The 71697-nt window shown below is 37.5% G+C and overlaps 4 protein-coding genes across 7 annotated transcripts; 3 read left to right on the top strand and 1 right to left on the bottom strand.

Moving 5' to 3' along the window:
* Nucleotides 1-5461: 5461 nt before the first annotated feature.
* On the top strand, nt 5462-28185 carry LOC116260769 (protein ABA AND ROS SENSITIVE 1). The gene is made up of 9 exons (XM_031639244.2): nt 5462-5662; nt 6181-6305; nt 10777-10868; nt 14281-14380; nt 15647-15836; nt 25766-26099; nt 27412-27487; nt 27573-27619; nt 27770-28185. Exons 3-9 carry the CDS (start codon nt 10786-10788, stop codon nt 27942-27944), a joined length of 1005 nt encoding a protein of 334 aa, XP_031495104.1. The 5' UTR covers nt 5462-5662; nt 6181-6305; nt 10777-10785; the 3' UTR covers nt 27945-28185.
* A 3396-nt stretch (nt 28186-31581) lies between these two features.
* Nucleotides 31582-37519, top strand: LOC116260876 (pheophytinase, chloroplastic). 3 transcript variants are annotated; one of them, XM_050079670.1, is made up of 7 exons: nt 32170-32349; nt 32732-34945; nt 35764-35990; nt 36131-36322; nt 36401-36557; nt 37157-37310; nt 37393-37519. In XM_050079670.1, the coding sequence occupies exons 2-7, from the start codon at nt 34304-34306 to the stop codon at nt 37407-37409; spliced, it is 1389 nt and encodes a 462-aa protein (XP_049935627.1). In that variant the 5' UTR covers nt 32170-32349; nt 32732-34303; the 3' UTR covers nt 37410-37519. The 3 variants fall into 3 exon arrangements, with proteins under 3 accessions (XP_049935626.1, XP_049935627.1, XP_031495256.1); XM_050079669.1 differs by lacking the exon at nt 32170-32349 and adding an exon at nt 31582-31876 and having other exon boundaries at nt 37157-37519; XM_031639396.2 differs by having other exon boundaries at nt 32172-32349; nt 37157-37519.
* A 5967-nt stretch (nt 37520-43486) lies between these two features.
* LOC116261044 (elongation factor 1-beta-like) lies at nt 43487-49345 on the top strand. The gene is made up of 6 exons (XM_031639635.2): nt 43487-43670; nt 43850-43966; nt 45967-46039; nt 48333-48450; nt 48776-48889; nt 48992-49345. Exons 1-6 carry the CDS (start codon nt 43585-43587, stop codon nt 49153-49155), a joined length of 672 nt encoding a protein of 223 aa, XP_031495495.1. The 5' UTR covers nt 43487-43584; the 3' UTR covers nt 49156-49345.
* A 3414-nt stretch (nt 49346-52759) lies between these two features.
* Nucleotides 52760-58134, bottom strand: LOC116259929 (SAC3 family protein C). Of its 2 annotated transcripts, none has more exons than XM_031637937.2 (9): nt 57798-58134; nt 57502-57602; nt 56426-56647; nt 55915-56133; nt 55405-55490; nt 54878-54974; nt 53163-53255; nt 52910-53055; nt 52760-52839 (listed from the first exon to the last, which is right to left on the bottom strand). In XM_031637937.2, exons 1-9 carry the CDS (start codon nt 58087-58089, stop codon nt 52818-52820), a joined length of 1278 nt encoding a protein of 425 aa, XP_031493797.1. In that variant the 5' UTR covers nt 58090-58134; the 3' UTR covers nt 52760-52817. The 2 variants fall into 2 exon arrangements, with proteins under 2 accessions (XP_031493797.1, XP_031493799.1); XM_031637939.2 differs by having other exon boundaries at nt 52919-53055.
* Nucleotides 58135-71697: the final 13563 nt, after the last annotated feature.

Raw genomic sequence — 71697 nt, 5'->3', positions numbered from 1 at the left:
TTTTTTTTACTGCCCAAGACAAGAGCTACAAGTTTTTTCTCCTGAGCAGTGGCAGTCCTCTTACTCTTCTACTCAAGGGAGAACACAACTTCCACACTCAAGACTAGGAGATTGTTGCTATACAGCTTGCACCACATTGAATTTCAGGCGATGCTTAGATAGCAAGAACCAAAACCTCATGTTCTTTTTTGTGGGAGGCATGTTAAGAAGAAGAAACCGATCACGAATGGTGAAGATCAAGTGTCATAGTCTAGCAAATATGTGTCCCTGTTCATACTGCCCTACAGCAGCTAAGCTGACAGTTGCACCCTATTTTTTCCTCGCTTTCTCTCAAGATGTGTTCACCACTACATGACCACTTATAGTTGGAAGCTCCAATGTGCCCAAAAATTGTGTGGCCGATCAAAGTAACAACCTAGCTGAATCCCACCAACTACTTCAATCTTTACCACTTGGTAGACCTCTACATGACGTGCAACACACTTTGAACATAATCCTGTGCAAAGACAAAGCAACTAGAATAAACTATTTTTTTGTTGAGAGGTTTGCTTTGGCATGTATGCCTACCAATATCTCTTCTACACAGAGTCAGGGTTGCTTCTTCCACTCCTTCCAGGAGGTTCACCAGGATAAGGAGGCCTATATAAAATATTCTTTGATTAATACCTATGAAGTTCAGACATTTAGAATCAAAGAGGCTTGACTACACATGCCAAAACAACACCTCCAATAGCTACTCTTCCTTGTTTGAAGGTGAAAAATTGTTTTCATCTTTTTGTTGTCAGCTCTTTCTGGCACTTGTTTGATTTGCTTAATTAGTACACTATAGTTTCTTGGGTTATCCTGGGATTTCTGGATGTGTTGTTTAATTTCAATACTCAAGATTTTGAAGATGAGAAACTTCTTGGTAAGTTTAGATGTGGAAGACTAGATTTGTGTATTTCTAATGCAAGGAGTTGAACCTCTTTTCGTATTAACTTTTGGTGTGTTTTTTTTTGTAAATAATGAAATTTGAAAAGAAATTTGTTGCATTTGTGTATAATAATAATAATTCAATTTAACCCGACACACCAATGAACCCGTCCTTTGATCTTGGTAGTCTGACTCCAATCATCAGATGGGTTGGAAATGGAGGGATGCACCAGGAAAAACCCTCTCCTCTGCCCCCATTTCAATTTTTTCCCTCTCTTTCATCTCTGCCACTTTCACACTCTCTGGCCCAATGGCTCGGTCTTAGTTACTGTGGTCTATGGCCCTTGTGTTGGGGCTTTGCGTGACCAGCTGTGGGCTGAGCTGCATCATGTTCATCAGCTTGCTCATTTGTCTTGGCTTTTGACAGGAGACTTCAATTCTTTGTTTAGCCCTGCTGATTCATCCTCCCCTATCACTTTTGGTCCGTCTATGTATACTTTTCGCTCGTTCGTTGAATAGTTCAGTCTTTTTGACGTGCCTCTGAATAATGGTGAGTTTACTTGGTCCAACAATAGGAATCCTCCCATTCTCCGTAGGCTGGACCGTGTCTTCCTCTCGCCTGAGCTGTTTTTTACTTTTCCTTCGTCCTCCTTGGTTCTAGGACCGAGGCACTTGTCTGATCATGCTCTACTGCTTCTCTCCCTTCTTCGGGGTAGGGCTGGTACCGGGTGCGCCAGGTTCCGTTTTGAGCTTTGGTGGCTCCGTGATGAGTCATTTGTGGTTGCCGTCCCTAAATGGAGGGTTCACATCATCAATGGTAGGTGGGCTGCTTTTAGGCTCTCGTGGAAGTTACATTCCATCAGAAGGGAGGTCTTCGCCTGGAAATGCATTGTCTTGAGTGGCAAATTTTTTGAAGTGACCGTTTGGGATGAGGAGATCATGTCTGTCCAGTCTTCTGACAATATTTCTGCGAGTCAGTCTTCCCGTCTCCTTTGTCTCCAGTGTCTTGCTCAGGAGTGGCAGATTATGGAGTCCATCCATTGGCAGCAGCATTTTACGTTGGGTTGGCTTTTGTATGCAGACCAGAATTGTAGATTCTTCCACTTGGCCGCCTCTCAAAGGCACTGCTAGATATTGCTCTAGTCCATAGTTATTAGGCACAGGGTTTTTCTTAGTGATGACATCCTCTCAGCTTTGATTGCTCATTTTCGAGATTTCTACTCTAAGCCTCTTCGCTTCTGTGTCCCGTTGTCAGACTTTCACATCTCCTCCCTTTCCGTCTCGTGTTCGATCTCTCTTGAGCGGCCCTTCCTACACCAAGAGATCAAAGACGCTGTCTGGGCCCTTAGCTCTGGTAAGGCACTCGACATTGATGGTTTTCCTATTGAATTTTTTTGCGCATTTTGGAAGGCTTGTAGCGCTGATATGTTTGCGTTTTATGATGAGTTTGCCTCCAACTCCATCTTTCTTAAAGAATTTAATCGAGTCACCTGCGTCTTAGTGCCTAAGCGTCTTAACCCTATAGACGTCACCCACTTTCGCCCGATCTCTATCTTGAGAACACCTTATAAGATTATTGCTAAGTTGCTTTCCTTACAGCTTGCGCTTGTTTTGCCTTCTATCATTAACCATTTCTAGATCGCTTTCATGGTCGGCGTTTGCATGACGTTGTTGTCATCGCCAATGAGGTTGTTCACTTCCTATACTGTTTGTGTTTTCCTTTCTTCATCCTTAAGTTGGACATATCTAATGCCTTTGATTCGGTTAGTTGGGAGTTCCTTTCTGACCTCCTCACCTGCCTTTTTTTTGGTCTGTCGTTTAGGTAGTGGATCCTTTCACTTGTCACTGGGGTCCAGCTTGCGATCTCCTTCAATGGGTTGAGTGGTGATTTCTTTTATCTCAGTCGTGGCCTTCGTCAGAGTTGTCCATCATCACCTTTGTTTTTCAACTTAGTTGTCGAGTGCTTTTCTGCTTTATTTCATCACGCAGCAATCGTTGGCTTCCTCACACCGCATTCACTCCCCCACTTACAGGCCTTCTCCACCCTTTAGTATGCCGATGACTTTCTTTTGTTTGGCACTGCATCTCGCCAATAGATTGTCAGAACTTGGCTCATCCTTCGAGTTTTTGAGCTCATCTCGGGTCTTTCTATTAATTCCTCTAAGTGTCACCTTTCTCTTATGGACGGGAATCATGCCACGATATTTCTTGTAGAAGCTTGCTTTGGGTGTAAGGCTGCTGGCCTGCCTATAGACTATTTGGGTCTTCAGATTACGTTGTCGCCTCCTGCACCTTCCTTTTGAGATGGATGGAGTGGAGCAGAAGCTTGTTGATTGCCTTCAATGTTGGTAAGAAAAGCTACTTTTTCTCCTAGATCGTATTACTCTTGCCAAACACTGTCTTGCGTCTATTCCCCTCCATGCTCTGGCGGTCTTTCAACCTCCTATGGCTGTTCTGGATAGGTTTGACAAAATCATTCGTAGTTTTATCTGGGATGGTGATCGGCCTTCGGATCGCCTTACACATTGGGATATAGTCGTCTTTCTATGTCTTCTTGGTGTTGCTGGGGTTACCAACTTTAGTCAAGCTTGTGAGTCTTCTCTTTGTTCTTGGTGGTGGTGTCTGCCAACTGAACACTCTCCCATCACCCTATTCATTTGCTTCAAATTTGACATGTCTTTCCCTAGTGTTTAGAATAGTCTTATCTCTCACACCTCTTTCTCTCACTTCTGGTGCGACATGCTTTCCGCCCTTCCTCTTTTCCTCTGCCTTGCTGACCTCCCATCGTTTTCATCCCCATGCTTGCTTCTTTCACCTTCTCGTGGTTTCACTTTTTCTTCTTGCTATCTGGCTTCCTTTGGTTCTTTTGTGGCGTCACTCCCACCCCAATCCCTTTGGTCCTCTGGTCCTTCTCTGCGTGCCATTGCTTTTGTTTGGTTTCTTTTTACTGGTCACATCAATACTTTTAACCACTTGCAGCGTTTTGGTATCAATTTAGCTAACCAGTATCACCTCTATCTCGCCGCAGCTGAGTCGCAGGTCCACCTTTTTACCTCTTGCCCTTTCTTCTTTAGTGTTTTTGTCTCTGCCTGGTATTCTCTTGTTAGTAGTCTTCCAGACCCACCCTCCATTCATCTTCTTTTCCTCTTCTATCATTCCCTCCACTTGTCTATTTCATGGGGTTGTGTTTGAAGGTTGTGACTCATTTCAGATTGGTGGTGCATTTACAAGGAGCGCAACAACAGGGTCTTCAAGGACACCTTCTCTTCGTCGGAGTGTGTGGCTTGACTTGTGCAGGGGATGTCTATGTTACCATTCGGCTGCAGTGTCGTCCTCCTTCTGCGACTGAGTGATGGTGTCGTTCCGTCTTTTCACTCTCTCTCCACCCCTCTTATTTCGTATTTCTGTGAGTTGTATTGTATATTTTGTTTTTTTGCTTCTGTCTTGCTGTTTGTTATTATAACTAGGAGATTTTTTGTCCCCAAATTTTTGTAACTAGGGGACTTCTTATCCCCAAATTTTGATATAGATTCTCATTTTATCGGCACTCTCACACACTCTCTCTCCCTCAGCAAGCAACCCTCTCTGGTGCCCATTTGTAGAGATCCTATCCGACGATCTCCTCCGACACCCGTTCGATGCCCTGAGCAGCACCTGACCGGCGTTCTCCTCCAGCACTTGACCGAAGCTCTACTGCAGCACCCTCTTGGCACCCTGAGCAGCAGCTCTCCTCGAACAACATCCGACGCTATAGGCACTCCATCTCTGCCGTTACCCGACCCTGAGCAGCACCTAACCAGCCACCTTGTCGTTCACAAGTGATGTTCTCAATACTCGCAGCAAATTAATGAAGGTTTTCGATAACCTGAAATTGGGATTTGTTATTGCCCCAAATGTTGGGTATCTCGTGCTGATACAGAAAATCATGATCGCTTGTGCCTTACAAGTTTGCTACAAATATAAATATAGTTAGACAAGTTAGGAGTATGGAGCCACTCCCATCCAAGGGCAGAGTGAAATGAGGGTAGAGGCTAGGGCTTTGGGCGTGGGGTAGAGCAAAAATTTTTGTTGGGGATGTCAAATTAAATTAAAGTTTTTAAATTTTGGTTTGGGTTGAAGTATTATTTTTTAATTTTTATATAAAACACGTAAATTTTTTTTAAAATTTACATGTGATTTTTTTAGATGAAGCAGGGGCTGTTGCGGCCCCTTGACTTCGCCCTGTCCTAATCTTCCTCAAGTTTCAACCCGACCACATCCAAGGTGATTAGAAAGCAAAAGTGAGATGCTCTTTTTTTTGTTAAAAATTATTTTAATAAAATATAAACATCTTAATACATTTATGAAAAATATTTTGACATAAAACACATGTTTCGAGTTTTGCATCAACATGTTAGATTAGATTGTAAAAAAAAAAAATTAAAGATCAAAATTAATGAGTTTTTGTTTCGAAGTCTGGTTTTTACCAATTTCCCTACATTTATGAGGAATGATTCGTGGGGTGACTTTTGCCTACGTAAGGAAGCCGGCCAAGTCTTCCCGCTCATCCGACTGCCGGGAAACTTCGGTCTACATCTGCCTATATTTACTTTTCGGGTCGTACGGGTCTTTTCTCATCTCCTCGTCGCGCGCTATGGTTCTCCGTTCTCCCCTCGCGATTGCTGCTCTTCCCCTTTCCCTCTCTGTCACATCGGTCGCGTCTGTGTTCATCCCTCTCTTACGCTGGCAGCACACCCGTAGTCGACACTCGGTAACCCTTCTCTCTCTCTCTCTCTCTCTCTCTCTTGCGACAAGGCTTTGAGCCCCATTCAGCAACATGAGTACGGTAGAGAGGGCTCAAAGCCCTCTATTTTTTGTTGCCAAGAAGCGAGAGAGCGCTTTGGGGTCTCTCCTCCCGTGCCGAATGAGAGAGAAATAGTTCGCTAACGTTGCCAAAAACCATGGTCAAAAAGTTTTGGACCATGCAAATACAACGTAGTGCACAACAAAAAACAAAGCTGTAAGCGACCCAAGTCGCTCTTTCGTTCCTGTGCCGAATGAGAAGGCTTGAAAGTTGAAACCCTCTAATTTTGCCGAACGGTGTTGTTCTTCAGTTTCCTTGCAATGGCTTTGTTCCCATTCTCCATTATTATTACCTTTTGCTGAGGAATTTATGGATGTGTCATCGAAGGCTAAGGATTGCTCATGTTTCAACTTCTAAGTTCCCAACTCTATATTGTACGCTGTTCCTTTTTCGTGCCTTTTCAATCGGTGGTTCATGCTGTGCAGGAGTTCGTATTGGATTTCTGTTTTAGTTAAAGTGATGACAAAATAATCACTTGTGGATTCATATTGGAGAAAGAGGAAGCACACCTCCAGACCCGTTGAGGTTGTCAGAGAGTGCCTTCAAATTGGTAAATTCTCATCAGAGTCTCTTTCTCTCTCTCTCTCTCTCTCTCTCCTTTTCTTGCCCTTTGCTTAAGACGAATATGAGCATGGGAAATTTTCAGCACCTTTTTTTTTTTTTTTGAAAAAGCATGTTAAAACTACGTTCTTTTATTGGTTTTAATGAGCTGCGTTTTTCTGTTTACCTCGTTAAGCGAAGAAGGCCTTCTCGATTGCAGGCCATCTTTTTTAAACCCTCTCTTTTGAGTCTTCTTCCTTCAATGTCCACCAAACACCAGGAACATCTCTCTCTTTCGGGCACTGCTATCTGTCTCTCGGGTGAACGCCTGTCTCTCTCCGGTGCCCTGCTCTACAATAACCGGCAAACATTTGTCCCCGGTGCCCCTCATTCTCTCTTAGGCATACGCTCACTGCACTTCGAGCTTAGCCGCAGCGGGATTTTTTGGTTTCTCATTTTTTACTAATTTTGTAACCATTGTTGTCAAGGTTTGGGTCTTTGAATGGTTTTCCCTTTTTGATTCTTTGAATGGTTGTTTGGCAGGCAATACTTTTTTTCGGAAGAAGGGTAGCCCTTCTTTCCATTTTCTGTTCCTTTCTTGCTTTTGTTGTAATTGGGAATTTTAGTTTAGGAAGTTTGCAATCATCTTGGAGCTCCAGTTGGTTTGCTGTCGGAGAAAGAACTTCTATTTGAAGTTTGAACCTTTTCTTTCTCATAGATTGGAGCTGGGCGATCAGCACCGCAAAGTAAAATCTAGAAATCAATATATTTACGATTGGTTAGTTATATTTCTCTGTCATTGAAATCTAGGATCAGTATGCTGAAATGACATATCTAAACGACACTGGTGACTGGTCTATTCTTGAATCTTCATTTTTATGATTTGTTAGCTGTTTGTCTTCTTAGATGTTGGTGAAGGTTGTAATTTTGCAAAATTAGATAAAAGAAAGTGTTTCAGAGTGAAACATGACATCGGTTGAATGTCTGAATTCCAGTCGGTATTGTTCCCTAAATGAGGTAGGTCACTCTTTGTTGTTTGTTTTCATCTAAGCTAAGTGTCAGAATTGAAAAACACTGATCAATATTTTCTTTTAAGTACACCTGAGATTTATTATTCTTTAATAGTAAATCTGGTCAAATTATGGGATAAAGAATGACAAAAACTCGGTGTGCCTATTAAAATGAACTGAAGATATTTGCACGACAAAAACTCAGTGGTGCTCATTAGAATTAATTGAAGATGTTTGGCATGAAGAGTAAGAGAAAAATGATAGAAATGCATATAATGGATGGAATCATTGTCCTCTATCAAGGCTTTGCTACAGCATAGGTAAACAGAGTAAAAGTACAAACACAGGAAAATTTTCTATTCTTTGAAATTTAATGGGGATGGAAATTTATCTATGGATATTATATACTTCATGATTTTGGTTATGATACTGATGCTTTGCTTCGACTTTCTGGTTCATCACATTTGGCAACATTGCCATAAATCTTTCAACTGCTGTACAACATGGAAAAAGTTTCACTAAGATATATATATATATATATATTAGACTCCAAGGTTTTTCCTAAACAATAATCATGCAGATGTAATCTGCATTGCTTCAAAACATATGAATCAACATAGCAATTATGTCATTTGGACATGCTTTGAAAAGCTAAAAAAGTTCAGACTTTTGATGTTAAGATCTTATTTATGCATTTCACAAATATCCTTCTTTTATAGATTCATCATGTTTTGAATGTAATATCACACCTACAAGGTGAATCATGGAAAGAACGAGTGGAAATTATTAAAAATGAAAATGAACAGTGTGGTAAACCAGTCAGATTAACAAGTATCATTCTTTGTACATTCATAATGTTTTGAATGTAAAGGTTATGTCGGTGAGGTAGATAGTGTAAAAATTGTTTGGAAATTGTTAAAAATAAAGGGTGTGGTAGAAGCAGTCCCAGAATGAGGCAGGTTGAAACCCTTTTCAATAATCGTGTTCTTTTGATATTGTTAATTTGTTGCTTATGCGTCAATTCCTGTAGATAAGAACACATGCGCACATGCATACGTGTAAGTGTGTGCATGCACCTGCAATCCTTGCCTTTGTTGATCTTGTTATTACTAACTGTTAACATCTTTGCTCAGTGGTTTCAGTCTTTCAGAAGACCATTTATTTGTCTCATCTTGTTTTATTGATGCTTCTTACAATTGTGACATTGTGATGACATTGGATGTTGACATGAGCCCTATCTGTGCCTAGTGATTAATTTTTAAGAAAATAAAAACGGATGAACAGCTAACATGATTAACTTAGCTTTCCTCTGTGCAGGAAATTGTTTTCCTATGAAAACCATTGATTTTTACTTGATAAATAGTGGGTGTAAGGTACTCTTAAGATGATTTTTGTAATTAGATGCATCGTCTAGTAATCAATTCTTTAATATTCAAGTAAATGTTGAAACGTCTTGGTAGATCCAAGTCTATGTTGTTAAAGCATCAGTCTGAGCCTAGGCGATGAGTGGGGACTACAAACTAGAATGTGCACTTGAATAGGCTGTCCAGAGCATTTAAGCAATAAAAGCAAAAAAAAAAAATATATGGAACTAATAATTGCAACACTAAATGTTATGTATAGTCACACATGCACACACGCATATTGACAATGTTGTCAAAAGCATTGGTTGTAACCTAAGCCCAGGGCATAGGTGGGACTGGGCACATTGAATGGTCTCCCAAGAAAGGAAAACCAATAAATGCAATACGAATTGTTAAAATTAACACTGAAACTAAAGAATCTCTGAACAAAAACCTGTTATTGTCAACTTAGGACAATAAACCAATTAAATTGCATACCAAGTTACCAACACATAATATGATAATAAACATAATAAAAAGTTTGATATATCAAATTCAATAAAGCTGAAAAATTAAAGTTTACAAGTTAAATACAATGAAAAGAATAACTAAATAAATGCTCTTAAATGTTATAAGCATTTCCTGAATGCAACTGCTAAACCTCTAATAGTAATATCTAAAACGAAAAAGTTTAAAATAAAACAAAAAAACACTAATCTAGTTCAGAAAAAAAATGTTGGGAACATGAATCTTCATTATAATCATGGTTTTCATATCAACATTTCTTGTTGTATAATTGTGTTCTATTATCATTCTAATAAACAAGAAAAAAGCGAAAAAGTTTAAAATGAAACAAAAAAACACTAATCTAGTTCAGAAAAAAAATGTTGGGAACATGAATCTTCATTATAATTATGGTTTTCATATCAACATTTTTTGTTGTATAATTGTGTTCTATTATCATTCTAATAAACAAGAAAAACTGTGAAGAACATTATACATATATACAGCAAAGCAGATTTAAGACCCTAAATATTAAAATAACATGCAAATATTCAAAATGTAATAGTATATGAATCGTAATTGTAACTGTACACACATACATGTACTTTTCATATTACACATGCAACAACAAAAAGTGAAGTGCAACACAAAAACAGAAGAAAAGAAAAAAAATTCTGTCTCAAAAGAAGAGAAGAAAAAAAAAGAAAAGAAAAGGAACAAAAATTTAAGGTTGTCAAATAAAAAAAACCTAGGATGTTGAGTGCCTTGGTGAGCCTAGGGGTCTTATGTGATGTACTGATGTTCTAGCTGTTTACAAGTAGCAGGTCACCTAGGAAAAGCATGCCTAGGTGGCCAGGCATGGGCAAGCCGTTGACAACATATTCCAGTTCCAGTTGATTCAAATATTTATCATCTATTTACTGATTTTTGCAATGGATGTAACTCTTTTTAAGGCAATCTTGTCTTCAAACTTCTTTCTTCATCTTGTCTTTCTGTCCCTCCTTATTCTAGTGGTACCATATTTTGACTGTAACCTAACTAGCAGTGGCAAAACCAGGCTTTCAGAGCCTTATAAATCTATATTTTTTTTTAATCTAGCACCTAGTCCAGGCCAATGAATTTGTGGTTTCCGTTTTTTAAGGTCGTAACCTCTATGCTTAGCCTATAAATCATGGGATTACTCCTCTAGTTGTTTTTAGGCATTTCTGAATGTTTATGTTTCGGTGCTGTGCATTAAACTTTCTATCATTTTTTCTTTAGCACAACCACAGCATTTTAGCCTGTGTCAATTTCAGCAATGGGTGTATCCATGTGCACTCTCTCTTTCTTTTAGATGTATATTGGCATCTAGAAACATAATTTATTAGTATTATTTTATCCATTTAGCATGCAAGTTAATTGAGCATTTACAAGTGGCATTGAGTACATTTCTGTTATGGGTACTTGTAAAGTTCCAGTGTGTATGTTGTCTTCCAAGTTATAATCGTAGTTGCAGTTCTTTCATAGATTATATTTTGATTCATAACTGTTCCAAGCAATAAAAAACTGTTAAATTTAAACTTCTCCCGAACTTGGGTGAAGTGCATGTGTATTTAACGTGTGCTACATGGATGTTGTGCCCTAGGTGAGAAAAATGGAAGCTCGAGCAAAGAAGGCATATTCTAGTAAACTGAGTGTACTGAGGCAAGAAAAGCGCATAGATTCTCCTCTTGTGAGGTATTTAAGATAATGCCAATCTATTAATTGACATTTGTTGTTTCTTGGTCTGCCCAGCTTGATTTTTGCTGCAGTAGTTTTGGCCTCTATCTTTCTCTTTGCACATAGACAGACACATCATGTCTCCTCTTGCATTTTTCTTCTTTTGGCTATCATCACCATGAAAGACGTAAAAATTTATGATTACACATTGTTCCAACATGCGTCTGCCTTGCAAGTGAGCATCAAAATACCATGGAGAGTGGAGGACGATGGTAGCAACATGATGCTTTTCAAAAATGCCCCATATATAGATTATTTCTAGTGGCAACTTGACTGATCCAAATTTGGATACATGAGGATTGAGGAGACTCTCATAACAAAAATCAACCTTTGATAGTTTACAACTGAAGGATGCCTTGAGTCTAATGAAGGTAGTTATTCAGGAAGGAATCCCCCAAGATAGTGTGAAAATTTTGAATGTGTGAGATATTTAAGGTGAGAGTTTTCAAAACAACAATGCTAATGATCCCCATGAGTCTTGACAAATTTATGAATATAAATGAAAACTTGCTATGATAGTTAGAATAGAGTCAATAGACAATATATCGTCTTGAGAATGTTCTCAGAAACATGAGATGACTGGGATTCTTATCCATATTATGCAACAATATTATTTAGTAGCACTCCATGAAGTGTCGGGCCGGGAAGATGACTCTGCTAGTTCAAACTAGAGCTTGACATGTATTGGGCTAGTCTTGCTGCACGCAGCTTGTTGTCTGAGAGGGGAGAGTCCACCTGTTGGCCAACAGCAGAAGTAACAACAAAAGTAAATGCTAATGGAAGATTCATTCTTTATCACCAAAAATAACACTGCAACTTGATGTTAATGAAGATTTTGACTTGTTTATCCATCTTCGAAAAGTCCCCAAATTATACTGATGCCTTGTGCAAAACCGTTTGGTTTGCTTTTGGCAGCAACATTACTTCGTTGTTTTTTTAACTTTTTCGTTTTTTGGGTAAGTTGTTCTAGCAAGGAAGAAATTCTTTCACATCTGCTGGTCAAATGTGCCGACTATGTCTTCATCCTGGAAGAAAATAACTCTTGGACAATCTAGAGACTTGATCCTCTGAAACTTTGGACTCTTGTACTCGATGCCTTTCAATATGGTCCTGCTAAAATGTTGAATGATTCCTAAAGCCATTATCTACAACTAGCTGCCTTCTGTGAATGAGAATATCATCTTGAACTTCTGCTTTAGCCTTCATATTAAAATTTGTATTTAGAAAATAGTCATCTAACGTTGTTTGTTATATCGTTAATCCTTCATGATGTCATATAAAGAAAATCAAAAAGCTTGTTGGCCTCTTTGCATGGCATCTGCATGTTCTGGTATAAATCTTGGATATTTGGCACTGTTCATTTTCCCTTAAGAGCATAATTATTCCTGCTTCCCTATGTTCTTCCGAGAGATTGTCTCATCTGAATATCTCACTTTAATTCCTTGTTAAAGCATGAAAAATAGAATGATTTTAATCTGAACTATTTTATACCATGAATTTGTACTGAGACAACAGATACTGCTACAAACAAAGCATCACAATTTCGAATGATCTGTAGTTTTCTGTTTTCAGTAGTACTGAGTCTACTGACAATTTTTTGATAAGTCATCCCTAGGATAAAATCTTCAGTTGGATAAGGGTTTCCAGTCCATCCTTTGTTGCTAAAATTTGTTCTTCTACAGGCTCGTAACTTGTCTCGCAACTTTTGAAATGTCAATTTGTATAAGAAGTTTTGTGGGTCAGTTTAACTTTCTTTTTTAAATTAGCATGTTTGCTCATGTATCCAATGATGCATTTGTAAACCTCCAAATGCAGGCTCAAGTGTTTGGAGCTATTGAGTTCCCTCTTTGAAGGTCTACACAGCCTTGCCTGTATTAGTATCTCATTCTTAGGGGTCTATGTTATTGAGTAATGACTTTTTTCTGTTTTGTTTTCCCAAAATGTATGGGAGTATACTATCTGACATAGTTGGGACATCTAAAAAGCTTCTGACTTGCAACTCATTATGTAGCTGATCTGGGCATTTATCTATTTTGGAAACAACACGCGGCTGCATTCTAACTTTTTCTTGTTTCAGCTTTATCCCTCAAAGTGTTGTTTCTTTCTATAAATTAGAAAATTTTCTTCTGCAAATGAAATCCTATGTCACGTTATTCGCATGGTTTCACAGAATTTTCAAGTGCTGTAACTTGTAAGTATTCCTGCATGTATTGAGAGACGATCAAGGAGTCATCAATGCAATTGATAATAAAACTGACATAAGGTTGAAAAGCTTCACCTAGGTCTGAAATTTTGAATGGAAGCTTCAACCTAAATGACATGACTAGCCATTCATAGGGTCCTAGTGGGTGTTGAGACCTTCTTCTACAATCCTGATCTTGTGATAGCTGCTAGCGAAGGAAGGCATTGAGCCCATTTCCTTTGTAAGTTGCATTGCTTTGACTTTAGTGTTGAGGGATGTGCAATAAGTTAGAAAGATTAGGGTGACCATAGTAATTCTGTACAAGTTCTTGCGCATAAAAGATGGAAATAAAAGAATTGTCATGCTTCCAAACACACTGGGGTACGATGCATTTCTCCAAAGAAGAGCTGGCTAAAATCTGCTTACATTATCTCCACCAAACAATAATTACTGCCCATGAGTGGAGAGAGGAAAATGCACTAAATTGCCTGAGGCCCTGAACATGCCTATAAAGATCAGAACAAAAATGGTGCATGTAAATTTTGCCCATATTATTGATGCTGGATACGACATGGCATAGGATGCACTATTTTGGTTGAATTTGGGCCATACACAATTCGCAGAGTTTGGTCTTACATACAATAATGAAGTTAATCGGTCTCGTGGATTTCATCTATGTTCCAGAGAATTAAAAACGATAAATGACAAAAAAAAAAGAGAAAGTTAGGTGTGTGAATGTGTGAAGGTACGAAGGTATAGAATGAGATGAAGGGAAAGAACTGACTTGAAAGATTAGGGTGACCAAGGTGACTATATAACTACATTGACAGACTCTTGGCATCCCATACCCTGTACGGATGAGTTTGAGGAAAGAGTTTGGGACTTTACTTGTGTAAGAGTTGAACAAGAAACAAATTGCTTTTCAATGGGCTTATTGCTTGATCTAGTAAATGACTAAATGTGGTTCCTACTTAATGAGGTTATCCTGTGTAGAATTATTATTTTTTTTTTGAAACTCATTTCTCCTTTGGATCACTCTTCTTCTATGAAATCCCAAAAGCAGTTAGCATTTCTTCTGGCACTCCAAGTTCTGTTCCTTTTAGTCCTTTAATGTAAGGTTATGATCTCATATTCCGATGAAATATTTTGTTAATGGAATTCCATTCTGTTTATTTTTGGGTTTTGCAGGTATAATGAACTAGATCAACCGGTATGCAAAGTCTGTAATGTTCCTGTGAAATCTGAATCTGCTTGGCCTGCACACCAAATATCTCGTAAACATCAAGAAGTAAGCTTCTATGTCCGGTATTGGATAAAAAGTTTCTTGGCTTCAAATTGTTGGGCTCATGTATCCCTTTTCTGTAGGAATGGTTGATTAAAGTGAAAAATGAATTCTTAATCTTAAAATTAGTAAGTTAATATCTCTAAAAGTATAAGCATCTGAGTCTCTTAAGCTCTGACACAGGTACGTCATTTTTGCCCAGGTACCTGTGTTGGTACGTGGGTACGGCGACACCGGTACGTGGGTATGCATTTTAAAACATTTAAAATTATATTTTCAAACTTAATTTTTTCTCTAATTTTGGTTTTTCCCTTCCACTAAGATTCTATATTTTCTTCCCATTTTTCCTTAATTTTCAGATTTTTTGTGGATTATAACACTATTAATGTTTTTTTTTTCATTTTATCATTTTTGAGAATATAAAATTTGTTGTACCCGTGTACTCACAATTTTCAAAATTGTTGTGTCCAAACTCATACCGCTGTACCCAAACCCGTACCATGTTTGCACCCATGTGACATAGCTCTTAACATTAATGGAACTGAAAAGAAAAAAGATGCTAATGTACAGAACATGCCAAAGATCAAAGTTGTAAATGCAAAAGAAATGTTGTTTGGGGTACATGCAAAAACAAAGAATAACCAACCTCAGTAGACACCATCTAAAACTTTGAATGCTTCAAGGGCTGGCACCAAAAAATTCATTTAATTTCTGAAATATCACTGCTTGTCAAATAAATTGGTCATCTAGATATTGGAGACACGACTTAAAGCAATAGCCTACAGAAATTCCTTGTTCTTGTCCAACTCCTTGTTGTTGGTAAAAAGCAAAAATGAAACTGTGATGTGTTTAAGTTAGTCATTAGACTATGCATTAGGCACCCGTTCTTTGCATTCCTACTTAAACAACTAATCAGTAGAAAAGCAAAGAAATCCTATCTTCTGTGCACCATAATGGATGTCGTATGTGTATTTGCCTGCTTGTTGTGTGCATGCATGTTTCTGTGGGTGCATGAATTTGATATATCCATGTTTGTGCGAATAAGAATATTGTCAGTTTAACTTGACAACTGAATGACAAGAGAAATGATTAATGCAAAATGTTTTAATTTTATCCTCGTAGTCTTTGTGCTCAAGATTTCCTGGCTACTTTTGCTTCATTTGTGCTCAAGATTTCCTGGTTACTTTTGCTTCGTACAATGTTTCCAACTTTCCAGTATATTTTGTTGAATGTGTGGCTGGTAACTGATAAAGAGGAATATATTTGTTTTAGGCCGTTAACAGTCTAAAAGCTCGTGCTACTCGTGCCCCTAGTTCTGCTTCTGCTAGTGTTCCTGGTTCTACTGCTGCTAGCAAATTAAAGATCGATGCACCTGTTGATGAGCATGTTTCAAAAGCCCGACCATCTTCCTCACTTCCTGCAGATTTCTTCGATAAGGAGGAGGCCAAGCGTCCAAACACTGGTATGCTTTTCTTTGCAATTATGCTTGGCATTCTTGGGAATAATCTTTCTTAAACACGCTGTCATGGCCCTAAAGTTACTTTATTGCAGGGTTTTCATGATCCATATGCATATGTAGCCAGCAAAAGTTTCTTTCACAAGTACTTGTCTGATGCTTCATCCTAAATTCCTAATATTATCTGTAAATGTGAACCGCTTGTTATATTTTTTTTATTGGTTGTATATTCAGAAATTTAACGTTCTGGTTGTTTCTTTTTTTTTTTTTGTAATTTTAAAACGAAAATATTCAATATGCACCTAAAAGTTTGGTCGTAATAGAAAAAACTCACTTTTCATATTGTTAAGAGGACACCTAAATTTTCACCATTAGTCAAAAATTATTTTCCCATTAACTCTATGTTATTGCTAACTTAATTTGACTTATTATGAGACATGATTAACTATACCCACATAATTTTGTTTTTCTATCAGTTTTTAAATAATTGTGATATACTTTTATTAACATGAGAATGTTCTCCAAGAAAAGCCTAATCATCTTTTTAGAAGGTAAAATGCTAATTTTGTATTTGTTTAATACTAATTTTAAAATATATGATTTTTTTAACCATAGAGAAAACATAGGAGTAATTTTATAATTGCCAGCTTTTCAGGTGCATTTTTGAAATTTTTGCTTTGCAGAAATTTTATTTTTTTGAATTCTGAAACAACATGGTGTTTTTTGGGTGAACTTAAAAGTTAAAAGATTAGGCCTTGCTGATTTGTTTGGATGCATCATTTCAATACTTAACTCAGTCTTTGTAACAAATGGCCCAAAATGAGTGTCACAATTATCATGATATTTTTGGAAATATCATGATATTAATGTAAAAATGAGAAAAACGAAAAAATTGGGAAAAAATATGATATCTATATTGAAAAATGTGAAAAATAAATTTATTGCATTTTTTACGATTTTTCCCTTTCATTTTTCAAAGCTTACCGCATTTTGCTGAGATTTTTCCAAGAAAAACAACATTGCCCAAAACTAACCTGGGTGCTAGGCAGTGTTGTATGTATCATATGATTCAGGTACGATACGTACTCGTGTCGTACAATAAAATATGGTACGATACACTCCCCGTATCGTAAATAGGGGGTGTATCGTTCCTGTATTGCACGTATCGTGTGATATAGGGCCCGTATCGTACGATACGAGGCGATACACCCCGTATCGTATGATACGGGCTGATTGTGCAGGAACCCACCCGAGACCTACTTATTCGACTTCTTTTTTAAAAATACCCTCCGTTCTTCATTTCTCACGCTCGGATACTGCCGTCAAGAAGGGCGATTGTCCATTTTCACCATCAAAAAGTTGATTTTCACCGTGAAATCGAAGATTAAGGGGTGTGCGTTGGTGGTTGATTTTCGTTGGGAGGAAAGGGGTTTTCTTCATTTCTTCTTCGTAAGGTATGAAATCTCATGTTTTTACCATATATTCATAATTTTTTACCGTACAATCGTAGATTGAAAGATTTTGAATGTTTTTCATTAAGTTTACCATAGGATTTCGTTTTTTTTTTTGAAGATATGGATCCTACATGGCAATGGTGCGAAAGGGTGAAGGAGAATAACCGCTTGAAACTCAAATGTAGCTTTTGTGGGAATACATTTTCAGGAGGGATTAGTAGAATGAAACACCATTTGGCAGGAACCTCCAAAGATGTGTCTCCTTGTGTTGGCGTATCTTAAAGCCCGATCGATACGGCTTACGATACACGTTTTACAACATTGGTGCTAGGTCTACTAGTGCATCTTCACTCTTCTCCACTCCAACCCTCCATTCTCTTGAAGGGTGCGTTTGATAGCCTCGATCTCAGAACTGAGACTGGATTTTGTGAGAAAATCTACATTTCATCAAACATGGAATCTGAAATCGTTGGATTTCAGGTCCGCTAGAGACTTGAAAACCGAGGATGTCAGGTTGGAAAAGGGGGGGTGGGGGAGGTTCGAGAAGGATTGGCGGGAGGTGCAGTCCGTCTCTCGCCTCCATGGTGAGGAGGTTGGTCGGGCCAAGATCAAAACATAGAGAGCGAGAGAGAGAGAAAGAGAGTAGAGGGTTTCATTCGTGAAAACCCTTTGCCACTTGCAAGCAAAACGAAGAGGGAGGGAGGGAGGGAGAGAGGGAAAGAGAGGGCAGAGGGTTTCAACCCTTTGCTGCCTATAGGGAGGGGAGATAGAGAGAGAGATAGAAAGGCCAGGAAAGAGAAGGCAGAGGGTTTCAACTCTCTGCGAGAGAGGGTTGAAACAGGATAAAAGAAAGGCATAGGGTTGTGAAACCTAGGCTTGGGCATCGGGCCCAGCCCGATCCCGTAAGGAGTCGGTTTCGGGCAGGGCCACAGCTCGTGACTGTGGCCCAAGCCCGGCCTGACACCTGAAACCTAAGCTTGGGCCTGGCCCGATTAAAATAAAAATATATATTTTTAAAGATAAAATAATACATTAATATAATTAATCGTTATAAATATATATGATTATATATATTAATAAAAACCTTAGTGAAACCCTCTACCACTTGGAACCAAAACAGGGGAAGAGGAAGAGAGAGAGGGAGGGAGAGAGGTTGAGAGGCTCACCTACTTCCGAGGGCAACTCCGGCAACTCCAACAGTAGCCATGGTGGTCGAAGACAATGAGCGAGAGAGACTGAGGTCCACATGCTCTCAAACATGGTTTTTTATAACCACAGATTTTAAGATCCTCGGTTCTTAGATCAAGGATCTGAAATCAGACCTGGATCTTAGGCCCGGGGCAATCAAACGTGACCTAAAAGAAAAATGAACCCCACAAAAAAAAAAGGCACCTTGTTAATTATTATAGTTGCTGAGGTGGTATGACCGAAAGAAAGGGAACATAGAAAATGTTGAAAGAGCTATAGGTGTGTTTTCCTTATCACATTTCTATGGGATTTCATTTCATGTTTCTATATGACGATAAAATCTTTGCTTCTCTCATTGTGGACCACCTGAATAAGATCAATGACACTATGGAAGCTGGGTATCTAGGGATTTGAATTTCTGTAGTAGCGAATTCTCATAGATGAGCCACATGTTAATCCAAAACCAATTTTGACAAAATGTCACATTCACAAGAACAATATTAAAAAAACACATTTTTATGCACATTTAATAAGCATAAGATAGATATCTTAGTTTTTAGATAATATTTGATCTAAATAAATCAATGAGGTCCATACATTTGATGTTTATTCATGAATATCAATTCATAATTGATGATTGATATGCTCAAACCACCCACCCCTCTAGAATACTTAAGTCAATCGTCATTTAATGTTGTGGAGTGTTGAGTATTGACATAATAACATATCTACTTATCATTATTCAATCATCAATCTTCACTAGTAAGAAATCTTTCAATGGCTTGCAGGTGGAACACAAAGCAAAAACAAACATGTTGATTGGTTCGCAGTCTTGCTTTTGCATATGTAAATTATGTATAACATGTGCAATTTAAAGGAGTTATTAGTAAATAATAGTAGTCAAAGTTAGGAAAAGGCTTCAAGAAAAAAGGTTGATTGAAATGCTTAGTCAACTGCACACAAAATAATGAAATCACATTCCCTTTTGATGTTAGCACTTAGCAGTGTCTTCATCTCTTTAATCTTCATTGCTTTGACAGGTTGATATCCTAGAACTCTTTTAGCTTGTAATGCATGCCAGACATCAGTTGCTTTTAGTTAGAAATGCTACTCCTGATTCAACAGTTGTATCATAAAAAATTTAAAATTATAAATAAAGAGGTTGATCTATAAAATAATATAAATAATTGCATATATCAGATATCAATGCTTACCTTTTATGGTTTTGGAATAGATGCAAAAACAAACCAGAATTCAAGTGATGAGTTTATTGTGATATATATATATATATATATAAGAGGTTGGGGAGGGGAGAGTGAGAGAGAAAGAGAGAGAGAAATTGCTAAGTACTAGGCCTTAGGTGATAAACTCTTAAGGAACTATGTCAACCTTTAGCAGTCAAGAGAAAAATAAGAGAAAAAAAAAGATGGAGCATTTTCCTCATCTAATATTAGTTCACAACTTTTTCTCATTCTTTTTCTCTCAACTACTAATATGGAAAATATCAAAGATTGAGATGATTCCTTACAGGTGTAGTACATAAGAGTTAACTATTCACATGTCCAATCCCTTGTTTTGAGAGAGAGAGAGAGGGAGAGAGTGAGATTGCACGTATGAATGGTTTCCATGGATCTCATGAATGGGTTACCATTTGTCTGATCGTTTTTCGTCCCACGGTTTTGATGAGACATTAAAAAAAAACAAATCGAAAGGGGTGCCAAGGGCTTCCTGCTTTCTCTCCTCTCCACCTTCTCTTTTCTCCCTCTCCTTCTCTCCTTGGCCCCCATTCCTCCTTCCTGGTCTTACTCTCCATGCACCGCCTATCTGTGAGCAGTGAAATTGGCATGTTGTCCCTCATGGGGAGTGACTATTGGTGAGGGATTCCTTCAACATGATAGTGAGAGCTTCCTTCCACACGACTGCAAAGGCTACCAATAAGATGCATCTCTCTCTCTCTCGCTCTATAACAATGGTTTCTGTTGGCTGTGGCTGATGCATTTTAAGGAGGGGGCTCCTAGCCCATGGATGAACAGGCTTGCTGAGGGGCTGCTTTGGCATAGCCCCCTTTTTTTGAAATAGAGAAGGGGCATCTGGAAGACTGGAATAGACCCTTTTTTTTTTTTTTGAGGTTAAGGGGATTATATAATGCTCGACGTGAGGCTATGGTTTGAATCCATTGTGTTTGTTTCAAACATACTTTTTCAATTGATTGAATCCAACTACAAATTGAAGCCAAGTAGATACCTCCTTGACATGTTCATAAAAGCATTGTTCGTTCGTAAGAGAATAGATGTGCAATACATAAACTGCCCCTCTCCTTTAGTTCCTGTATCTGTATCATGTTTACAGTGGAATGGAAATGTTTCATGGGAACTTGCATTGATTGTGTGACAAGCACACCAATCTTTGTAGGTATATGTGGTTGTAGTGAATCTATTGGGCAGGAAGCATTCTGGAGTAGGGAGAGCTGGGAGGGTAGAGAGAGGGCAAGGAGGGAAACATTGAGGGATAAAATGCGCAGGGGGTAGAGAGAGCGGGCAGGAAAGGAAATGTTGAGGGGCTGTTTGATCTCCATTCATGAGATCCGTAATTTCCGCCATTTGTGGAATCTCATAGGTTATATATATACACTTTTTCTATCTTGAGTTTTGTCCAATCACGGCTACTTGATGCATTGCATGAGATCGATGTGATTAAACAACACATTGTAGTGTATTATGAGAGGCTAGATGATTTATCCGTCTAGACTCGTGTAAAGAAATCACAAATCCTATATATATATATATATATTGAAAGACTAAAAACTGAGATCATTCTTTACTGGTCTAGCACTTAAGAGTTAAGAGTTTGACACCTACCAATTCTCTCTCTCTCTCTCTCTCTCTCCCTCCCTGTACACACACACACACACACATATACATATATATATATGATTTGTGGATTTATTTATCCTAGTTTGGACGGATAAATCCTCCGGTCTCTCACAGCATGCTATAATGTGTTGTTTAATTACACCGGTTTGATGTAGTGCATCGGGTGGCCGTGATTGGACAAAGCTCAAGATAGAAGAAGGATATGTGTGTATATATATATATATATATATATATATATATATATATATATATATATATAATTATTTCTTCAAATTTGTTGGTGTTCCATGAGAACTTTATTTTGTTGTTGAAGGCACTGTTGTACGTATCGTACGATACGGGGCCATGTCGTACGATATATATCGTGGCGTTTACAAAAGACGATACGATAAACCACTTGTATCGTAAACGGGTGGTGTATCGTGCCTGTCTCGCACGTATCATGCGATATAGGCACTGTATCGTACGATATGGTGCGATATGCCCCGTATCGCACGATAGGGGCTGATTTCAAAAAAAGGAGTCCCGAACCTCCTTTTTCACATTCCCTTTTTAAAAACCCGCCCCTTTTTCATTTCTAACCCTGGACATTGTACCGCCTTGAAGGGAAATCATCGATTTCGCCGTGAAATCTCGATTAAACCGTGGATTTGTGTGTGGGTGGCTGATTCAATGTTGGGAGGAAAGGGGTTTTTTTATTGATATTGTTATGAATTTTGATGCATCCTTGTTGTGCTTTCTAGATTGATATTATTATGAATTTTGATGTTTATGAATGATGAACCACAACTTTATAGCAATAACAAGTCTATCATTATGTAAACATGTTTTTTATGAACAACATATTATTCTTGATTTTTACTGATTTTTTAATGATTTTTTAGAATTTTTTCTGTTTTTTCTGATTATTAAAAAAAAATACGATACGGTTACAATAGGTTATGATATTTTACGATACAATGTATCTTAAAGCCAGACAGATACAGCTTACAATACGCTTTTTACAAGATTGGTTCAGGCCTTCAAGGTACTTTAATCTTTTGATGTTTTTAAATGATTTTGTTAAATCATTTTTTGTGCCTTTTGATAATCTAGGTTAGAACTTAGTTCTTTTAGTAATTTATTTCTTTTATGCGTAGACTTGATTATGGAGACTAGCATAATTTTATTGGATCTTTCGCTCTTTTCTAAGAGTTTTCCTTATGCAAGGATGAGATCTGTAATCGTATTCAATTGCTTGTTTTGGCCATGAATTTTATGTTGATGGTTTGTATCAAAATGACATAAATGACTAACATTGTCTTGGCTTATACATGTTGTATAAGATTTTCTGGTTAGACTTAAATTTAGATTTTTAAGTCTTTCTATATTTTAGAAGGATATAGACTACCATCTTGACTGTTTATCTTCTAGGTCCTTCAGTGATTGATCATCATCTTCGAATGATGTCTTATGTTGCTGCTCATAAGTGATGAACGTAATAAACTCTTATCCATGCCTATCTTCATAGTGTATGGTGGAGAATAGGTGTTGAGACTTCTTCGTCAACAAATTTTCCTACGTTCCATTCCAAACCTGCAACTTTGTCTGAAGAATCAAAAGCCACAGAAGAAATATGCTAATATGCCTCATGAAAATTCATGTTAAAAGGGAATATTTCCTCCATAGATATAGAATTATTAGCAATATCATATGATTTAAAATCCTTTGAATTATTCATTCTTAGAAAACAATTTTCTATTTTGAACTGACTGGCCATTGTGAAATTTTAAGCTCAACTCCATGAAATAGGAAAAAATTCTTCTGCAAGGAGATGGTTCAATTTTAGGGATATTGTCTTAGCATATTATGCTTGAGGCCATTAATATGCTCGTTGGTTTCAGTAGAATGAATGACAAAACCTGTTGTAGAAGGCCTGGATAAGTATTCAGAGCTTACCAGTCGACTCGATGAAGCAATGGACCTCCTACAGGCATTTGAGGAGAAAAGGACAACACTGGCCAAAACAAGGGGGTTTACGACACAGAAAACCTAACTTTCGCGAGAAAATCAGAAGTCAATACAAGAGGTCGGAACAGATTTCCAGCTAACATTTGACGTCAAACATAAACCAAAGCCGTATCCTTATATAGAGGACACAATGAAATTTCTTCATTACAGGTGAGGTTTAGGCATAAAAGTCTTGGTCAACACTACTAGAACCCAAGCAAAAAGAGGAATATGGTGGCACCATTCCTCTAGCAGCAGGTGTGCAATGATTATTACACATAAAAAGAAAGATGCCACAACCTTACCGCAACTCCAATGGTTTGTCGATCGTATTGATCGCAGAGACCTCCTAAGTTCAGAAGAAACAAACAAAACCTATTGTCAATTGATCAAGCACCCGACAGGAACTTGCTACATGTGCAGTAAAAAATTGACGACAGGTGAAACCAAAGATGGCCTCAAAACCTTTACCGTCAAAAGGATGATTACGACAAGAGGATGCAGACAACTCACCCTTTCACGTGCCAGTTTTTGTCCTCAATATAAACGGGAATCCGATTCCTCTTGAGACAACATGTCAATGTAAGCATTGACGTGTCTAAAAGAACATAGCCCGAAAAGGAAAGTGGTCATTGTCAATGGACCACAAGACCCTCTTGACTAGGTGAAAGAAAAGTTGCTTGGTTGTATTCGGCAGACTTGTCAAAAGAATAATTGAATGACATCTTGTCCCTTCACTTTTTACCGCAAAAGAGGAAAAGCTGCGGATAAGTAAAAGTGACAATTATTGATAATGACAAATTTTGTGGTCTCAAATAAGGATAAAGAAGTTGCTCGGCTTCAAAAATCCGTTGTTTGTTTCTAATAATGCAAAAGATAGTAGAAGACTGATGTCAACCACAAAGATGCCAGTCGCCAGCAGCCTCGAGAGATCTCATGCAGCATACATAAGTAGAGGAACTGGGCTGATGGGGAGGGACCTCAGATCAGGAAGATAGAGTTGTCATCCTTGGTTTTCCGCTCTGTTACGAGGGGGAACTCTCACCTGTGTGAATTTGTCCTTGGGATGGAAAAAGCCTTTGTAGTTAATAGTACCTCTCTTCATAAGGGAGGATATACAACTTTTAAAGTTCAAATAATGGAGTTGCTCAGTACTTCTCTGTAAGTTCTCTTATGTTTTCTCTCATTGTTTCTGTTACTTTGCCTATGCATGTCGGCCTTTTGCTACTTGCTATTTGCATTATTGTACCTCGTCTTCATTCTGGACCTCTTAAAAAAAACGAAAGTGCTAAGGGCAAAATACCGCTTAGGCTAGAGTTGCCGTTAGAGAAAATTACCCATAAATGCAGTCAGTAGGTAACACCTCAAGAATTTAGGTTTAGGCAATGGGATTATACAGTAGGACCAACATTAAAACAGAAGAAGGTTGAAAAACAAGAGAGAACACCCATGGAGAAGCACACAGTTAGAAATTGGTATCAAAGCCAGGTTTATATATATATATATATATATATATATATATATATATATATTGGAGAAGAGAAATCTTTCAACCACCAGATTTTCCTGGATCACTAAATATTTAAAAGCATGGTTAAATGCAATGTAAGCCATTGCTAAGAACACCATACACTGTCGTTGTACTATGAATTGTAGCTAATGTTTCCATTGCATGGTGTTTTTGGTGTGGTTTTTAAATGTTTTGTCATCCAACAGCCGGCACACACACACACACACACACACACACATATATATATATATATATAGACATAGACACATACCCCAATGAACACCAAGAAAGGATCAAAAAGCTTTCCAACATGAGTGGTGAAGTAAAAGAATCTCCATGATTTAGAAGGATTAAGACAGAATGTCCAAGAACATGCTCAAAACTCTGTTGGCAATTAATCCTGTAGAGATGTAACAATTAAAAGCAGTGTTGTACGTATCGTATGATATGGGCCGTATAGTACGATACGCTACCGTTGCTTTTTAAATTAATGATACGATACACCACCTGTATCACAAACAGGTGGTATATCGCATGTATCATGTGTTTCACAACCTGTAATACAGGGTGTTACACCCCGTATCACACAATTCATGTCTATTATGAAAAATATGAGGTTAAAAACTTAAAACCACCCTTTTTCAAACTAATTTTTAAAACTTGCCTCCCTTTTCATTTCTGAACATTTCTAAGATCTCATGTTTCTGGATGCATAAAAATCTTTATGATCTCATGTTATGCTTGATGAAATGAAAAAAAAATGCTATGTAGCTGGTTTTGTTAACAGCTTATTTTTTTCTTTATTCCTGTCCTCATGTCTAGTTAGTGTACTTTGGCTGCTTTTTGTGCATTCTAAATACAATGAATTGAAAGTTTGCTATTTGTTCTGCTTCCTAATGTTTGGATATCTTGCTGGTGCAGGCAGTAAGGGTGGCACTGTTACTTCACAATCATCAGTCAAGCCTGTGGACGTCCAATTACTTGAGGGAGACGGGGAAAGGCCATCTTTGCTTTCAAATAAATCAACTCAAGCATCATTATCCAAAGATGATGCGGGAGATAAGGCAACTCTTGGCAGATTAGACACAAATGAGGGCAAAGTAAGTGTGCCAGATCAGCAGCTTGGAATGCTACCAAAGACTGCTCGTAGTTCAGAAGCCAAGCAAGCTAAAGGAGCCCTTCCGGAAGGATTCTTTGATAACAAAGATGCTGATCTACGCGCTCGTGGTATTGAACCTGTTAAAGTTGATATCAAGTAAGTATTTTGTTAAGTAACTTTTCTTATATTGCTTCTAATGAAAGGAACTTATGGTGTACATTAAAATGTTTCTCTCTGCTTGAATCAATGCTAATGTTATTTCTTGGGAATTGGAGAGGTGGAAACATACGGAAACTATGCTAGGATAGCTGAACATGTGCATTTAACTACTAAACTTTTGACACCTCTGTCTCTTAGGCATGATCCTAACTGTATCTTAAACAATTTAAGTGTCTGTCGATCCTCAACTTTGGTGCATGTTTGATGGTGGGATAAGTCATCCAGGTGCCTTCTGCAGAAAGAGGTCAGACCTTACAAGTCCTACTTTTTCTCCACTTTTTTCATGTAAAAACAGGAGAAGGTGAAGCTCTGTAGTGAGTGTATACAAGAGGGACTTTCTTCAACTGTTCTGAAGGTTGTCTGACCTGTCAAACATGTCCTTTATAGGGCCCTATGATCTCTGGTGAAATTATGGAAGGTAAGTTTCACCTTGATGACTTTTGTCTCTGTTTTGACTGGTGTAGAATAGTTCCCCCATTTTACTAGGGAGGGAAAATTTTCAACCATTACATCGATGGTCAGACCCATTAAACATGCCTTTGGGGTGTCTATGGTCACAGGGGAAACTCATGGAAGGCAAGTTTGACCTGGATGACCTTATCTCTATTTTGATGGTGTAGATAGTCCCCTCATTTAAAGTGAATTGGGATGAAAAAACAGACATGTTTTTGTAAATGTTAGGATTAATTATGTCTAGACTCTAGACAGAACTTCTTCGTACATGCCCTCAGAGGTTTATTGGGTAAACAAGTCCAAGTGATGGTTTTATCTAATTTAAGAGAGTTCTGGTACCCCCATTAACTCCTGCAATGCTTAGCAGTATAAAAATTAATCAAGATTAACATTGTTTGACAAGATACCCTTGCAGTATTGCACGGAATATTCTGGCAATTACCTATTAATTTGTTATGACTGGTTGATAATAAATTGAATTTAGTCCACAGGATCATTTTTTAATTCTCTAATATGCAAAAAATTTGGCTCCGTCCTCACTGTTCTTTAGAAATCATTGCTTTTGGTCATATACGGGAGAGAAAAATCTGGTTTAGCAAAGTTGCTCTCTCTCTCTCTCACACACACACGTTTTGTTCTCCCTTCTGGAGAAATGAGCAGCGCAAGGGTATGTAGCTATTGTCAATGGGAGAGATTGGTGGGGACGTTCAGGGACGGTGTCAGATATGGTCCTCATACAGGTTAGTTTTTTTTTTTCTTGTTTTGCTGCAATTTGAACGAGTCATTGTCAATGCAGGGAGGAATACAAAGAATTTCAGAAGGTGATTCAGGAGGACCTGCAGGAATTTGATGATCGTTTGGAGGAAGAAGAGGTAACCACAAATTAACACACGTGCAAGCACACATGTATGGTTAAAATACACAGGTTGAGGTGCTAACAGGAGTTGATTTTGGCAGTTTGATGCAGCAGAGTGGAGAGAAGCAACGGACTATCTTGAGCAGAAGTAATCTTCAAATACAAAATAATTTGACATGATTCTCCTCCTCCTCCCCCCCCCCCTCTCTCTCTCTCTCTCTCTCTCTCTCTCTCTCTCTCTCTCTCTCTATTTATCTGAAGAGTTCTTCTTTTTCCTGCATTTACTGCTTATCGACAGGACTTACATGGAAAGAGTGGAGATGTTGAAAAAGAATTTGGAGGAACGTCGAGCTGCCAAGTTCAACAGTCAGCGCAAGCGTCCTGCATTTATGGCTGGAGAGTCAAGTGAAGAATCTTCAAGTGAGGGAGAAGATGAAGAAGAAACTGTTGATTGGAGAGCAAAGCATCTGTAGCAAGTATCGAGCCGTTTCATTTTGTCTTGTCCTGTAGCATCTTGTGCCTCTGTTCTTGAATTAGAGGGCATTTCTTAGTATTTTTTCCCTTCAATTTTCCCTCTCGTTCTTCAAGAACCTCCAGAATGCTTTCTCAGAGGCTGAGGTCTCAAAATTTTTTCATGTACTAGATAAGACACGATGTATATTAAACTGATGCAGTCCATCCATCCTAAAATCTAAATTCAATGTATTGTTTACAGATGCAAATTTTGAGATAAAATACCCATCGTTGGGTTAGAATAAGGCTTGCATATAAGGGTGATTTCAAATCCTTATGGGCATGTGCTTTTCCTGGATCTGTATCTAGGTCCTGATTAGATGGTTCTGTTGTCAACCCATCTTATTTTTAGAGAAATTTTCACAAACATGCCCAAGAATTGGGCCGTTGGAATTTCATTAAAAATGATTGTTTTAAAGTAAATTTTTGAGAAACGAATTTCTGAAGTAAAAATAACCGAAAAATACATATTTTCTGAACTCTATAGCATAAAGAATGAAAACTAGTCATGTGATTATATTAGATATTAATAAAAGACTACTTAGTTCAGAAGTAATTAATCATGTAACAATATTATTCGATATGGACAAGGTGTCTAAGCAACCTAAATTTGCCTTCATTGACGTTTTTTCAGTGGCTTTGACTCGTTCACGGCGACTAAAACTAGTAACAGCATAGAGGCCGTTTGAGTAACACGCCCAAATGGCATTCAACGTTTTCCCTCTGAAACACTATGATTGGTTCATCCAAAGTGTCTCTGAACCACTGTTTAACTTATGACTGGTTCACCCAAAATATCGTTTGGGAAAAATGAGTTTCAGTTAAACCTCGTGTTACTTTGCTGTAAGAAAGAGCTGGTTATGGCCTCAAGGGGCATAGCGTAGCTGGTCGAGCTAAGGGCCTGTATTAAGGCAGGTATCTAGTTCGATTCCCGTGGGCACTATGTTCTTGTGTCTTAAGACGGTAGGGCGCGGCACCCAAGCTGAAGGGTGCACCGTTGCTATCGCTGACACCGACGCAGCTCAAGACCCCGGAAGCAGGAGGAATGGGGGGGCTTTCGGGCCTTTTTCGAGCGGTGGGTTTCATACCCCTTGCTCACCCGAAAGAGCTGGTTATGAAGATATATAAACATGGATGGAGTTCCCAGTGAAAGGAAAATTGAACTTGGTCCATATGACAGTCACCAAAAACTCTATTGCTGTTGATGAATTGTTCTGATCTCTTCAGGTAATGGTTTGTTCATGGAGAAAACTACTTATGATTTTATGGTTTATGGAATGTATCTATTAAAAAGGTTCAAGGGGAATAGCTCAAACAAGTTGGCTATGTTATTTGGCACATCTCCAGTTCGACCAGTGGGAGCTTATGTTCGTGTACCATGAGGTCCTTATGTGCAAGTTGAAACATGTAGAGATCACACCTCTTCGTATCAACAGGGAACGGGGAAAATAAAAAAGAGGGGGAGGGGGTGTGTTGCTTTGGCTTTCGCTTGGGGTGGTGGAATTAATAATCATGATCACCTATATTATAACGATTTTGTTCTAATGTTTCTTTTTTTGTTTAATCTCAGAGAGATGCAGCCCTAAGGGGTGAATGTAGTTGGTCGGGTTAGTGAAGCAGTAAAAGTCCAGTTATTTTATTGCTATAGTTGTGATTCTCAAAACTGCGAAACGGTTGACTTACGACACTCTAGTGGACAGGTGTAACCTGGGGGTGGCCTGGTGGTAGAAAATTTTCATCACAGGGCTGAATTCTATAGTTTCAAAATTTTAACGAGGGCTGAAACAAAAATTATTAATTTTCTTATATATGTTAAACTAAAACTTTTGAGTATGTATACATTTTTGAAGTTTTTTTTTTTAATCCGAGGGGGGCCGAGGGTCCTGCCCCACCTTGCCTCTGCACCTGCGTGTACCTCTTCCTACCTAGACCTCGAAACAAACCATCATAGATCCGAGGGACCAGTGGAAAGGGGGAGGGGCTTTGGCCTATTCGGAGTATCCCCTGCCTTATCTTAGATAGATACCAAGTGTACATGAGAAATTATTAGTACTTGGAAAATGAAAATAATTGAAGCTCTTTTCTGACTTTTATGCTGTTTCTCTTAGCTGCCCTCATTTGGAGGATCCCAGTTCCGTTTCTCTTCAACATCCCAAGCTATCAGAGACATGATTGCTTGATGATTTTTGTTGAATCTCTACCTATGTATAAAGATGATCACATTGATCTTATATCAACGATCATCTCTTCTCCCACCAGAAGAGAATCATCTTATTATAGCCAGCCTTTTGCTACGTCAGCTCTCTCCTTATCCCCTTCTGTTGTGCAGCTATAGATTTTGGAAGGCTCAGTTCAGCCCGTGGATTACAAGCAAAAAAAATATTTTATGTAATAAGAAAGATAAATAAAATATGTAATAAGACTAGCATGGCGTGATTCACCTTATGCGATCCTTTTCTTAGTTGGTTTCACATAAATGGGAAGTGATTCAAAGAACACGATATATGAGAGAAAATCCATGATTCAAACTGGATCCGAACTGATGAAAGTGTCATATGATGTATACAATAATTCTGACCCGTTCAGCTTTGTATTATTCATAATATGCACATTTTGGATGTTGATTTTGTAGTTGTTTTTCTTGTATTAATTGTAACGTAACTGCCGTTCAATGTTCAGTGAATATTAAATTTAAAAAAATATATGCAAAAACTCATTTCTTGTCGTGGATTATAAAACAAGTACGAAAAGATGAAAAGTTGGCAAGATAACCAAATATACAAACCAGGTTTTTGTTTTGTGGGAGCATGATGTAACAACCTATGACCTGAAAAAGAAAGGTCCAAAGGACTCCCACCTACCTGTTTGAACCGCGGCATCAGTGTCATTGATAATAATGGTGAACTTTTCAACTTAGGTAATATATTATAAATATAAAAGCATAGCATTCAGGAGAATCGAACTAGTGACCTGCCTTTTACTAAGATTTTGACATAACCTGGTTTCTTCTAAATTAAATTCTGCCATCAGAATACTACTTAAGGGTTAATTGCCAAAAGTTTATTTCATATCAATTGTTTAAAATTTTGGTGCTTTTAAACAATTTCAAGAATTAGGTACTTTTCTTTATTATTGTCAAATCTTTATGTACGTTTTTGAAAAACATTTTTCAATTTTTTAATAAATACTTTTTCTTGTTTGATCCATTTATGTGAGGCATTATTTTACCCGTTACAATTATTGAGATGCAATAGCCAACGAACACGAAACGCATGGATCATTCGTCCCCACCCTAAGACAAGTTGGTCCGGCGGAGCCATTTCCAACACAAGCGATGGGTCCACGAATAACGTGAACGTTGACGATGGTGACCAGGAATCACCAAGAAGGGGTGGCGTCCATCTTATTTCCTTTTATTAACATATGCAAGTTGTCATATTATTTGGCCCCGAGGGGTGTATTGTCGTGTCATGTTGCAATAATGTGTTTTTAGTTTGATTTTCGTTGATGCTATTTATTTGTGTTGAAGAGTGACCAAGAGCCCTACCCATTTATCTAGTAACCGCCTCGATGAGGTCCGCTCGCAGTTACAAGCTTGATTCTCTCTACCAATCTCTCACTTGCTGTAACCGCCCACTGAGTTACAAGAAGACCTATGAGGTGGCATTATATATGCCCAGTGATTAATTGGAGCCTCATAGAAGCAAGCCCGGAAACCTACGATTCTTCTTCTCTATCACTTCTGCTGCTGCCGCTTCCTCGAGTTCATGTGCAGACCCGAATCCTCCACTGGTGACCTGCTGAGACGGCGATCAGACCCTGAAGAGTCTTCCACTGCTTCATCTCCAACATTTACGGCAAATGATGGCACACACGATACTTGAGTAAAAAGGTATATCATATGATTATCTCGGTTCCAAAGCATCCATTATCATGAAAGCAAAAAAAGTGTGGTGGTTTCACCTCCTGCAAACCGCCATATTTGATCTGCCTCAAATAATCAGACTTTTGAAGAAAAAAAACAAAACTATAATGCTCTCCATTCATGGTATATGAAACAACTTTTTCCTTGGTATTTTTTTTTCCTTTCCTCTTTCAATGAAGGACTGCGGGGGAGGTTACTTCGAGCTTTATTGACAAAAAAACAGATATTTACAGAGACCGAAAGAAAACAAAAATGGATGTTGATTGAGCATCAGACAGAACAAAAGAGCAAATGACTAGACACAATCACTCCCACCCACAAAACAGACCAGTTAAAGCCAGCAAGAAGAAAACTGAAGGCAGAGAGAAACAAAACTCAGACATGCAAAAATTCGAGCTTATAAAGCCTTGAATGATCTTACCAATGGGAAGGCGGTACAGGTGCGAGCAATGTTAATGGATTGGATTCAGATCAGATATATCCTTAATCATGTCCGCTTTTTGGACATTCGATTCAAATTCAAATTTGAATAAAGAAAAGTCATATCCAATTCCGAATCCAAAATCTGATTTTACAATCCAAATCCGATCTAAATTTGATTTTTATATTTATATCTGAATCCGAATTTTGAACCGGATTTTGCTAATTTTTAAAATTTAATAGCATTAGATACATGATATTTGTCTAAAAAGGAATCCAATCTGAATTCGATTAGATATTTATGTACATCCGAATCCGATCGGATGCCATATATAAATTCAAATCCGATCCAATTTCTTAATCGGATATTAATTTTTTTTTTTTCCATATGCGATTTTTTAGATCGAACCAGAGGAGGGGCGCATGAGGAGGTCCACGGCACACACCAAAGGGGCAAAGGCGGTGCAGGTTCAGCCCTTCCCAACTTAGTTGGATGTCTTGGATCAAGTTTTAGTGTTTGGGCCTATATTGGAATATTGTTAACTTGAAGTATAAATACCTCAGGTGGAGTTTTAGGGTTTTTATTTTAGGATGGGTGGCTGATATAAGTTTTTCTTGAGAAAAAAAAAAAGGTTAATTTAAAATATTTTAAAATTATGATTTAACCTTCAAAAATTAAAAATAAAAGAGATGAATCATCGTTATGAATACGGGCAAAAGCGTTAGGTTTGTTGACATTTTCGGCGGAAAGTGGAAGAGACGTGTGTTGAAAACGTGAAGATCACAAAGACAAATATCGCCACGTCAGTAAGAGTAGCGTGACGGGCTGGTAGTGGTGGCGTGGCGCTTCGGCAGATGCTTCCACGCCTCACCAACCTTCCCCTCTCCAATCACCCTCTAACACCGTCAGGAGCAGGATCCCTTGCGGATTAGCGACTTTCCTTTCTTGCCCCTGGCAACGAGTTTAAAAAAAATCTATACAAGTTTATTTTTTTTCTCGATTAAAATTACAAATCTAAAAGCTCTCTGGCGATGGTTTATGATGCAGTGTTTTACCAATTATTATGAGTTACTTTTAGTAACATCCATTGTAAAGTTCTCATATATCATTTTTCATACTCACCTTTTATCAAAAAAAGTAGTTTTGGTATTCACACCATCATTAACATAATTAATATGTACAACTAGTAGGAATGAAAACAAATACAACTCGTGAAAGTTTGGCTCGTGAACCAGTTCGAGCTGAATCATTTGCTTAACGACTCAACATGTAACTGTCGAGTCGAGCTCAAGTCTTAATCAAGTTTGTCGAACCTTAATCAAGTTAATATAAACTCATTTGTCGAACCTTAATCGAGTCAAGCTGGAACTCAAAAAAGGTATTGTTAGAGTTTAGAGTGAAGTCAAGCTCAAGGTTCGTTTAGTTGAGCCTTGTGTTTCTTTTGGTTTCGGTAGCATTCGAAGTCTTAGACTACAAACTTTAATCTAAATTGTTACAAATATAAAAAATAAAAAAAGAGAGGCAGTTTTAAAATTATTGCCGTACCGTAGGGGTCTTATCGTCGAAAGTTGATCTCCTTTGCCTACACTTTGGAAGGGCATTATCGTCATGATAGTGGGGTACTGTTGTAATTTGTGACTCCGTGCTGCCACAAGCTTCTTCCCTTCTTCTGCCCCCATCTCCGCGGAGTGCAGGTGGCGGGAAAGAATCGAAGGTCGCCGACTTCCTTGCTCCTTGGTCTCCCTGATTCCTTCCGGCCTTCCTGGAGAACAAGAGACCTCCTTGAATCCTCTCCGGCACCTTCTCTTTCCTTCCGCCTTTTTCGGTCCCGTACGGTATTATTCCCTTAGCCTTCAGTAACCCCCTCTCCGTCTGTGTCCCGCGCGTGAAATCGTGGGGTTTTCACGCGGGGAAGTGTGTTCTTCGTGCTTCTTCTTCTCCTTCATACAAGTGCTTCATTTTCGCGATATTTGATGGAGCTGTTGTCGATCTCAAGCTCTTCATCCCATCTGCATCTGCAATCATGTTGTCCCAAACCGAAGAAGAATGAAAAGTGGTGCGTCTCCGCGAGGTTTAGGGTGAGATCCAAGCAGTCTGGTCGCGGGAGCCTGAAGGGCGGTAGGATCGACAGATCTCGGCTCATCGACTTTCTTAGGGACTCCAGACCGGAGAAATTGGTCCAAGATTTTGAGGATGATTCTCAGCGAATTGTGATTCCCGGCCTGCCGGAGTATTCTGGGGAAGGAGAGGCTGAGTCTTCGATAAGTAGAGGTTTTTGGGAGTGGAAACCTCGGTTGAGGGTTTACTATGAGACGGCGGGATCGGAGAACCTGAATTCTCCTGCCGTGCTCTTCTTGCCGGGTTTCGGGGTGGGGGCGTTCCATTTTGAGAAGCAACTGATGGATCTGGGCAGAGAATACAGGGTTTGGGCGGTTGATTTCCTCGGTCAAGGGATGTCTTTGCCCGCCGAAGACCCTGCACCTTCTGACGGAGGGCATGATTCGGAAGGCCAGGATCTGTTTTGGGGTTTTGGGAAGGAAACCGAGCCCTGGGCGGAGGAGTTGGCGTATTCGGTTGATCTGTGGAGGGATCAAATTCGTGACTTTGTTGAGCAGGTAACTTTGTTGAAAATCGCTGCTCTTGTTGTTTTTAGAGATTCTGTAAAATTTGCTGATTCTATTTCGCCAATATATTGGAATGTCACGATTTTGCATTTAAGACGGGGTTATCTTTGTTGAATAATTTGGAAGCTATGTGTTTACTGAACCCATATGCTATTCTGTTTATTTATTGCATCGTATAGGTGTCTGCCTCTGATAACAAAACTGACTCTTCAAATTCTTATTATACTTGCTTGCTTAAGCGTTATAAATGTGAGTACTTCTATGTTTTTCTAGTTCTCGTCCCTTTCAAGTATAGTTATTGTGTCTATCTACCTGCTTGCTCATTGTATTTGCCTTCGTTGGTTTGCTTGCTTCAGTCTTCTAAATAAATAAATAATTAAAAAAAAAAAAACCTTGCATAAGGCCGAGAGCTCTATTTTTTGGTGAACTGTGGCTTTAAATATCAGTCTTTTTCCATGGATCTTGCATGTTTCGTGGAGTGGACGTATGAATAATTAGAAATGCATTGCTGGCTGGAATAAACCTCAGCAAACTGTTCCTCATGAGTATGCACCAGACCGCACGTGTGGCTGGGGATTTGTGTATTCTTGTGCATGTGCTTCTGTTCTTGTGTGTGTGTGTGTGTGTAGAGGATGGTACTTTCTTTAGTGGCCCGATCTTGTTATTTTCTTTCTCGTGTTGTTCTTTTCCTTTTTGTTTTTCTGATAAATCAGGAGCATGTCCATAATTTGGTGGCCGAACTGAAGAGTCGCCTAGAATTAACTGGAGATTCCTATGGAAGGGGACTGAATGATATTCTCCTGTGACAGGTTATTGGTCAACCTGTATATGTTGTCGGCAATTCACTGGGTGGATTCGTTGCAGTCTATTTGGCCGCATCCAATCCTGAGTTGGTGAAGGGTGTTACACTTCTCAATGCCACACCATTCTGGGGCCTTCTTCCTAATCCAGTAACCTCTCCAAAATTGGCCAGGCTATTCCCATGGGCTGGAACATTCCCTCTGCCTCAAAACCTGAAGAAATTTTTAGAATTTGTGTAAGTGCTCCAGATCATGATGTATTTATTCTCTTAATTGTAGTTAACTCATGTTCATCAGTGAAAGAAACATGTGTGTATTTCTTCACTTCCCAAGGTGAGATGAAGCCCGGATTGATCCATTCTTTGCTTATTCACAGGTGGCGAAGGATCAGTGACCCTCGTAGCATAGATAAGGTGCTTAAGCAAGTGTATGCTGATGGATCAATCAAGACTGACAGAGTACTTTCCCGTATCCTGGAGATAACACAACACCCTGCTGCAGCTGCATCTTTTGCTTCAATAATGTTTGCTCCTAAGGGACAACTTTCCTTTCAAGAATCTTTGTCCAGGTATTATACTGATTCAGGTAAATTCCTAGATTGTCTTGCTACATTTGTGTGTTGACTCTATAATTTATGCTGTTGCAGGTGCGAGATGAACAAGGTACCCGTGTGTCTTGTGTATGGTAGAGAAGATCCATGGGTGAAGCCTGTGTGGGGGCGCCAGGTGAAACGACAATTACCTGAGGCTCCTTATTATGAAATTAGTCCGGCTGGTCACTGTCCACATGATGAGGTGCCTGAGGTAAGCTTCAACTGATGTTTAACATGTAAAAGTTATCATTGCAGCATTGCTCTTTTTGGCTTTGACTCAACTGCGGTCTCTACATAGGTTCATGCCAGGATTCTTTCTCATTTTGCTGCTTTTAACAAAACTAACCTTCCAAAGTGCATTTGGGACATTTCAGGGCCAAGGAAATTGACTTAGTTCGTTAACTAATTTCTACTTAATATTCTTCATGAAATGTTGTAACTGGCCTGGTAGAATTTCGTCTCGTGAATGTATGTAAAATATTTACAGGAATGCCAGCCCCTGTTGAAACTCAAAGATACTGTTGATTGAAATTAACGTATTTTATTTGAAAATTTAACACCGTGGCGCATAATTACCCCGAGCATTATATGTATTAGAACATAGGTCAGTCAAGAGCTGTCGTAGGATGCTAGATCAAGGCTAATAACACCTGCTGAAATGGGATTTGTTCGAGGTAGTCTACATCCACATATGACATTTGCATGCAAAAAAGTGGTAAAAGGAAATTGTGAAGAGTTTTCATCCCATGAACAATAATTATACTGCACTTTGGTAGTTACTGAAATTTCACCTCTGCAAACTGTTAATAGGTGGTGAACTATCTATTACGGGGATGGATTGGAAACCTGGAGTCCGATGGTGCTGTTTCCCTGCCCCTTCTTGATGATCTTGAGTTTGTCGAAGATGACCTTTCGAGGGAGGTTGAGTTCCACAAGGAAGGATCAAGGAAGCTAGTGAGAGTGCATTTCTTTGGATCTAATGTTTCCGTTTGGAACAGCTTGAATTCTTTGTTCAGATCCCGGATGTCCAGCTTGTGAAACAGATCTAGTTAGTGTACGATAGAATTTTGCTCTATTTCTGTAAATATGTTTCGATGTGCCTAGTTCCCTAAAAATTAGGGTAATGTTGGTATATATTCAATTGGTTAATGAAGAATGTATTTAATTTGTTAATATGTGTCTTCACATTGGTTACGGATAAAGTTATCGCCAACACCACTGAAAACATTTTGAAAATATTTTTCCTTTTTGGGTTTTGAATTTCAAGGAAACATGCTCGTAAAGTATTGGTAGTGTTTGCATGTGCCAGGAAAGTTAAAAAGAAGAATTTGGACTTAATGTAGTGACATGCTTAAATGTGCTGTTTCAAAATATACCATGTTTTAAAGATGTGGCCCTTGAAGACGTCACGAGGAAATTGTGAAACTTTGAGTTACAATTATTGTCCCTACTTGTAAGCTATGAATCTAGTTTTGATAACGAGCCATTGACTTGAACTCACCCATGGAAGCTCCACTCGAGCTCTCAAACTTGCTCACATAAGCTTGCCTCATCTAATAAAAGGAATCAAGCACGAGCTTTAGTTAAAACTTGAGTAATAGACAAGTGGTAGCGAGTCAACTTGGACTCGTTTAATCTTGAGCTTTAAGCTTTAATTAGAACCTGAATAATAGATGAATTCAAGTTTGAGTTACACGACCTCGACCAAATTAACTTGGCTTATGTCTTTTTTGTTTGTTAATCTTTGAGGTTATGTGCATAATTTTTAACGAATTTTAACTCTCTTTATGGTTTCCATTTTCATTTACAGAAAAAAAAAAAAAAAAAAAAGAATCAGTAAGCGGTTTTATTGACTCGAGCTCGCGTCACAAAGCTCGAGTCGAAGTTGAACTCGAGCTAAGTAATATGTGGGTGGAGCGAAGCTGGAGCTGGCCGAGCCTGAGCTCGTCGTCTCGTGGGCGTCCTGTTCTCGTGAATTTGTTGTCACGATTACGCGAATTCATGGTAGCCCCAATTTGTTAATCTAATCTACATGCGAAACCATCATAAACAGGTAGGAACGGGTCAACCGTAGCTTGACATTCAACGAATAAATTTCATGAACACTGCTCTTTAGTAGATTGTTTCAGTTATTTTATATGATGAGTCCTCATTTACGAGGACGTGTTTGGTTGCGAGGAGGAAATCTTTATCGCGAAAAGAAAAGGCTTATTCCAATTGCTATTTAGCCGCAAAACTGAGCGGGCTTAAAGCCTTGGACGTTTCCGTTGGTAATTTCTTATCATCCCCTGATTATAAATTTCCAACGACAAAAAACTTACTCTTTCTCTCTCTCTCTCTCTCTTTAAAAACTTACTCGAAATTGGGACAAATCATGTACCAAATAGGTGAAGCAGCTAAGTTGCGATCAAACGTCCCCTAAGAAGGTCATCTCCAAATCAAAATAAATACAACGGGGAATGATACTCTAAGGTCGCGTTTGACAGATTTTAAATCTGAGCAAATCTAAAATTCATGATAGCTGAAATCCACGCTTATATGGAACTCTAGATTTCAGTATGCAATGCACCCGTAACGTGGATTTCAAATCCATACTTACTTTAACGTAGAAAGCAAGGATTTGAAATCGGATGAGAAGGAGGAGGGGGGCTGGGGGGTGGTGTCGGATGTGGATTTTAGATCCCGAGTGATTTTTTCAGGTTGAGCTTTTGATAGCCAATGCTTCAAGAATGGATCTACTACTACGGTAGCTAGCTAAGACATGAAGAAAGAGGGGGAGGGGTGGAGATACTCGAAGAGAAGAAGCCTATGCTAAGTCACACGGATACTGGTACGATATGGGTATGGGTACGAGGATACGGGTACGGATACAGTAATTTTTAATTTTTTAGGATACGCGGATACGGCTAATTTTATATTATTAAATGATAAAATGAAAAAAAAAACATTAAACTAAAACTAATAGTTCATCACAAAAAACATTAAACTATCTGCCATCTTTGCCCATGATCTGCTACAGCTGCATAAACCCTAAAGGCACACACCTCGTCGGGTGAAAGGGAGAAAGAAATGTCGATCAAAAAGAAATCGGGTTTTCTTTAACAGGTTCGGATCGGGTTTGACTCAGACCCGATCCAGACGTATCCAAGGAGTATCGGTATCGGGATTCAGGTATCAGAGTATAGATACGGATACGTGGGCCAAACCCAAGTATCCGTGTGACATAGAGCCTATGCCATTTTCTCTTGTCCCCAGGGTCCAGAGTTGGTTCGGAGCCTGACAAGCCAAGTAGGGAAAAGCATTTTCTTCGAAATATTTGCTAGCAGAGGGACTTGGTCCCTTTTGTCAGAAGGAAACATAGGACATGAATCAATTGAGATATGCGAGCCTAATCATGTTCTGTTGAACATTAATTAATTGAAGGATTAGCCTAGGCTTTCAATTATCCTCTTTTCCTTTAACATGGTGTCATAATTGTTCTCTGAGTCTAATGCAGCCCCATGTTTATTTCAGATTCAACATCAAATGCAATCCTCAGATAGAAGGTTTATGGGATGATGAATATGACCGCATATGTTCCACTCCCATCATCTTCTTGTGGATCCATGAGTGAAGTCCATGACATTCAACCAAAGGATCGCCTAATCCAAGGGCCTCAATGGGAGTTATAGTCCCTATTTATTTATATCAAATCTTTCTAATGAACCTAACCCCTTTGGTCTCTCCTGACTGCGAATCACAAGATGATGTCCATGTTGCTACACCGTCTGAAAACATATCTCCCGCTGCTGTTGAACACCATTTGTTACAAAGGATTCACTTGACTCAAACTCGACCAACTAAAGATCAGTGTTACCGTCCCCACGCTTTTCCTAAGCGACCAGCAACTACTCCCCTGAGGACAGCAGCCCAAGGTAATCTCCATTCTTCTTTATTCTACTTTGTCGACACCCACATCAGTCAATATTAGCGCACAATCAAGAGAGAAAGAGAAGATGTAATAGAAAGCAGCCTACGTCCACAATAGAAATCTCTCTCTTTTCACACAGAGTCACGAGAGAGAGAGAGTAATATGATTTTTGATGCTCATTTGACACATTTGAGATCATTGATTTTAGGATCTAGATTCACATGGTGATTACAGCTTTTGAAAAGAGTACAAGAAATAATGTTAGAATACAATATCTTTCTTATCTGGAGAGGAATCTTCAGATTTAGATAGCTCCTCTGGTTTGGAAATAATTTATTCTAACATCTCTTTAGTCAAAATATCAGCCAACTGTTCTTTTGACATGATGAACTCTATTTGAACATTTTTATTGGTGACTTTCTCTCTAACAAAATGAAAGTAGATTTCAGTATGCTTTGTTTCTGCATAAAAGACTAAGTTGGCAGCAATCCAAGATTATCACATCTGAGCACTAGTGCAGCTTCAATGTCAATTTTAAGTTTCTTGAGAAAAGATCTCAATCAAACAAGTTTTGAAACAGCTACGGCAAGAGCTTTATATCCAGCTTTTGTGCTTTCTTTCTACTATTTCATTTTGCTAGGATGTATAGGGATAGGTTATCCTTCAATGGATACCTTGGTTTTCAAGAAATGTGCTAACATCTTTGCTCAAGAAATCGCCTCCTGCATACATATTATGAGGGAAAAAATTTAATTTTGGTCTCAAGTTGACGTTCCACTATGTTTAATAAAGCTATAAAACAGGAAAAAATATCACTTTTCTTGGATAAAGGAAGGATCCATGAGAAGTGGGAATAGTCATACGCCAACCATTAAAAGATAATATATGTAGCCTTCTCATAAAGCACATGGTGCTGCCCCCCAAATATCAGCGTGTATCACTTAGAGCAGTTTAGAAGCATGAAATTCATGCCTTTGGAAAAGAAATTTTATGCATTTTTCCAAGCACGCATGTAGAACACAAGTCTAGTTTATGTTTATCATTAATAGAAATTAAACCAGCATCTTTCAAGGAGTTCAATTCAAACTGTCCATGTCCTAGACACAAATGTCATAATTGAAAAACTTGAGCAAGAATTTTATGAAACTAAGGAAACATTAGTAGCCTTTAATTGGCCATCATCTTGAAACGTTGCTTACATTTCCCTTGGAGTCGCCTCTCCCTCATGCATCTATAGAGCCCTCCTTCCTCAATCGGCCTTGTGTGAAGAACCTTGCCTATCTGCATATCCTTAACAATAAAACCATTACAAGAAAACAGAATGGAGCATCAATTATCATTGGTAAACCTTGCCACTATGATTCTTGTATGCATCAGGAGCATGTAACACATTTTTTAAAACAAAAGATGATGTTTTGCCAAGTAGGGACACATTCCCTATAGTTTTTAATTAGGATTTTATTACAATCGTCAACAATAATAGAACTAGATCCATGGTAAGGGACTTTACCTTGCAGGTTTTGATTAGAGTTCATCACATGGATGGTGGGAAGTGCTTGTGTCTAGGTACCAGGATGAGTCTTGAGTAGTACTGGCAATTTCTTGACTAATAAATCCATTACTGTGCATAATTACTGGCAAAGTCATATCCGAATCCGAAATCTGATTTTACAATCTGAATCCGATTTTTATATTTATATCCGAATCCAAATCCAAATTTTGAACTGGATTTTGCCATTTTTCAAGTATTAGATAGAGGGTATTTGTATAAAAATGAATCTGATCCGAATCCGTATCTGAATCCGATCCGATATTTATGTATATCTGAATCTGAATCCGTATCTGAATCCGATCCGATATTTATGTATATCCGAATCTGAATCCGATGTCATTTATTAAATCCAAATCTGATGCGATTTCTTAATCGGATATTAAATTTTTATCTATATCGGATTTTTTCGGATCGGATCGATCGGATATTCGATTCAAATAGAATATATTGACATCTCTACAAGAGACAAGCTGAAGCATTCCTTCTACTCTTGCTTACCTTACCTACCTCACACACACTAGCAATAAAATCAACACGAACAAATTGAATCGCCTTTCCAAGCCTTAACCTTCGTCCGATCTAGTACGCTATGATAACTAGCTTCTCTCATATGCTATTGTTAGTTTTGATGATTAAGAAGCCTTGGTTGTTTCCAAACAACTGAACCAACTGGTCTGCTAAAAGCTCATAATAATGCAGTTTAGGGCTTGAATGAGAGGGAGGCAAAAAAGTGGGAGGTGCAGGGATGACTACAGACTTTTTTTCTGACAGGGAAGGCCTTTCTTTATATAAAAAGGGCAAAGGTAGGCAGGGGCGGAGCCACGATTTTCTTCAGGGGCGGGCCGACAGTTCGACCTCTGAATCCGGGTAGGGTCAAACTGAATTTTAATACAAAAAATACATTACGTAATTAAAAAAAAAAATCAATGTAAAAATAAAAAATTTCATTGGCTAGGGTGGGGCCACGGCCTAGGCGGCCCGGCCCCCCTTCCCTCCGCCCCTGAAGGTAGGATACTTTGAGTGACAAAGCCATTCATGGCGGGTGTTCTGGTGTTCACAAGTGCGGGAAAAAAAAAGGCGATGAATACTGGTTCTTCAAGCGAAATAAAAAGAGACTTGCGGAGGGCTGATGAGAGCCAGACACAATTGTTCATGCAGGGACTATTCTCCTGCAAATTTGCATTACATTGAATCGGTCACTTTTAATTCAATTGGTGGCAGTCAATTAAAATTTTATTTGATAATGCAGTGTGCTATTCTCCATATATCATTTAAGATATCGTATAATGTTCTTTACTTTTTAATTTAAAAAAAATACTATACAACAATATTGTTTGCCAATCCATAATCAACTTCAGGTGAACTGTTGCATGAATCGGCAGCATTACCGATTGGATTCATTTCTTGATTATTGTATGCTGCCCCGATTAAAACTAATGGTATGTTTATTTCACTGCAGAGCTCAACGGATTTAAGATCACAAATCCATTCGATCACAAATTCGCGGTTTTTTTACATGTAACGTGCATTTAAAATTCTAATATCTAACGCAACCTAAAAAAGGTTAGGGAGTCGAAAGGAAATTTCTCAACAAGTAACCTGTGTCCCATTTCTTTCTAAAGTAAGGCCATACTATCAGACGCCGGAGGGTAAAGAATATCCTTCTCATATTCATCTTCATATATACACTCCTCGGGGTCACTTGAGTCCCTCCTCTTTAGGGTTTCCATTTCTCTCGCTCGCTCTCCACAGGGTTTCCATATCTCTCCCTTCACAATGGCAGCCACCTTCTGTGATCTCCACACCGAAGCGGGCCTGAAGCACCTCAATGGGTTCCTCTCCAACAAGACTTACATTTCTGGGTACGCCTAGAGAGTCCTTCATTTTCCTTCTTCTTGATGTGTCGAGTTTTGGGTCTTTGATTTTCTGTTCCGAGTTTATCTGGGTTTACTGAAGCTTAATTTTCTTCTTCTTTGGTGTTTCTCTGGTTAACTTCTCTGTTTGGATATTTGAGCTGAGGAATCTGTTTGGCTCGTTGCAGAGATCTGCTGACTAAGGACGACATCAGGGTGTACGCTGCAGTAATGAAGGCGCCAAGTGGGGAGTTCCCGAACGTGTGCCGGTGGTACGAGGCCATCTCTTCGAGCCTGTCGGCAAGGTTTGGCTGTCTCCTTGATCTCCGCTTCCTTTGGTGTTCTTCGATTCATCTATGCTAGTTGGTCATTTTTTATTTTCTCGACTGTGTTATATTAACTCCTTTCTGACGTTTGATGTGATGAAATTATGATTTTGGGGCTCTTGGTCTTTTGTATGAATTGTTTTCCGTGGTGCGACACTTTTTCTCGTTTAGCGAGACTACGTGGATTATGGTTCCGTAGTTTCTCTACAAGGAGATGAGTTCTGAAGATTTGATTCTTGGGTGCTTGGATTTCGATTTCATGGTTATGAGGATCCATCCTTTAATTTGTTTCCGTGTAAAGAAGTCAACATAAACATCGGAACGAAATTGTGGTGCCAAGTGTCTCGAAGGCGAAAATATTTGTCCCATTTTGTTGGTCGAAGAGCAGATCTGATCATTCAAAAGTTGGAGGGATATGGAGTGAAATATATCGACTCAAGTAGTTTGTGTCCCAAGAATGTTAAGGCTTGTGGAAGCCTCAAACTGGTGCCGGAGTCATCTACATTTGCACTCTTCCGAGAGGGAAGGTTGTCTGTTCTTGGTAATGGAGATGAAGTCTGTGAAGTTCTCAATTGCTTTAGCTTCTCGAGCAGTAAATTTATTATCCTCATAGTATGATCTGCCTGTGAAAGTTTTTTTTTGCCAAGTTATATTTTATCAATGTTTTGTACTGTGTGCAACCATAGCAGAGATGTGGATTTTTTTCACATTGAAATTTTAATAGGCTTTGTTTAGTCTAGAATATTGAGCCTAGTGAAAGTTGTAAACCCGGTTGACTGGCATACTTGTTGTTTCTGGTTCTTGTATGATGAGACGGTGTTAAGTCTTTTAGTATTTTGAAATGAGCTAATCTGATTTACCAGTTTTAGTTAGCTTAAGCAGAACAAAATTGATGAGATTAAGAATAAGAAAAATTTTTGGACGTTCATACTTCATACCCACCCCTGTGGAATGATCTGTTCAAAATCTTAGAACTATTATTTTTTATGGAGTTAATTCTGTTGTACTTTCACTCACACTTTTGCATCTTTGTGTCTGGTGGTTTGTTGGGATATCTGTTCAAAATCCTAGACTCTTATCTTTATGGAGTTAATTCTGTTGTACATGCACTCATACTATTGTATCTTTTTGTTTGGTGGTTTGTCGGGAGACATAGTTACAAACTCTTGTAGCTTGCCCAGTCTTCTATGTCACATAGGTGTGGGGTGCTGGTGTAGGTGTGGATGTGGCAATTTAAAAAAAAAATTTAGGTGCGGGCATGGTGAAGTTAATAGTCTTATTTATGTATGTTTTAAGGCTAATTTAGTTGGTTGTGCATTTAAAATGGTCAGTATTGGCCCTCACCCCTCACTGGATGCATGTCGACTGCATCCAGCATTGTGTTGGAGCTGCACAAGCACTTGTGTTGCATCAACGCACGTGCAGCAGCTGTTTCGCGCACCCTTGTGACATAGTCGGTCTTCCCTTCACCACTTTTCCTTTGAACAAGTATGAATTGTTTCTTTCTCTTTTGTGTCATTGGGTCATTACAGTGAAACTATTTCTGCATCTTTGTGCTAACTGTTATGGAGTTTTTTTTAATTTTGCATTGCATTTAGGAACTAATTATCTTCTGAAGATTAGGTATAGAAAGAGTTCCAGTACTAGGAGCTGGAGGGTTTACTCTTAGTCATCTTGCAAAATATGGCTGTACAAGTTCAAAAATTAAACTTTGTTTATCCATGTTGACTACTAGAATTGAGCATTATGTATAAGTGTGACTGTCAGAGACCTTTATCATGAAACACTGATCTTGTTTTGAACTTTATGTGTTCCTTCCTATTTCATTAATGCTCGTCTAATGTTTCTTTTCAGGTATCATAATCTGTTTTCATTGTGCAATATATCACTTTCTCTGACTGCAATGATAAAGTGATGTTATGTCTTACTGCCCTTATTTCTGTATTGCGTCATGGTGGCTGAGAGATAATCTTTTGTAGGTTTCCTGGCAAAAGTGTTGGAGTTAGGCTAGCTGGTCAGGCACCTGTATGTGCACCTGATGAATCCACAGAGGTTGTTGTTCTTTTTTTCTTCCTGGATCATGCTAAGCTAAACATGCTATACATGCAGTTATCCCTATGTAGCTCAATCATCTTTTGTTGGAAATTGAACAAATGTATATTAAATGAATAAGTTCTTGTATGTGGGTCTGTGCATGTTTATGTTTTGCCAAAAAAAAAAGGAAATGAGGAAAACAGGGAAATAAAAAAATAACTATATTTTGAGAAAATGCCAAAATGATAAAATGCTTCTTTTGTCACATTTTCCCAAATTTTTAATATATTTTACCTTTTGAGGTTTCTTTTAACATATTGTTAAATATTAGGACTGAGAAACCCAAAGTTATTTAGCTTCATCTTCGTACCCAAACCGGCAAATTGTGGAGTTGCCACCAGCAAGACAGACCATGTAGTTTACTGGCAATAAAGGTAGGCCATTCACCATTATGCTTTGACGTGGCCAATGATGACCATTGTCACATCGGTACTGCTGTAGAGGCAGCGTACCAGTACCAGTCAGGTAACACTAGTATTGGTACTGGTACGGTCTTGGGTATAGCCTGAGTACTTGTCAAACAGTACCGGATACAATCAACGTAGCTGGGACTGTATCTGTCTGATTTAGGACTCGGTCAACTTTGACTGAGTCATTTCCGATCCAAATTTAGGGTTTTAGTATTTTATTTTACATCGTTTGTACTCAGTAAACGCATACATAGCTGCAATTCAAATAATGTATGTAATTAATACAAGTTATATAACTTTACGTCAGAGTTTAAAGCTAATATGTTGGATTTTCAGCATGTTATTTTCATATTTTGTTCAATAGTTTCTTCTTTTGAATCTAATTATGAATCATGAATGTTTATATATATATATATATATATATACATATATATACATATAGATACATATATATACATGTATATACATATACATACATATATATACATATATATTACATGGCCGTACCCCACACTTAAGTTTTTTGAAAATAGTCTGAACCTGTACCTGTACCCATACCTATGTAACTTGGGTGATGACAAAGGTCAATCATCATCTGCTGTGTTGGAAATCTTTCTTAGAATGCTTTACAAAATTATAAAGTCCAAGCTTGCAAATCTTATCTAATGGATTTGTTTTGTGGATATTAGATTTTAAATTTATAGAATTCAACTTGTGCCAAGTTTTTTGGCTGAAACTAGGCAATGTTTGACAAGATAAAAACAATATATTTTTTGGTAAAAATGACAGTAAATGTTGTATTGCTGGATACCCAATGTCACACAAACACTTCAAAATAGGGCGTGTACCCGTGTCGGCACGCCAACACGGGGATCCTGACGCGGGACATGGCAGGTCTTTCTAAATTCCAAATTCAGTTTAGAACTTAGACCAACATGAGATTCCTTTGGGAAAACAAAGATTTTGGAATTTAAAAAACATTGTCTTCATGCATAAACTTGTATAAACTTGCACAAGCTTTTATGTTTTTTGCATTTTTTATGATTTTTAATGTTCTTTTTTCATTTTATCATTTTTTAGAATATAATATTTGCCATGTCCGGGTATCCCACAATTGTGAAAATTTTTGTGTCCGCACCCGCACCCGTATCGCACCTGCACCCGTGTGACTTAGTGGATACATATACACGAGATTGGGTGAAAAGAACTTGGATTCTGAAATCTAAAGTAGACTGCATCTGCAGTCTTGCCAAAAATATATGCAATACATGTGTGTGTGTTTGGACTTTGGAGGAGGGTGGAGGGAAGATTGTGACAAATATATACAAGATATGTGTGCCAGAGAGAGAGAGAGAGGGAGCTGAGTTTGTTTAGTTTTCACCTATGTCACATAGGTACGGGTGCCGGTGCTGGTACGGGTACTGACCATTTTCAAAAAACTTGGGTGCGGAGGGTACGGCCGTATATATATATATATAAACAATAAGAAATACTTAGAAAATATGTATCTAAATAAAGAATATACATCAACATAAACAAATAAATAACATAGAAAATATATATCAACGGCTCTTGCAGCAGTGTGTTTAAGAAACCTATGAAAAACTTTAAACATATGGACAACCAAACAGCCCCCTAGTTAAATATGAACATCAATCGAATTTTCACATTCAAAGAATAGAATAAAAAACAAGGTGGAAAAAATTAAATCAAAGTAAAATTAAGCAGTTTGGATCTATAGGTACCCATGTGTCAAAGTACCCATTTTGGGTACGGGTACGGCGACACGGGTACGTGGACCTTCCTGAAGTACCCATGTGACTTAGGTTTTCACTTTTCAGGCTGCACCAGAAGAAAATGATGACGATCTGGACCTTTTTGGAGATGAGACCGAGGATGAGAAGAAGGCAGCTGCAGAACGTGAGGCAGCTGTCAAAGCTTCTTCAAAGAAAAAAGAGAGTAGGATCTTCTTGCCTCTTTGTTGTTTATTGATTATCATAATGCCCAAAGATATTTCTCAATTGGTTGTATCTCAAGGACTTTAAGTTTGTTTTTGTCTAAGAAAAGATTAAAATCAAGGTCGATGGTAGAGACCTGGTTATGTTAGCCAAGGAAAGTAGTTTCAATTTACAAATACCTTTTTCTACTCTCTAGTGTTTTACACCTAAGTGGTGCTAATTTTATTGATTAAGTTAGATTTACGCATTCTTAATGTCCATCAAATGTGTTGCCAGTGCTTTTGTTCCACTGTTCAGATTTCTTTTTTGTTTCCTGGCAACTTCAGGTGGAAAATCCTCGGTTCTTTTGGATGTAAAGCCATGGGATGATGAGACTGACATGAAGAAGCTTGAAGAGGCTGTTCGCAGCATCGAAATGCCTGGTCTTCTATGGGGTGCATGTATGGTTTTTTTTACTTGCTTTTCCTCCTTTGCCTTCCCCTTGTTATAATTTTTTTCTCTCCATGAAAGGGTGGATGCTGAACCTGTTTTTCTGTCCCCAGCAAAACTTGTCCCTGTTGGTTATGGTATAAAGAAGCTGCAGATCATGATGACTATTGTGGACGACCTTGTGTCTGTTGACACTCTCATAGAAGATCACCTCACTGTCGAACCAGCAAATGAATACATTCAGAGCTGTGACATCGTTGCTTTCAACAAAATCTAGATGTACTGAATTCAAACGCTGAGTCGTTCTTGCGGTACCAATTCCATCTTATGGATCTTGTGTGGTTATAATTCTCAATCTCCTATTTTGGGAACTGTTCTTCGTCTGGGGATATAGATTCTTAATTCTCTTCTGCTGTATGTGTAATCTTACAAGTTTTGATTAGTGGTACTATTTTGCAATTTTGATAGCTTTTGCTTTTTTGTCCATTTCTCATGGTTTAATAACATTTATCCAGAACTGTTCTTGTCTCTGTACTTCAAAGCGGTGAATCTAAACAATAACTGCAACTGAAAGTATCTTGTGCCAATATATCAAATGCCTGATTTTGATGGTGTTCAAAAGGAGCCAAGGATTCTCTGCAATTACACCATACAATAAGGGATACTGCTCGGTTTAGTGGGGGATTTGTTTAGGTAAAAGGTATCACTGGTTAAAATGCTATCATGCCGACGAACTTCTTCTGAAGGAGCTGATCAATTAAAATTAAAGATCATACGATCATTGGTATTATTTAGTCATAGTATGCAAGCTAGAAAGTAACGATAAGAGTTTTTATCTTCTATCTTGGATTCTCGTTATTGAAACAAGAACCGTTAGTTACTACCTCTTCTTAGTTTCTCGTAGTTCAGCTCTATCTGTATGTTTGCAGCAAAAAGGGGAAGGGTGTGTTGTACTTTATTAAGGTAACCTTTCCAGTTTGGGTTCGAAGATGCTGTTGACTAGCAAGTTTCAAATTTAGTGTACATCTTGGTGATCAACCTTCACGTTGGATCATGGAGAGGGTTTTTTTTTTTTACTTCCAAATTTTTTCGTGAATCTTATTTCTTTTTGTACTTATATTGTTAAGTTTAATATGCTTCCATGATTGCATCTCCACACTGGAATTGGGTCTTGTTCAGACAGCTTCCTTTTTTAGCGTCGGACTTTATAAAAGGTGAAGTCAGATTTCTTGAGCATTTAGATACTGGACTGAGTTTGAAATTTTGTCTGTAAGCCTTTGAACCCCACGGCCGCATACGAACATCTCAAGTTTCTTTTCAAAGTTTGTCCAGAACTACCATTAAACAGCGAAAAATGAGGGTGAACTGGAGTTCCACATCAAGAGTTCCAACTATTTGATGTGAAATTGCTGCTGCAGATGCAATCTCACTGATGAAAGAGTGGGAGGGTACTGGGGATGGAACATAGAGTACCGTCAGCTGAACCATCTTTGCGTCAGCTTCCTCTTAGTGCAAAACTTTGTAGTAGACGCCAGCACGGAAGCTTAGGGCCGGACTCTGTGGTCAGGTCTGTGCAGTCCTGACATTTTCAAGCTGTTTGATTTTTTTTTTTTTTGGTAAAACTGAGAGGCCTTTCAAAACCAGAGGATGAAGCCTTTTCCATAACTGATTCATTACTCAGTACTTTTGTTCCATGGAGCAACAGCCTTGGTATCCAATAATGTTATTGGGCAGCCCCCAAGAGGGGCCAGCACCATGGGGGTGGGCGGAGAATGGCTCAAGATGACGCTGCTTATAGCTTGACTATGCATGGTTTACAACCAGCGTCAGTATATAAGAACTGAGGACCAAAGCCTAGTCGGAGTTCCGCCGAGGATCTGGATGCCAAATTTTCTGAATAAGCTTTATTACGGCTGTTTCAGAATGCAATACAAAGCACATTCGGTAAGAATCTGGATACTACACCATATTCAAACCTCTTTGAAGTTGGGATTCACAACTCAACAAGAAACTGAATTTTTCTGATTTTGTAAGTTAGTTGAGATATCTATTTGAAAGTGCTCGGGTTTGTAACCGTTCTTATGCGAAAATACTTTAAACTTGCAAATCTGCATTCACTGGATGTTGCAGATCTGAAAGCCACGGTGATCTGAGATCATCATGATTTTAAATTCATAGATTTAAGAACGGAACACATCCCTAACAAGGCCGGACCTCTCCAAAAACTGACCTTAAATCCACCATCTTTTAAGATCCATGCCACTAAAATCTTCGGACTGAACAAACTGAGGATCTTACAATGCATGCCTTTTTATGCTGTCTCTGATACAAGGCTATTAAACAATATCTATTTTTTGGGGGTTTGGAATCAGGTAAGGTCATCATAATCACTTTTACAATCAAATCTGCCAGGCAATTGAATTGGTGAATCGGCTAGTCAAAAGATTCAGCTAATCAGTTGTGAATTGGTAAGAGATATTTAAAAGTAATTCTTTAAGAAAGAAAAATAGATAAAGATTAATTTCAAACCAGAAAATTATTAAATTGATGCAAGCAATTGAAGCTCTGTTTCGACATTATTGTTTGGAAAATATGGTTTTACAGAAACCAAAGTATATCAAGATAAGCTGCTTTCCATTTCCCAAGCTCAGTAGGGTGTCCGGCAAACTTGTCCTGAGGTGATACTGGAACAGGGTTGGACTTATGAAGCATCTAAGAGTAATGTCACATGGGCACAGGAACGATACAGGTACTGGTATAAAAAATGCGGATACGGGAACGATGATTTTAGAAAACTTAAGCACGGGGTATGGCAGAGTGTACATGTAAATACATATTATATAAATCTACAAATAATCTCCAAATTAAAGAAAAATAAGAGGAAAATATAGTCTTAGTGGAAGGGAAAAGTCAAATTAAAGAAAAAATTAAGTTTGAAAATATAATTTTAAATGTTTTAAAATACAGCCATACTCAGCTGTACCAACCTGCCTGTGTTGCCGTACCCACATACTGACATGGGTACCTAAGCAAATCTCACGTACCCATGTCATATAGGCTAAGAGTATACATATCTGGCTTCAGACAAAAATCTTTAGCCCAATCTGGATACACACTGGTGTTTTTGGCTGACTCATCAAGATGGCCACAGAGAAAATGGAGAAAAGATCTGCTATTGCTGGCAGACTGAGTAGGTGGTGTCATCATAATAAGGTGGTTAAACCATATTGGGGTGGTGATTCCTTAATGGAGGTTGTCCAGAAGCTTGGGATGCTGACTTCGGAGAGACAGAACAGGAAGAGATCCATGTTGAAGATACTGGTTTAGGGGTTGTTTGTCTCCCTGAGTTGCAATGTTTCTTCTTGTAGCTACTCCCGTTGGATCCTGTTCCAACTGAGAGACTTTGTTGTCTGTCATGGCCACCTATCTTTTGGGGCTCTTTCCTTCCTCCTGGAGCAAGATGACCATTGAGCTAAAGGCTTTGAGGTGTATTGTTTGAATTGTACATTAGCATTCTTTTATTCTTTCGTCAATAAATGGATGGGGTATCCCCCGGCCAGATTTCTTCTAAGAAAAACTCACAATGAAGCACCAAGGCCATGTAGAATACAAGACTTTCCTTTTTCATTCTATGGGATCTCATCAAATCAAGGTCGAGGCATGTTGGCCAGACATTTTAATTTTGGGGCTAGGTGCGTCACCATACTTAGGAAAGGTATCAATATAGATTTCAAGGGATACCCTATGATCGCAGTTATCTCTAAGCTTGAGAATGTCTTAAAAGACCTCTTGTTTGGGACTATCTCTGGAAGGGTTAAGCAATTAAGACTGAGCTAGCTAGACTAGCTACACGGATTTATTCTGGCCTGACAATATGCAACTTTTGATCTTTACCGAATGGAAGTGCACATTTTGTCATTCTATACTACAAGGGAAGTCTTACAAAAGCCAGAACTCTCCCCTGAAAAACCAGAATAGATGTTTGAGAAGATGAACTTCGTAATTCATAATTATTATAAAATAAGGGTTACCTCCACAACCTTTCGAAATTGTACATCGGGTGCCCTCCTTTGGGAAAATTGAAGCTATTCTGCTTGGTGGGCAGGAACTTCTTTCCTGTTTCATCAGTTATCGTCTCAAGCCCACATAGATTACAAAAGGACTCCATATCAGACTCCTGCAATCAGGCATCACAAACAGCTTAAGAGGACAATACACTCATTCCCACTTTCGGGAGGTGTTACTTGTTGTTTCTGCATTATCTTCAAAGTGTGACTCCCGTACCTTCATCATCAAAAGCTTCGCCAGGTGAGAGAGTGGGTAAGGATGAAGCTTGTAGCCACAATGATTAATGGAGGATAAGGCTTGTGCCCTTACCTGTTAATGAAGTACACTGAATAAGTACTTGCTTTTCGTGCACAATACCTAATATTACATGAACACAAATGCAAGCCCTTGAGAAACCATTCTATCAATGTTGTAAAAAGCATATCAGAAGTCGTATCGATCTGGCTTTAAGATACGCCGTATCGTGAAATATCGCAATGTATCGTAACTGTATCATTTTTTTACAATTAAATCAGAAAAATAGGAAAAAAATCGAAAATGCATAAAAATTCAGTAAAAATCAAGAATAATATATTCTTCATAAGAAATATGTTTTACAGAATGACAGACTTATTATTGCTATAAAGTTATGGTTCATCATTCATAAACATCAAAATTCATAACATTATCAATCTAGAAAGCACAACAAGTCAAAAACTAAGTAACATATATCGTAATTTCATAACCATAGATTCATAAGTCATAACGTCCATAAGTCTATGAGACACCACATCAAAAAATAAGTTTTAAATGTTATGTATTACATTACAAGATGAGAATGAAATTGTGAAAATGTTCAATGTCAATACATATAAAATGAAGGTACTCTCGACTCTCATTCATAATCTTCATCATATTTATTCTCATCCTCATCTCCATCGTCTTCTTTATCTTCATCTTGATGATTTAAAAAAACTCATTTCCTCCCAATGAAAATCAGCCACCCACGCACAAATCCATGGTTAATTTATGGTAAAAATCGATGATTTCACGGTGGAAATCGATGATTTCCCCCAAGGCGGCACAATCTCTAGGTTAGAAATGAAGAAGGGGCGGGTTTTTATAAAAGAAACTCGAGAGGGTTCAAGCCCTCCTTTTTTGAAATCAGCCCGTACCTCTATTTATGATACAGATGGTGTATCGTATTGTATTTTGTAAACGATACGATACGTATCATACGATATGGCCCCGTAACGATACGTACAACACTGCATTCTATCTGTTTTTAAGTTCAACACAGCCACTCTCTAAGTGCTTGCAATCTATGAAATTGCAGAATGTGGTATGAGTTAGTTACTGGAAATATAAGCCAGAAGCCCTAGCCTCTATCTCCCAACCTTAGAACCCCTAAACCTCATCAATGGTAACTTACATTGGCACCACTCGGCTAGGCAAAGCTGGTCATGGATGGAGCGGCTTTTCTCAATGGCACCTTTCTTAGGTGGGTAACTCAGACATGGTTGTGAATGGTTGAATGTGCAGGCAAATTGGTATATGTTTTAACATTCATGTAAGAGTTTACCTGCACATGCATTTTGATGCTGAAAATAGAAGTGTATAATACATCTTGGCTTAGGAGGTGGATCATATAAACAAGAAATCTAAGATGACCCCTGCATATTACAGAATCGTGTCCATTTTGCCTAAAGATGTTTACAGAATCTTAAAATTGCTTGTGAGTTCTCCAAATATGGCATGTAGATGGATCCGTATGGTAAGACCATTGGAGAGCTACAGAAGTGCTATTGACAGAATTCTGAACAACCACCCACACGTTTCTGTGACTCTGTCTATAATATAGTTCCAACATGCAACATGGCATTTCATACGTTATGTTTATACTGTGCACCAAAGCATGTTCCATGCTTAGACTGTGCTCCAGAACTACTTACTTCATTGAACAATGGTTCCAAAAGACATAATTGGAGATGTGATGCCCGTTCTGCGACCATGCAAAAGAACTGCTTAAAATTATTTATTCTGAAGTACCTGTTATACATCACAAGAGAAAAAACTAACATATATTAGATATAATGGCCTCAAAAGAAGATGACTAAATTTGAACTGACGGAATGTCCATATTGCACAGACACTTCAGCATCTGTAAGGTTGTTGCTGATTTGATGGTGCAGTGCTGGATGCTTGTTGGTTATATATCTTAAATTGTATGCACATAATATGTTTGTGCTCTCTCCCTCTCTCATACGTATCCGGCACTCTTTTGAGAAACACATCATACCAGCTGTACCTATCTCACGCTACAAACCGATAGCCATACCCATGTGACACAAACAATCTTATTTTCTTAAAAGAGGAAAAAGACAACACTAGCATACTGAAATTACTAAAACAGAAAGATCAAACAAAAGAATCTCAAATTTAAATAGGTTCAATAGGAACAAGCAGAATAACACAATACCGCAAGACGCTCCTAACAAAAGAAAGATCCTTGGACTTGAGAAGATGAGGCTCCAATCGCCAAAACCATGTAGCAAGTGACTCACCCTGAAAATGACAAGTTCGATTACAGATTATGCTTCAAGTAACAGAGAAATCAGAAATGAGTACGACCTATCCCCAAAATGGCCGTCTTATTAACTCTCATAATCTTGAGTATGTAGGTGTTAATCTTTATATTCACAACTTACAAAACCGACAACCTTTTTGTTTTCAGATAACCACATAGAGTTCTATATGCCAAAACCTACAGGCCATGATTTTTAAACCCTCATGAAACTTATAGTTTTTTGTGTAGATTCCTGAACTTTTGCATTTGAAGATAACATCTACACAACTAATCTTACAAAAAAACCACATATAAATATGAATTTAAAGAAGGGGTAGTTGGATTAGCCTAAAATAGGGGCTGGTCCTACACATGTCCCTGAGTAACAAGGCCTGCAAAATTTCACTAGAATGGAAGCTTCACCGTTGCTTGACAATTAGAACCAAGATGCAGGAGCACGTGAAATGAGTAGAATTCAGCTTCATGCTTGCTAACAAAACCTGAGCTTCTATTGACATCATACAGATCATACAGAGTCTTCAAGGATTTTTTCAGTTGCTCCAAGTTGAGGTAGTGCATGGAAGAAGTGCTGACATTTTCACGCTGCAAAAGTTTGTGGTGAGATTTGATGTGGAACATAACCTGCATAAGACACATTTTATTGGAAATTAAGCAAGACGAACTAAAAGGAATCACTGAACCCTGTGACCAACCCTCTGCTTGTAGAAAATCTATTAAATCAAGAGAACGATGCACCAACACATGTATATATTTGCATAAAACAATATCAAATGAAAATTTAAAATCACAAAGGGAAAAACCAATACATAGCACAAAAGATACAGGATGGTTTCAATAAACGTAGTTGAAGATAACAATGTACAGAAAACTTATGACAGCAACGTTTCAACTATAATTTGGTCAAGATCTTTACCATTTGTTCATACATGTCAACTGCCTCATAGCCGCTGATATTCTGCATGCTAAGATCCTGCCTAATAGACCTTGTCCTATCAAATACAAATTCATGGACAACTTCAAAAGGTTGGTCTGATGATTCCAGCAGGTTGAAAAGGTGAGCCAATGTATCTTGCAACACAGGAAGAGGTCGTATGTCGGATGCATGCACATGAACAGAGGAGATAGTTCTGCAAAACTAGTGATAAATGGAGAATCAGCCTCTTAATGCATTCAATATTTGAAGACAATAAGAAAATGACATTACCATTTGTTTCACAAGCACTGCAGGAAAAATAAAAACTGTAGAATGTCATCACAAATGGGAGAGCTTATCCATGGACTGGATGCAAGTTGTAAACTCAACCAACAGACGAGGAAATGAATAATAACTTGTTTAACTAGAAAAATATATCCACAATGAGTTAGCGAAATGAAGTACATATATTTATCTCAGGCTTTCATTTTTTAAGGATCGCTTTATTAGCAACATGACAAATGTTAGTCAATTAAGCAAGAAAAATACAGAAAAACGGAATGCTTAGGATCATGTAAAAAACCCAACAACGATGAAACATGATCAACATCGCATGCAAGCACCTCGACACTTGTGGGCAGGTGAAAACACAAAACATGTGAGACACGTCAAGTCATGGTGATCCAGAGTAAAGATTGGTCAAGGAAAACTCACCAACTTTCAAAGTCTACAATGGGCTTCCATTGTTGCATTTCAAGACTGAATGTTTCAACTAGAACAAATGCGTTGTACAAATTGGTTAGTATTAAAAAGGGAATATATTAGCATTATCTTCTTAAAACTTTTCTTCATAAAAAGCTAATCTTGCCAAAGGAACTTGAATTTCCACCACTGAATTCTACGACCAGCATCTTACAGCAACCATGTACCCCCACCAAGGTTGTTATCAAAATCGATCATTTTCACCAACCTTGGAACTGTTGAGCCGTACGAGTAACTAGCACTAACACTTTTTTTTTTCAAGTAAAATGAGATACCAACTGAAGAAGTCTTAACAAAGACGGAAGCATCATTACCTTTTTCACAGCGAGACTTGATGAAGTCTTCCGCGGATTGCCGTAAAATCTCTCAAAGACAGCTAAATCTCTAAGTCGTTCGCGCTCAGCCCTTTCCCTGGCTATAAATTAGATCAAATGTATTCAATTGGCTCTCCAAATTAAGATTAGGATATAACACGACGCCAGAACAGAGAAATGATCAAGTTTTATAACACTTATTAAGCTATTATAAGCTTTAGAATTAGAAATGGACCACCATAGCATTATTGAACTATTCTAAGGCCTTTCAGGAAGGAGAGACATAGACGGAGTACCAGGACACATATCGGGGCAATTCCCGACGACGAAGGGGAGGCTTTCCGGTTCGCCTTCTCTTTCGCTGGCAGAACCTTGCGATGAGGAGGAGCCGCGGCGTCCCCAAGTAAGTCCGGAGTCCATGGCGGAGGACAACGACGGATTCCGGTTTCCTTTCGCCCGGGTGAACGCCGAGTCCTTGTTTCTGTGCATCTTGGAGTCGGAATGCCTTTTCCTTCCGGTCCACTGACTCACTGGCTCCTCCACTGATTTCTGGGTTGGGTTTCGATCAGCCGTGGGAGCAGAGGACATTGAACGGAAACGGATTTAATGGATTGACCATTAATTACCGTTTCAGTGATGAGGCGACTCCCTCGAATCAATTATTATTACACGGAGAATTCCATGCTGCTGTGTGCCGAATGCTACCAATAAAACATCTTTAGCTAAAAGCACCATGAATTATTATTAAAAATATCATAAATCGTTGCTAATACTCATGTGATAGTTACTCTTTAGCGTATTACTCCCTATTATTACATTTTAATTTTCAACCATCGGCATATGGCATACGGTAGCATGTTACTCCCTATTATTACATATATTATCATTAGAATATCTATATAAGAATAAATTATTTAAAAACAGTAAAAATTGAAAATATCACATGAATATTGACCAAGCAATTGAATCAATTTTGCCATGTACATTTTGATTTCTACAACCTAACAATTTTTTTTGTTTCATCCTCAAAATTATTGTTTCTTGTCAGTTTGATCAGCAGTGTATATAGAGGAGGAGTAATAGGACCCAAATGAGTTGGTTTAGTAGAAGGGAAGGACTTGGGATTGAGTTCATCTTGCCACGAGGGCACGAAAATGTTCATCTTGATTCCATACTACTCTTCTTAAGTTGGCTGAAGACCAAGTTCCCCTAGATTTTATTTAAAACTATACTGCAATTTAAGATAATAACTTGTTATTGACTAAATATCTTTTCTATTTATTTAAATAAGTTTTTCTACATGTCACCAAAAGAATCTACCTGATTGCAGTTTCCAATGGTGAGACAATCCCCCACACTTGTTTTTTTCCTTAACAAAAGAGTGATAGTCAGTAAAATTTCCCACATCATTTTGACATGAGGTGCAACTAAATACTGATCGAGTTTAGTTGGACCTCTAATTTGAAGCAAACACATCATAAAATCCTACACTTTGAAGCAAGGCTTTTTATAGATAATAAGAAAACAAACAAATCTTTGTAACATATTAAAGGTGCCAACTTAGAAGGTGCATACAGCTTACCATCCCAAATTTGAGTTCTTTTCCATGTAAAATTCATAAGTTCCTCCTTTTACTTAACATGTACACATGAAATTATATTACTGCTAATGATGTAATGAGCCTAAGTTCCAAATTGTTCATGACATCATCTAAGATGACACTAGAAATGTGTAATATGTGAAGGTAATTAACTAACTAGGGGTATAAGGTGTGTAGCATAGCTGGTTGGGTTGGTAGACTGATAAAAGTCTAGTTGTTAGTTCGATTCCCATGGGCCCTACTTCTCTCAACTACAAATAATGGATGTGTTACACTCTAGTCGATAGGTGTATGGCTTCCCATCCATTTCTCAATGCAGCCTTGGACCCTAATGATAAGGGAAAGTGGAGGGGGCTTCGGCTCCCTTGGGTTCCTAAACTAACTAGGGGCAGCAATGAATCCATCAGGTTTTTTGTGGTTCCCCCAAATCCACCTTTTATAGTTATCATTCTTGACATGCTTATAAAAGTGTGTTTGGAGGGTTGTGGTTGCCAATTAATGTGCAATGATATCCTTGGAATTGAGTGAATTGATGAGTGGAAGTGTCGGCATCAGCGAAGATCATTGTAAGAGAAGAAGGGAGGGCATAGTATGGCATGATCCATTCATTGCTTCGCTCTATTTGGTAGGGCAGAGTATGCTCATTTGGGAATCTGAGAACAAAGACTAGGAGGGTCATGAAGAGAATGAGAAATAAGAAAGCTTCTTCGTGAACTAGACCTCTTCTAGCAGGGGAGTTCTAGGGCATGCAGTAACAGCATTTTGTTTGAAATTTGATTTGGGATACATTTGTTATTTCTTTTCCACCATCTCGTCATTGTACTTTTGTTTTCTCATCCGGCTTTAAGATTTACTTCAACTTTTTTGAAGAGAAAACTACAAATTGAATGAAGTGTTAATATGGTTTTCCTTCTTGTGTTGATGTGTGGAGGTTTTTACTGCATAATCATTGTTCTTTGTTATTCTTTTTAAGTCTTATTTCTGCATTCTTGATTTGTGGTTCAATACTTTTTTTTCCTGTTATCCTCAATGAAGATGATGGATATTACCGACTCAAACATAAGATCTCCAAAAATAATTATGCTGCAACTAACAATATTAAAGTTGCCAAATACAAAAAACTGACAAATCCTTTCTTTTCTTTTGTGTTTCATATCACTTAGGACAAAATTTGAATTGATTAGGTGTCACATCTAATGTTTCTGGATTTTTAATTATATAAGAATTCATGGTTTTAAATTTGATGATCGTGCTTATTATCTACAAAAAAAGAGAAAATGCATCTCAAGTTGTCAGCCAAGAAGTTATAGTTCCACAACTTTAACTAACAAATGTCACTAAAGACTACTGAGAGAGGCAAAGACTTATGCTTGTTGGCTTATATTATGTAGCATCACTAAGGGTCCAACACCAAAACTTGCTGCTAAGATGACACTAAATCCATAACAATATGGCACACCTTACACCTTTTACATGTTCTTATTCAATTTTTTTGAAGTCTGAACCTTTGTTTCTTTCATAAAGAAAACCAACACATAATCCTAAAAGTCTTTCTTTTTGCATTTGTAAATAGGGTCAATCAAAACAACATGGAAACATGAACATCACTATTGTTTCCAACCAACTAGTTAAGAAGAAGTGTATAGCAGATCCATATAAACCATGGAATGCTGCTCCAAATCTCTCCCTTAACTTGGTTTTTAGGTTTTGTTGTATCAAGCCACCAATGCTTCTTTTTTGCTTTTTGTAACAATACATTTCCAATGCCAATACATTTTTTTTATTTCTCAGGTAACACCAATTGGGTCAAATCATTCATAATCTTCAGACAGTACACTAAAGGAGCATCACTAATTCATCATTACAAAATACAGTCAAGAGTCCATAATGACAAAAAATTAGATACTGATATTAATGTCAATTTTAGTATCCATGGAACTCACACAATGAAGGAGCATGGATCATCCTTCATTTCTCATATATGGTCAACTTTGTTAAATAGTGGTAACACATGTGATATGTCTCACATATTGTGAAAAAGTTATCTCACCATTGTGAGATTTGTATATGCACTGAGTAATTAAATTTTGCCGCACAAATCACCAAAATTCCATCATCTCAGTCTAACTAAGATAATCTGAGCTCTCAGAGCTGGCTACCAGGTATACATGATTTTATAAGATCATATTAGTGTTATTGGTCTTTAGTGTAATACCTCATCTTCATCTAAACAAGCAATCTTTTCATATAAATATGTACTGTGTCTAAGATTTATTGAAATCTCAACATGCAAAACCTATCTTGCTTATCGGTAAGCATCCTATGTCTTGTTCATTTCATCTTACCTTGCTTTTGCAAAACGCTTGAGGCGATCAGTTCAGGTGAGCAAACAATCTCTACCTGGTTACACAACCTGACATATATGTAACATGTTTAAAAGGAATTATCATACAAAAGTTCAACTTTTATATACTAGTAAGTCTATTTTACATTACATGCTTTTATATACTAATTCAACTTTTATATACTAGTAACAACATTTTACCTTTTTGGACAACATCTCGCATGTACTTACATTTGGTATCAATGTGTCTGGTTATGTTATGAAACTTTGGATTCTTCGCATACGTAATTTTTACGTGATTGTCACAATAGATAGTTATTGGGACATTTGCATATGAAACAATCCCAAAATGCTTAAATAGTCTCTTCAACCAAACACCTTGCACAACCATATATCCAACTATAAATTCTGTTCTATGATTGATAGGGCTACACAAGTTTGTTTTTTACTATACAAAGATATTGCACCATGGTTAAGTAAAAACACATATCTTGATGTAGGTTTTCATTCATCAGGGTCGCCTCCCCAATTTGCATCTGTATAGTCATTTTACACAAATCTCTATCATGATAGCATAGAGCCAAATTTTCAGTGCCTTTTAAGTAGCACATAATTTTCTTAACTGCTTTTCAATGAGCATTTCCAGGATTTGACTGGTATCTCTTAACCATACCAACTGCATGACATATGTTTAGTCATGTACACATAGTCAGGTACGTTAGACTGCCAACCGCATTAGAATATAGCACTTTTGACATTTGGTTTTTCTTATTTAATGTTTGTGGACACATTTTTATTGATAGACTACTCACTGGAGTACTAACTGGTTTGCAGTTTTGCATATTGAATTGCTTTGAGATTTTTATGTATGGCTATTGTGAGAGAGCACTTTTTGAGTGATTTCTTTTAATTAATTTTAATGCCTAGAATAAGTGTTGTTTTACCCATGTCCTTCATCTTAAGATGAATGGATAACCAATCCTTAGTTGATTTCGGTAACTCCATGTCATTACAAGCTCATAATATATCATCAACATACAATAAGAGAATCACAAACTTTTCCTTTTGTTGTTTCATATAAATACAATGGTCTTCATCAATCATATCAAAACCATTCGAATGATGGTCTCATGAAATTTTAAACATCATTGTCTCCTTGATTGCTTAAGCCCATAAATGGATCGTTTGAGTTTGCAAATTTTGTGCTCATAGCCTTTGGTAACATAACCATTGAGTTGTTTCATGTAAATTTCTTTATCCAATTCTCCATTAAGAAATGTTGTCTTCACATCCATCTAATATAATTTCACAATCATATTTGAGACGATAGCTAGTATGAGGCGAACAAAAGTCAACTTGACTATTGGAGAAAAAGTTTCATCATAGACTGATCGTTATTATCATTTGACACCAAATAGGGATGAATAGAAGAAGATTGTTGTTATTCAAAATAAATTAAAAATATTTTTATGATGTATTAATGTCATTTGTATGCTGAAGTATCCAACTTTTAATATCTTTTTTAAAGAGTTTTGTGAGATAAAAACAGAATTTAAGAAAATGTTTTCAAGTTCAAATATTGTCTTTCAAATATAGCGATTTTAAAGATGAAAGAAAAGTTTGATTGATAAATATTGAGATATATGCAATCTAATAGAAGTGTATATTAAAATTAATTTAGCTTTATTTCATTGGTTGAATTTTCTTCTCATAAGAAGGCTGGAACAAATGAACTAGAAGACTATCTTCAAGAATCATCACAGAGTCAACATACAAAATCAAATTTGAAGTTTTATTTGAAAGTGCCTATTTGCAAAAAATAATAATAATAATATTTTGATATGATGGAAAGTCAATGCATCTAAATATCCAGTGTTATCTAAAATGAATGTGATATTTTGGTTATTTCGATACCAGTTGTTGCATCAGAGCCAAAATGTAGTATAGGTAGATGCAAGCTTGATTCATATAAAAGTCAATTTGGTGCAAAAATCATGGAGGCTTTGATATGTGCACAAAATTGGTTGTGAATCAAATTGAAGGTAATTAATTATTATTAATGTTTTTAAGCATTTTTTGCTACTTATTTCATTCTTTTGCTAGATGATTTTGATGTTCCTATTCTTTTGGCTAAAGATAAAGCATCATTTGCATCTGCATACATTAAAACTGAGTCATACATCAGAAGTATATATTTTTTTGTACTTATCCATTTTTTTAATACTAATTAAAACTTACCGTTATTTGTGTTTAAGATGTTTATTTAATTAAAACTTTCTTTCACATAATATAGGTTAATTTGATAACATTATTTTCAATATAGTGTCAACATGATCAAAGTATAATCAAAATGTGAAGTACATATCTACTTTAGTAGGTGGAGGCATTGAAAGACAATCCCTACAAGCTCGTATTATAAGGTGAAATGTTTTTTTTATTAAGGTTGTGTTTGTATTCCAAAATTTATTTTGTTTTTTAGACTGCTTCAGAAAAATAAGGTTTTGATTGAAAGGAGAGAGAAAATAACACTCCCGTCAGTACAAGCATTAGTTATTTCTGGAACCTTTACCGAAGATAACTAATCCAAAGGTAATGCTTATTTTTTATGCATTTCATTTTATTTAAATGTCTTCATCCAGTGTAGTTCTTGGCAATAATTTTGAAATTTGACATTTCAAAGACCTTTGGATGGGGAAATTTTGAAGTATCATTTAAGAAGAATAAACTATATTTGCTTAAGAGATTTTGATATCAAGAAATGGATCATGAAATCTTTACAAGTAGTATTTGAAAATCTTTGAAAGCTAATGTTGATATTTTAAATATTTCATTTGGAATCAATTGAGTGTTCTTTTGAAATCTTAAATAGAGCTGAGATATTGCCCTGTCTCGGTTACTACATAACTAGAACTTCACGTCATCTTACCTGAGTTTTCTTAAAGATGTTCTTATGATCATTTTTGAATTCCACAGGTGATTGTGGATGCATGAATCCATTGATTCTATATGATTGAAAGTAAATCATTCATTCCTACTATAGCATTCATCTAAAAGTATTCCTACCATCAAACATATATAGATTTCCTACACTTGCTTGCATATCCTCTACCATTTTGTCAAAAATATTCTTATAAACAAAAAAGTTTTTGAATGACTTCAAGATTAGATCATTACTTCAGTTTTGGCCTTAATGAAGTTGATAAATGAAAATCAAGATTTTTAGGCCTTAAAAAAGAGACATTTGAAAGAGTGAAATAGAGAAAAAGAAAGAGGGAGAGGAAATTATTTTGGAGACAATGATATATATATATATGTGTGTGTGTGTTCATATATGTACTTACATATATGATCATATATAAAAGATGATTTTAAGTCAAGAGAGAGAGAGAGAGAGAAAGAGATTTTAGAAAGAGAAAGAGAGAGATAAAGAAAAAAGATTTTAGAAAGAGAGAAATATACTTATATGCATGTATTTACATACATGAAAATTTTAAATCGAAGAGAGAGAGAGATGAGAAAGTTTTTAGAAAGATATTATATATATATATATATATATATATATATATATATATATATATGAAAATTAAAATCAAGAGATAACTTAGGCTGGAGATGAACTTGGGCTAATACAAGAGCTTAAACTAAGTCTCCATAACCTCATGAAATTAAAATTCTTTTTAAAAAGAAGATTCAAAATGTATTTATATAAATATGCAAAGACAATAGTTATTTTATTTATTACAATGAAACTTATTTCTTCCACCGTTGGGTAGGGGAAAAAATCAAATATAGATGAGATGAAAAGTTAATAACATAAAAGAGCTCTTATTGGAGTCCATAATGAGGTGATTAAGAGAAATAATTCATACTGAACGTAAAAATGAAAGATGCATTTTAACATATACATATTCGTAAAAGCTTTATCGGGCTTGACAAATCTGAACTTCAAAAATTAAAACGATAACAAAGAAAGTTCAACCCCAGCACTCATTTTTACCGTTCATTCACATATTAATTGTAAATCAACTGACTATGCATAAACATCATCATAAGAATAGACAATGCACATATTGAATGAGCAAAGCAAAAAAAGAAACATACTTTGAGCCTAGAAAGAAACATATTTCGAGCTTAGAAAGAAAAAAAAAATTATTTCACCTTGTTCATGCTCATGATGCATTCAAAAGTAGCTATTGACTCCAGGAAAGAAGTTTTTAGAGCTCTCTTGCATGGCCATGGGGAGATGATGAATGGAAAAAAGAATAAGATGTTGCAGAATGGTTGGAGGGAACAAATCTCTTGTCCAGGACAATCACGAAATCTTCTAAGTGAGACTCCAAGATGTTGGTATCCCAGACAATCACGAAATCTTCTAAGAGTTTTTCCCATGCTCCTTTGAAGAATGGAAGTTGAGGAATATGCTAGCTTTCAAGGTTGAAGAAGAAGTTGAGAAGATGATAGAATTGGAGAGAATGATAAGGGGGAAAACTCTAAATTTTAAGTAAGAAAGCTTTAGAGGTTCTTCAAGGATTAACTCATGGCCATGTGAGAAGGTTTGAAAGGTATTTATAGAGTTTGGGAGCCAAAACTCAAATTTTTGATTTTTTTTTTATTTAACAAGGTTTTCATGCAAATTTCATTTTTTTTGAATTATTTTATTACAAACAGCCTTTGGGTAGTGTTGGTAGGGCTAATGCCTATTCAACAGGCCCAAAACCACCCCCAAATTAAGCCAAAAGAGGGCCTCCACAAGGCGCAGGCCTTGCCTCAGCCACACCAGAGTGCCCAGGGTTGGGATTGGCCTCGCGAGCCTGCGTACCTTGCCATGGTGCATTGTCGTAAACTGCTCGGCCATGGCACCCAGGTGGGGGCACAGTGCCCCCTCTAGGCTTAAAAATGGAGCAATAAAGGGAGCTTATGCTTCTCTGGCCTCCCAAGGTGGGTCCCAACTTAAACAAATTTAAAATTTATTTTGAAATGTATATTTTTAAGGTCAAAATGGTTTCTAGCTCGTTTTGGGTGGTTTTGGGCTCGTTTGGTCTCAAAAAAGTTCCGATCGATGCCCAAGGCTCAAATCAATGGATGAGTGTTTTGGGCTCAAAACGTACTTTTAAAAGTTTCAACACAAGATTGAGATGCAAGACAAAGGAGAGGTTTGTGTGTGCACACGTGTGGGGCTAAATAGTGTTGGGGAATGTTATTTTGGCCTTGATTTTAGATTTTGAGTTGAAATTCTTGATTTGGATCCAAACTTTGGTTTTGCATCTAAGTTGGACCCATGAGTGGCTTTATGAATCCAATTTCTTAATTTGGACTCGATTCAGCTTCTTGGGTTCAATTATGGACTTGGCTTTGCATTTTGGATCGAGGTGTGAAGTTTGAATTTAGGACTAGGATTTGGTCCTAAATCTGGATCTAAAGTTGAATTTTGGATTTAAACCTTGCATTTGGATTTGGATATGGTTCTAAAGGTCTGATTTGGATATAAGGTCGAGATTTGAATTTGGACATGGATCTAAAGGTTTATTTTGGGGTGAGTTTGGTTCCAAGGTCAAAAATTAGATCCAAGTCAACTATCAAAATGTTTAAAATCACTAAATATGCTCTCTCTCTCTCTCTCTCTCTCTCTCTTGCTCTGTTGGGCTGGTGTGAGGTTAAAATTGGGTTCATCATTTGGTGTTTATTGTATGTTTTTTGCACATATTAACTTGTTATGATGTTTATTACTTAAAATGGTAAAACCTAGCAAGCTTAATTTTGAAACATTTGACTAGTTTGACTGTTCATTTTCTCTCAAGTGATCTGGTCATGTTTTGTTGTCTATGAAATTTGTTCAACCTAGATGAGAAGCATGTTACACACCATTTTGTTCAAGAAAATGTTAAAAAAGAATATGATAATTTTATATTGGTAATTATTATTGCCTTATTAAATGGAATAGAATACCAAGACCCAAAAATGGCTTGGTAGTTAAGACATGAGCATGCAGTTGCAATTGCCTTGGTTTGATTTGTGACTGAATTTGGATAGAATTTAAAAGTTAGATTTGAATCGGATTTGCATATGGCTTCAAAGTCATCTTCTAATCAGATTCAAATATGACTTAAAAGTCGGATTCAGATCAGATTAGAATATGACTTAAAAGTTAGATTCAATCAGATTTCACTATAACTTAAAAGGCAGATTCAGATCGGATTTGGATGTATATTTAAAAGCAGATTCGGATATGATATAGCCTTTTTTTCATCCACATATGAATCCAAGTCTGAATCCAAGTATATGAATATCCAAATCAGATATGGTGAAAGGTGAAAGCACAGAGAAGCTTCGCCACCAATTGACAATTGTCCCTGACATTCAGCCTCCTCTGGTGCAACATTTTCTTGGCCACGGAAAGCCTGTATTGAGGGGAGGAGGGATGGAGGGGTTCGCTTAGGCCATGTTCCCACCCTCAACGAATTGAAAATAATAATAATAAATTAAAAAAATTGAAAATTTTTAGTTGCGCTATATTTTGTTTGGATTCGAGTTCAATTTGGCTCCACCCGGATGCATAGGTTGGACTGTTTGGCCCGCCCTTAAAAAAAGTCCTGGCTCATGTATTCATTGATGAAATAGTGGTGCAGGTCTTGCTTCTTGCTTTATTAAAATAATAATACTTTGTAGATACATTTTATGAGCACATATTGAAATGCGCGTTATTTTGGTTCAATATAATCTTGGCAACCTCTCTCTCTCTCCCTCTCCCTATATATATATATATATATATATATATATATATATATATATATGCTCCATGTCTTATATGATTCTATATTTTTTCATATGTTTAAAATTATTATATTTACCAGTATTCTCTAAAACTTTGAGGACGAACTGCTGAGATTTACCCTTTCCAAACATATTTTTACAACAGAGGTTTTAATTTGATCAGTACCTCCATTTTTTGACCTAAATCGCAATTTTTCTTTGTTAAAATAAAATAAAAAATATAAAAACTCTTTTACGTTAAACGAATTTTGCCTTTTGCATCGGAATTGTATCTTTCAGTTGAAGGAATTTTATCCTTAGCCGCAACTCCTTGTGACAAACAATGAGCCCATGTCGTGAAATTATTTGCTTTCCCAGATTGACCATTAAATAATAAAAACTTTAGAAATATGTTAGAGAATTTGTTTGGTTTAGAAGATTGTTCTTTTAATTTCCATGCGGGACCTTCTACAGAGTGTAGACCACGACGTTCTCTTCATCCAATTAATTTACAATCGACAACTGAAGGCTCTGTCATAATCCTTGTCTCCTCAAGTTGCACCTTCCGCGAAATTGTTCACTATATTTGTTTCTTTTGGGTATATTTTAAAGGCTGGACCCAATTTGATAAATTCGTATATCTGCTGAATTAATTCCTATTGGCAATTTTTATTTAATGGTTTTAAATGAGTTCTTGGTGTTGACTATTTCTCCTGATCAGTGAAGTATTTTATCTTATCACTCCGAAAAGAGTGGAACCTTTCATCTAATCATTTATCTTTTTATGGTACAAGATTTGCTTTTGGGTGTTTCGATGTGCTACTATGTATTAATTTACGTGTTAGTGGTTTTTTTTGTAGTACAAATGGTTGTTAGTGTTGAGTACTTTATTAACTAAGCTTAACTTCCTTGAAATACATGAGAAATGACATATGAGCATGCATGTCAAGGTAACAAAGGCAAAAGACATGGAGAGCAAGTATTATTGCTTCAACAATAAGTTTACCAGCGTATTTATGAATAATAAATCTAATATGTGATAAAAAATTACAAATAACCACCTAACTTAACAAAACAATTCATTAAAATGATGTGTTTCTTTCAATTATTGGCAATCGCTTAAAATAATTTCTTGTTTACCGACTAACTTAACAAAATAATTCATTAAAATGTTGTGTTTCTTTCTATTATTGGCAATCACTTAAAATAATATCTTGTTTACCGACTAACTTAAGAAAATAATTCATTAAAATATTGTGTTTCTTTCTATTATTGGCAATCGCTTAAAATAATATCTTGTTTTTGTCCCTTTCTTTCAACCATTTCACCTGGAGTATCACTTCTTCAAATTACAGTGCCACTTCCATTTCCTTCCTAATCTCCACTTCCTCACAAGAAGCAACCAGGTCGCCCCCTTCACTTTTTAGTTGCACCACTTACAATTGGTGCATTAATGTTCTTATATGACATTCAATTTTGCCAAAAGAGGAGCGGTTTCATGTTTGGAGCTTACCACTCAAACCTTGGAGCTTATGGACAATACATATCATGGAGCAACCTTCTACTCAGGGGCGGAGCCAGAAAATACAAACTAAGGAGCACTTGGTATGTAAAAAAAATTATTTTTAAGGGGCATCAATATGTAAATGAGAAAATTTGCTAACAAAATATCAATATAAAAATATGAAGTTTTTTTTGGTCTCCACATGGGCAATTGCCCACACCTCCCTTTGCCACTGCTTTTACTTCCTTCCTTCATTTCAGAGTGAAGATTTGCTTCTTGTGAAATCAACCATGGGTTGAGAATTCTAACTATTTACAATGGAATTGCCCATATTACTGATCACAATCACCTTCCAGTCAGAGGTAGATCTTGGAATGGCAGAGATCAAGCATACAAATAGCATACTCTTCTCCCAAAATTAATTTGCCATCTCCTAGCTCTTTAAAGTTAGGGTCAAAGATGAACTAGCTAAAATCCATGCAAGCAAAAAATTGGTTTAGTTTTGTCAACTGGCATCTACTACCATGATCATCTATTGAATCCCTACAATGGAAACCAAGCCACCAACACTGACATACTCAATCCCCCCGAGGGGGTTGGTGCAACTGGCGGAACGGGGGCAGGTAAAGTAGCCAGTGTTCATTTTGAATCTTTGGAGGCACCAACTTCTTGTGTTGTAAAAAGGATGAACCGATATGCAAGTTGAAGCATAGCGAAAGCGCCTTACCCAAGGCAACGAAAGCAAACTTGAAACCTAGGGTGATGGGGAGAAGGGTAGGGGGCTTCGACCCTCTTGTTGGATGGTAGGATGAAATACTTCTCCTGCTCAGCCAACACGAGCAATAATTACATACCAATTTCTAAAACTACAATGAAAATGTTATAAATCATGAAAGCAAAATAGATCCTTCTCATCCCGTCCATATCATCAATTCAAATAGTGAGATTGTTGCCAAGATAACATCAATCAAGATATTAGTGACAGATTTGATTCTCACCCAGATTATGTCATTTTCAAATTGAGACAATCAAGGAATGAAGGCATGTGTGACAGCCAATATGATACGGAAAAGTCCACAGGAATACCAAGTTAGAAATAATTTTGAACTACACAAAGAGAAAGGAAATACCAACCTCTCAATAACGCCAGATGTAAATGCTGGTTTCAAATTCAAATATTGTGCCCGTAACTGTAGTGATCGTCATTTATTTGAGGAAAATTCATCACTCAAGAAAGGCAAGTGAGTGTCAGCATCTGATAGGGGACGTATTTCTTTTTCCCTTTTTTCTATACTCGTAAATATGGCAATTTCTAGCTTCTAGGGTGAAACTCATTTGGAAATTGCTCGAGATTACTAGCATAAAGCTGAAGCACACTATGCTTATTGCTTGAAAATGACATTGTGTTTCCAATTCCGCTATTTCCAAAATTAGGATTCTAGAGTTACCGTTATGGAATCTTAATTCTAGGGGCTCAAACACTAGCTTAACATATGCTTGATACACTTGTAATCATCATGTTGTAATGAAAACTCATGTTGTCTCTACCAAACACTACAAGAAACATAAGCATTACCGATGGCCACAAAATGTCGGTGAAAATCAAATGCATGTCGGTAATGGTTTTACCGACATTTCGTTCTTTTGTTGATAAAGCGACCATCAGAAAAAAAATGATCATCGACACACTATCTAGATAGAAGCGTCAGTATAGGGTATCACTGGCGCGGCTTAAACATAGGTAAACATTGGCCATTACCGATGTCCTCTCGCGTCAATAATAATCCATTATTTTGAACATGTTAGTGGCCATCGGCAAAAACACTACCGGCAACGAAACTGTTCGCCGCTAAAATGTTTTACCGATAAATAATTGGACATGGGCAAAACTTTAACCTATGTCTAACCTACATGATGTCGCTATTACTCTTTATTGACACATATTTTAGAGACGAGTGCATCAAGCATCACTATGCGTCTATGATCAAATAGAAAAAT

Source organism: Nymphaea colorata, chromosome 9 (assembly GCF_008831285.2).
Source record: "Nymphaea colorata isolate Beijing-Zhang1983 chromosome 9, ASM883128v2, whole genome shotgun sequence".
Classification (NCBI taxonomy): Eukaryota; Viridiplantae; Streptophyta; class Magnoliopsida; order Nymphaeales; family Nymphaeaceae; genus Nymphaea; species Nymphaea colorata.
The sequence above is the reverse complement of the archived record's forward strand: the minus strand, read 5'-3'. Positions and strand labels throughout refer to the sequence as shown.

Coding starts and splice junctions, on each gene's coding strand:
- LOC116260769 (XM_031639244.2), top strand. CDS start 10,786: ATGGAAGCTCGAGCAAAGAAGGCATATTCTAGTAAACTGAGTGTACTG. Junction 14,381..15,646: donor TATCTCGTAAACATCAAGAA/GTAAGCTTCTAT, acceptor TATTTGTTTTAG/GCCGTTAACAGTCTAAAAGC. Junction 27,488..27,572: donor ATCGTTTGGAGGAAGAAGAG/GTAACCACAAAT, acceptor TGATTTTGGCAG/TTTGATGCAGCAGAGTGGAG.
- LOC116260876 (XM_050079669.1), top strand. CDS start 34,304: ATGGAGCTGTTGTCGATCTCAAGCTCTTCATCCCATCTGCATCTGCAA. Junction 35,991..36,130: donor AAGAAATTTTTAGAATTTGT/GTAAGTGCTCCA, acceptor GCTTATTCACAG/GTGGCGAAGGATCAGTGACC. Junction 36,323..36,400: donor TTTCAAGAATCTTTGTCCAG/GTATTATACTGA, acceptor ATGCTGTTGCAG/GTGCGAGATGAACAAGGTAC.
- LOC116261044 (XM_031639635.2), top strand. CDS start 43,585: ATGGCAGCCACCTTCTGTGATCTCCACACCGAAGCGGGCCTGAAGCAC. Junction 43,671..43,849: donor AACAAGACTTACATTTCTGG/GTACGCCTAGAG, acceptor GGCTCGTTGCAG/AGATCTGCTGACTAAGGACG. Junction 48,890..48,991: donor TGGTCTTCTATGGGGTGCAT/GTATGGTTTTTT, acceptor TTCTGTCCCCAG/CAAAACTTGTCCCTGTTGGT.
- LOC116259929 (XM_031637937.2), bottom strand. CDS start 58,089: ATGTCCTCTGCTCCCACGGCTGATCGAAACCCAACCCAGAAATCAGTG. Junction 57,603..57,797: donor TTGCCCCGATATGTGTCCTG/GTACTCCGTCTA, acceptor TCTAATTTATAG/CCAGGGAAAGGGCTGAGCGC. Junction 55,491..55,914: donor GTTCTAATTGTCAAGCAACG/GTGAAGCTTCCA, acceptor TGTCATTTTCAG/GGTGAGTCACTTGCTACATG.